This window comes from Capra hircus, chromosome 19 (genome assembly GCF_001704415.2).
Source record: "Capra hircus breed San Clemente chromosome 19, ASM170441v1, whole genome shotgun sequence".
Classification (NCBI taxonomy): domain Eukaryota; kingdom Metazoa; phylum Chordata; class Mammalia; order Artiodactyla; family Bovidae; genus Capra; species Capra hircus.
Window position 1 is genome coordinate 18,026,589 of NC_030826.1, and position 72,089 is coordinate 18,098,677.

The following is a 72,089-nucleotide window of genomic DNA, read 5'->3' on the forward strand; positions in this document are numbered from 1 at the left end:
GTCTACTTAGGGTCTTTACTCTTTCTTATAAACTTTAGGATCAGTTTGTTGGGTGGCAGGCATGTGTGTACGTGTGCAGGCATGTGTGTACTGTGCAGGCATGTGTATGCGTGTGCAGGCATGTGTATACGTGTGCAGGCAGGTGTGTGCGTGTGCAGGCATGTGTGTGCGTGTGCAGGCATGTGTGTGCGTGTGCAGGCACACACATTCAACACAGCTGAAATTCGTTTAATTTTGTTTGCATCTGCATTGTATTTATTGATTTGGAGAGAAGATTGCCAATTTTATGACTCCAAGTCTTCTCATTCGTGAACACAGTTTATGTCTCTTTTTTGGTTTCCTTTTTTTTTTTTTTTTAATTTTTTTTAATTTTTTAAATCTTTAATTCTTACATGCGTTCCCAAACATGAACCCCCCTCCCACCTCCCTCCCCATAACTTCTCTTGGTTTCCTAAGGTCTTTTAATAAAGTTATGTGCTTTTTCTGTTAAAGACATTTGTGCATTTTTTTGTTGGATTAATTTTTGGTATCTTCCAGTTTTTTTGTTTTTGTAAATATGATTGTAAAAATGACATTTTAAATCATCTGTTGCTGATTAGAGGAGCATAGTTGATTTTTTGCACACTGGTGGTTTAGCAAGCACTTTTCTGAACCCTTTTATTTGCACCTATGGTTTGGCAGTAACTGCTTCTTACATTTTCTATATGGACAATCCTATAATCTGTAGTGAATGTTTCATTTTTTCCTCTCAAATCTTTAAAGCTTTAATTTTCTCTCTTGTATTTGAGCACTGTCTAGAACCTCCAGAATAATGGTGACTAGAAGGGGAGATAATGGATCTTCTGGTCTTGCTCCTGCCTCTGAAGGAATGCTTTTAATATTTGCCCATAAAGCTTGATGTTCATTCCAAAGTTTTCATAGATACACTTTAAGTTATAAAGTCTCCTTCAAATCTTAGTTTGCTAAGACCTTTATATCATAAATGGATGTTGAATTTTTAAAAGAATTTTTCTGTTTATTGAATAGTCATATAATTTTCCTCTTTGATCTATGAATTCTATAAATAGATTTTCTAATATTAAATCATCTTTTTATTCCTAGAACCAACCTCATTGGTTTATGTTGATGGTGGTTATTATTGTACATAGTATTGTACAATGTACAATTGTATTGTGTATTATATTGAATGGCAAATGTTAAGATTTTCGCATTTATGTTGAAAAGTGAGATTGTGCTGTAATTTTCCTTTCTTATGTTTTCCTTGCTGTTGCTTTTGGTATTAAGGGTATTTTTACCTTACAAAATAGTTGGGGGAAATTTCTTTCTTTTCCTAGTCTTTGGAGTAGTTGGCATGAGGTTGAATTACCTATTCTTCAAATGTTTGATAGAACTAACTCGTAAAATCACTTGGGCCAGGCTTTGTGTGTTTGTGTAAATGTGTAGGTTTTTAAAACATGGATTCAGTTTATTTAATGATTATTTGTATGTCCAGATTTTCTAGTTCTTATTCAATAGTTTTGGTGAGTTTTTATTTTTTTCTGGGGAAATTTCCATTTCATCTAAATTTTCTAATTATTGGCATAATCTCATTCATGGTATTCTCTTGTTTTAAATTCTCTTTCCTCCCTCTTTCACTCCTAATGTTATCTATTTGTGCCTTTTCGTATTTTGATCCATCAGTTCAGATGTCTGTGTATTTTATTGATATTTTCAAAGACCCAAACTTGATTACCTCTTCTGTTATTCCTTTGTTTTGCATTTTGTTAATACCTGGCTCTTTCTTCATGATTTCCTATTTTCTTTGGGTTTACTCTGTTGTATATATAACATCCTGAATTTGTTACTTTATCCATTAATTTTTCCACTGTCTCCTACTACATGTTTTTATGGTGTGACTTCTAAGTGCCGTTTGTAGCTGCATCCCAAACTTTGATGTGTAGAATTTTATTAATTCAGTTGGAAATGGCAACCCACTCCAGTATTCTTGCCTAGAGAATCCCATGGACGGAGGAGCTTGGTGGGCTATAGTCCATGGGTCGCAAAGAGTCGGACACGGCGGAGCGACTTCACTTTCGCTTTCTAAATATTTTCTTTTCCTATGTTAATTTCTTCTTTGATTCATTTGTTGTTAAGAAATGTGTTAAGATCCCAACTTTAGCTGTCATGCTTTATTTAGATTCATCTAAATTTATCAATTTAATCAATTGAATCGCTCATCATTGTTTATTACTTCTCCTTTCTTTTCTGTGTTTAATTTTCTTCTCCCTGAATACATCCTTTAGGTCTTTTTCTCAGCATGAATATGGTAAACTCTCTTAGTCTGAGCAAACATAGTTTGTTTTCTTACATCTAGCTGGGTATAGAATTCTTGGTTGAACTTTATTTTCTCTGAGCAGTTTGAAGGTATTTTTTCATTGTCTCCTGGTTTATGTTGAAAAGTCTGCTGCATTCTACATTGTTTGCTTTTTAAGCAATATGTGTTTTCTCTGTGATTGTGGCTTCACCAGGATCTGGTTTGCCCTGGGCAATCCTGATAGCACCTGTTACCCTTGCATAACTGTTAACAGCATCTCTCTCATTCTAAAAAATATCCAGTGTAGGGTGATAAATTATGTGATCATCCTAACTATAATGTACATAAGTATAATTTCATTTTCACTTACCCTCTAAGGACTCGCCGTGTGCTTCCTGTGTCTGAAAATCCTTCAATTCTAGTGAGTGCTTAACCATTTTCTCTTTTTAGAAGGCCTGCATTAAAAACCTTTTATTTTAATTTGTATCATAAGAAAAAAGTTAATATATCATCAACTTAATATGTCCTTTTCTTCTCCAATTGTCGGATCTGCCAGTACCCTTTAAAGCTATCATGGCTGCTATTATAACATGCTAGATAGTGTTACTAAGTCCAAGCTCATATTGCTCACTACATAACAGGTCAATAAATTGAGAGATGAATTGTTGGGGCAAGGACTAGAGACTTTATGTGGAAAGCCACCATACTGAGAAGATGGTGAATTAGTGTCCCAAAGAACCGTCTTCTTTGAGTTAGAATTCCGCCTTCTTCTATACTAAAAGATGAAGGTTGATTGCTTTAAACTTCTTGATGCCAGAATCCTTTGTTCTTGCAGCTGTCCATGTATGTCTGGGTACAATGTTCCTGTAAACCTTCAACAAGACAAATTGTATTGTCTGTTCTGCAATGTTTTATCTCTATTTGAATGAAAAAGCGTTATACCTTTAAAGGTCAGAGCCTTGAGAACGGGCTGTCCTGTCTCTTTCAGGCTATAGGCAACAGTCTTCACTTGCAGCAAAAGCAGCAGACTACAAAGGCTAAAGTAAAAGAAACAGATCCAATATGAAGTCAGATTTGTCCTTCTCTATTACAGTATTACATAGATTGGACCGTGTTTTTGCAGCCTCAGCTCTGTGACACTTGCTTTAACCCTCTGTGTGTTTACTTTTATTGTGTAGCATACATAAACATGTATATAAAACATATTCCAAAGAATGATGCACTCAGCATTCAGGTTGACAGAACATTACCTAATACCTTATATCCTCCTTTTGTGCCTCTGCCCAAGGGCATCCTCCCCCACTCTCTGTATGTGTTTAAATTTTTAATTTAGGCAGCGTGATTGTAATCTACAGTTCCTTTACTCTCAGTTTTGTTGAGCATGTTCTCATATTTATTTCACATTTGTCTTTTCAGTGGGATTCCTGTTTTTGCCTTTCATCTACATCCTTTGGGATTATTTTCCTTATTCTTATTGATTTATAAGCCTTCTTTACACGTTCTGGAAATTAATCCTTTGTCATATGTGTTGCTTTTCATCTCCAAGTTGGTGGCTTGTTTTTTCTCATTCTATATGAAGTCTCTGGAAAACCAGAAGATTTTTTAAATATTTATTTTGCTCCAGGTCTTAGTTATGATACTCAGGATCTTCCGTCTTCTTTGCTGCATGCAGAGTCTTTAGTTGCAACATGCAGGAGCTAGTTCCCAGACCAGGGGTCAATCCTGGGTTCCCTGCATTGGGAGTGCACAGTCTTAGCCCCTGGACCCCCAGGGAAATCCCCAGAAATTCTTAATTTACCTATGTTGTTGTTGTTTTTAAAGGTAAATGCTTTTTTTATACCTTATTTAAGAACTCCTCTATCCTGAGGGCCTAAAATTATTATTCTATATTGTGTTCTAATTTTTGTTACAGTTTTATCATTCATATTTGTGTTTAATCTGCCCTGAATTGATTTTTATGTAGGACATGAAGAAGGAATTAATTTTTTTCTGTATGGATAACCAGCTGTGTCAGTATCATTTGTTATAGTCCATCCTTTTCCTTGGAAATCTTTAACATCTGTTCTGCTATAAATCCAGTTTCCATATATGTCTGTGTGTGTTTCTGGGCTCTCTCATCTGTTTCATCAGACTGTTTGTCTATTCCTGCACCGATACCACCTGTTTTAGTTAGCTTTATCCTGATAGGGCACATCCTATCCTTCCTTCTTGTTCTTCCTCAAGGGTAACTTAGGTTTCATGGTCCTGTAGCCGTGCACACAGATTTTGGAGTCAGCTTGTTAGTTTCCTTGAAGCTGTCTATGATGGACTTGGTTCAGTGCTGTGTCAAATGGCTTAGCTGGTCCCCGTGGAAAGTGGTGTTGAATTCAGGGCTCAGTGTTTATCTTTGTGGTCAGCAAGCTGGACTTTCACAGGGGCTGTAGGCAGAGCAGCCATGGTGAGTGGGGCTCTCTATTGCTGAGCCCACGCCTCACCTCCATCACTCCCACCCATGACTATTTTTCCATGAGGGCTGGGGGGGGGGGGAAGTGTGCTGGGGGAAAAGGCCAAATGATGCCTGTAGAATGGGCTTTCCTCCTTGCTGATGTTGGAGTCCTCTTCTGAGCCACCCACGCAAATACGCTCATTTGGAGAGATCTTCTCACACCCCTATATCTTTGTTGCACACTATCCCATCTTATTATTTCAAAGTCCCTGCCTATCCAGCCAAACTCTCAGCTTCTGTGAATAAACATAGTGTCTATACCATTGGCCCAGTGTGAGAAAGGGGAGGCACGAGAGACTGGGAGAAGCCCCTGATTGTAGGACAGTCTGAGAAACTACCACGCCTTGCCACTATGACTGTGAAATATGAGTTTGTGGAAAGGCTGTGAACAACTGCTTTTACACAACCTCAGAGTGGTAGCTTGTTGAAACATTTTGACGCCATCTCCGACCACCACAAACTTCTGGAAAAAAGTGGCTAATATTTCAGTTATTTCACCTTATATCTCTTCCACCTTCCAATCTTGTTCAAATTTCTCTCATTGGCAAACTCTAACCTGGGGCCATATTGGGAAAAGTAATTCTCTGAGTTACAAGAAGTGAGGATGGTGGAGCAGACCATTTTGCCTCAATTGTATATATTTATGTGGCTTGCAGTCATTTCCATATATAAGTAAGGGATCACTAGCCATCCTGGCTTAGGAATGGCTTCCAGGGATAATAAATACTACTGTTCACTGTGTCGGTTCACCTGGAATTGTGGCATAAGGTACAGGGGCCAGACATCATACTATGACCAGTCTTACAATGTTCAGTATTAGAAGTGTGAACTCCGAGAACTCCAGGTGAACTCTGGGAGTTGGTGATGGACAGGGAGGCCTGGCATGCTGCAGTTCATGGGGTCGCAAAGAGTCAGACATGACCGAGCGACTGAACTGAACTGAACTGATTAGAAGTGTGTGAATACTGAAGGAGAAATGAGGTTCGAAATGCCTGGTTACCAGAAGCTAGTCTTTTCAAAAGTGTGATAGGGATGTGTTTGACAGTTAATGTTAAAAAGTCATTACGTCAGTGTTTAAAGCAATCAATTTCTCTTTGTTTATCCTTTGAATGAAGAGTCTTAAAATGACACTGCAACCTATAACAACATAATTCTGTTCAAAAATGTTCCGTTGCATAAGAAGCAATAAGGTAAATTATTAACAGAAGTACATTCTAGTGCACCAGTCATCTCTTCAGCTGCATTTAATTTGCTATTTAACTCATCCATTGGGTTTTTAATTTCAGTGACTTTCTGTATTTCTCTAGCAGTTCAAGTTAGATATTTTCCAGATATGTTTGTTTGATCCAAATATGTCTGTGAGATCCACAGGACAGGACCAGAGGACTTCTTTTTCTGTCTTCTTATAACTACAGGAATAGATAATTTATGGAAAACACAGATAAGTAAACAAATGATATCAGTTAGAAATCACCTTAACCAGCACTAAACTACCAGAGACTTAAATGATTTTATGTCTCTGGTCTGAGTTCTCGTCTGTAAAATCTATCCCCCCAATTCATTCCACAAATATCTTTCTCTTTCCTTTCTAACCTTCCTTCCTTTACATTGTTAATTAGTCAAGATATACTTAGTTTGTAGACTGTGTGTTGTTTGTTCTAGTGGTTAAAGTCTTGGTGATGGCCTGGGTAGAGTGGGGATCAAACCCTATTGCTTATTTTGTCTGAATCTTGCTCACTCATCTTGTGATTTTGGATTATGAGCTCATCTACTGCAGCATTCTATCTGTGAGAATTATGTGCAGCCTTGGTTGAGGGTGTGCTCTCTTGACTGGTTTCCTATTTGTTACTGTCAGGAATCAAAGGGGTATCACTGTCCTGAGACTAATGTTACCATGTTACCTTACCAGTCTGGGAGTTTCTAGACTACTAGGGTAGGGTTCCTCCCACACAGCTACAGCATTAACTAAAAACTTTATTCCTTTGATATTTAGTCCCCTTTCAATTTCGGCTCCTGAGGAATTTCTTCCTTGAGAACCTGGCTCTTTATTTCAAAGGATGCCTGTTATACTCTATCTGCAGTTTCTAAGTGTTTAGTAGTGGGAGGAGCTTCAGGTTATTTAGCAAACCATATTTCCAAAATTGTAAGGCTTACAATTTGTTTTTGTTAATTGTTGTGGCCCTTTGGCCTATCATAATGCCTGGGGAAAAGATAGTAAATAAGTATTCTTTTGTTCTTTATTTGTGTCCCCTGGTAACCGGGATCCTTAAGCCTTTGCCCTTCCCTCAGTGCCCAGCACAGAGCCTGGTGCACAGAAGGCACTCAGGAAACGTTTGTGGAATGAATTGGGAGGACATGTTTTACAAATAAGGACTCTGAGAACAGAGACATGAAATGACTTAATGTCTCTGGCAATGCAGTGCTGGTTGAGGTGATTTCTAGCTGATATCATTCATTCATTCACATATCTGTATTTTCCATAAATTATCCATTCCTGTAGTTACCAGAAGACAGAAATCCTTTGGTCCTGCCCTTTGAATCTCATTTTATTGGAGAATATGGTCCTCCCATTCCCTTCTCCAGGATTCAATATGTTTGCCTAAAGGGCTCAAGTATGATGATCTTGGAGGACTTCTGGGTAATAGTGGCTGAGACTGTGAGAGAGAAAGTGGGGAAGCTGGAGAGGGTGGCCAACCCCCTCTGGCCCCTGTGTGCTTCCATTGCTTCATCTCTGGCCCATGTACCATTGTTGATTTCCATTCTCCTCTCCCCAACCTCCCCTCCCTCCACTGGTTTTTTTTTTTTTTTTTTTTTTTTTTTGGTGAAATTTGAACTGTTGGTAAGAGGCCAGTTGTCTTAGCTAAAAATGATTCTCTTGATTTATTCTTCTTGGTGTCAAAGAAAATCAAACTTTGCCGTAACATGAGCCCTCCCTGGCTGGCCGAGAGCGGCAGTTACCCTGGGCAGCATGAGGGTGGTTGTGGAGAGACCCCCAAGCCAAAAGTCCAAAGCCCTTAGTTCTTGGACCATCATCACCCCTATGTGACCTGGGGCAACTCACTTGCCCTCTCTGCACTCAATTTTATGATCTAAAAAATTGAGAGGATGATTTTTAAAATCCTCTCCAGCTATGACATCTTGAGGTTACAAAATCAAGTAAGGTACTAAAAAGGGTTTAGGTGCTAGAATACTGGTCTGTGTATTAGGGGTGCCTGACAAAAATCCCCGAGCTTCAGTCTCCATCTCTGCCCTTGGCTCAGGCCTGATAACAAAGTTGCTTGATCATGCATGCAAACATAGGGGCAAGGGGCTTGACATTAGTGCCACGAGTTTAGAATCAAGGGCCCTATCCCCTAGTATGTAGGTGACATCTTGTGGAGACCTCGAACAAAACCGAGGTTCTGTAGTCAGGAAGAGTTGGAGATGGGGATTCATAGCTCTATCCCAAAGTAGGTCTGTTCGTGTCATTGACTTTGATGTGACCATTACGAACAGCATTTTCAGAGACTTTCTAAAAACACAGCCAAGTGATTGTGCTATAATGGTAAGTGAACACACACAGGTCACAGATTTATAGATTCAGAATAAACAAAGCCAGATACGAAGGAAGTATAAAAGACTAGAAGTAGAATAACGGGTGATTTCTCTCTCTCTGGGGAGGCTGTTTGCTCTGCTCGTGGCGTGTGTGTGTTTCCTACTGTGAAACTGTATCACGCTTATAATGGTAAACGAACTGTATTAAAATAATATTTTAAAGAGTGTTCCGTGTTGTGCTGGAGGGAGATGGGAGAGCTGGTTGACCCCATGTTCACATCTGGACCCACCAGGGACATCGGCGCTGGCGGGCGGCCAGGAAGGGTGTTGGTGATAGTGGGGGAGTCGCACAGCTGACCTCAGGGAGCAGCTGTCAAACGGAGGCTGTGTTGCTTAGAAAAATAAGGACGAGGTCAGGACCATGCCCTGAGATGGTCCCAGGGAAAAGGAATTAGACAATGTTGGAGGGGATGAAGAGGGCAGAAGCCGTATGACTGGGGGAAACCCCAGGCTTGCAGGGACCCACCCGGCTTTAGGCTTAATAGAAATAAGAGTGGCTGGCTTTGGGAATTGTCCAAGCTTAGCACCAACAGCCTTGGGAGGTGGTGAGCCCAGCCTCACTGGGAGGGTTGATGGAGGCTGCTGCCCATGGTCAGGGACACTGCGGTGAGCTTTCCTGCAGTGCAGGGAAACTGGAGAAGAGGCGCTCAAAGTCCCCTTCCATCTGACAAAGGAGAAGGAAAAAGTTGGAAGGAGAGAAATAATTACCATCGTGGTTAGGAGAGGGGACCTCCCAAGTGAGTTCAGATCCTGGATCTACTAATTGTCTGTGTGATCTTGGATTAATTTACCGAACCTCTTTGTATCTCAGTCTTCTCATCTGCGAAATGGACATAAAGTCAGAGTCACTGGGGTAGATGAATGAGAGAGGGTATAAAGGGCTTGGTGCAGGGCCTTCTATACAGTGAGCACTCAATCAATGAGCTGGACGGCAGCAGGTTATTTTTCGGACCCCCTGCAACTTGCTCAGCACCCAGGTCACTCACTTCCTCACGTGTCAGCCATACCGTGTTTGGCATCAGCCTCTGTGGGTCAAATGTCATGTTCTGTATTTGGCTGAACTAATTTTATCCCAGATTATTTCTGACAGAGTCAACATTCTTCCCTCTCCCGCCTCCGAATCCCCTCAAAAGGTACACATTCTCTGGGCAGGCTGCTCTCTGAGCTTGGTTTCCTTGGCCTCTCTCCCCACGTCGGTGCCCAGAATGTAATAACGAACCCCGTCTCCCAGCCAGGAGCTGGGTGCCCAGGAATTCCGGCCCCGCTCGGCCAGGTCTGTTTGCCAGCGCATCTGTTTCTAATCAGCACGGTGCAGTGCATTCTTTCTGCCGAGCGAGCGTGCAGGCCCGGAGCCTGGGGACTGCGCTAATTGATTGCTAAATGGATCCTGTCATTTCCAAAAGAGGCCTCTGGACTTGCCCTTCACTCTGCCTCTGCTCCCCCTGGGCTGGAGAGCTTAAGACTTAACTCGTCCGCTGCTTTTGGAAGAGAGGCACTGCCAATCTGGAACCTCAGTTGGAGGAATTCAGGAGAAGCCTTAGAAAAGCCCCCGCTCTCTGTAAAGAGATTTTCAGCTTAAAAAGCTCTTCCGTGAACATGATCCTCTTTCATTCTCCCAGCAGCTCCCTGGAGTTGGCCCAGTGGTGTTGGAGAGATGAGAAATATCCAGGTTTAGGCTGTGAGTTGAGTGGCCCTAGGTCACATAGAGTTAGTGGCAGGGAAGAGACTGTCTTGAACCCGACTTGTGCTGGGTCCAGGTTCTTCCCCGAAGCTCAGCCCATCAGCAGTGTCTGGCCAGGGTTTGTCACTGAGGTTGCCAGGGAGAAATGGGGACAGCCCAGAGTCTGCTGACCGGGCTGCCTGGGACGTCCTGACATCCCAGGCAGCCCAGAAGTGCTGTGCGTGTGTCTGGATGGCCTGTCTTATGAGAGCACCAGGGTGAGGAAGGTGCACATTCAGGGGTGAAGGACAGCTACCTCCCCCCAGAGAGGTCACAGTCTTCCTCCCCCCACAATAGCCGCCTCTCCTCCCTCGCCCTTGCTCCAAGGGCCCCAGGCTTCCCCAGCACTTGCCGGAGAAGAAATCACCGTTTGTGTCCTTATCTGTCCCCTCAGCCTGGAGGCAGGGATGGTTGTCCTTTTGTCTCTAAATCTCCTCCTGGAACAGGGTCTGCTCATAGTAGGTGGTCAATACATGAATGTAGAGCAAATGACTCATCCTGGACTTTTCCCTCTGATCTCATTCTCCTTGCGCTCTTGGCAGAGTTGATCAGCCAGGATGAGATTAAAACCTGCTCTCAGCAGAGCAGTTTCACACTCTGGTGCCTCGGCGCCTGTTGAAAACCCCCGAGCTTCAGTTTCCATCTCTGCCAAGTGGCGATGATTCCATGTGTGTCTACCTGGGGCTGCTTGCGGACCATTTGAGCTAATGCAAGTTTGAATGCTGCACTCATGTAAAGAGGGGTGTGTGTGTGTGTGTTCATTTTAATCATTAATGGATTCTGGGCTCCACTCTCCTCCAGAAGCTTCTTCACTGGTCCAACTGCCAAAAGAGCTTACTGTAGAAACTGGGGTGCAGAGAAGTTCCATCAGTCTGTAAAACTATGAGCCCTCAAAATAAGTCTTGGCTCAGACTAAGTGCCTCAGAAAGGGAGGCCCTTGGCCCCATGGCCTGGATCCTGAATCCCCACTGCTTCTGTCTCCTCTCCTGTATGCTTACCCTCGCCCGCATGTCAATTCTAACCCTGCTTATGAGATTGAAGAGAACTATACTTGGCTCCTGGAACTCCATCTTCATTGCTGTGTGACTTTGGGGAAACCATTTAGCCTCTCTGATCTTATAATGTATAAGATAGGGATAACAGCACATCTTACAGGATTGTTGAGAAGAGTTGCTGAAATAATGGACAAGAATAAGCTTGACAGTGGGTGAGTGTGGGCTGTTCCTGCCATGCTGCAGCGAGCTCCTCAGCCCCTGTCTCTTCCCCCCAGACCTCTGCCATCTGGTCCCCCGTGGACACTGCTCTTGCCATGACCTCCTTTGTGTCCCAATTGCAAAATCCAAAAACTGCTCCATTCGAGTCGGCTAGGCCTCCCTGCAGCATTCGGCACTGTGGCCTACTCCTTCCTGGAAAGCTCTTCTCCCTGAATTTCTGGCCTGCAGTACTCCCTTGGTTCTCCTCCGACTTCGCCGGCCGTTTCTGCCCCATCTCTTCCATGCAGTCGTCTTCTTTCTCGGCCACAGTCCCAGGGCCTGCTCTTCCGTGGAGTCCTGTGTGTGCTTTTCTCAGTCTGCAGTCAACAGAGTTTACACAGAGAAAACGCGGTCCTTGCCCATAAGAGCTCCGAGTCTGACGATAGCCTGCTCACTGCTCCTGGAGACTGGCAGGGGCAAAGTGCTATGCTCATTGCTTCTAGATATTAACCCACTTGACACTTGCTGAGTTTGATGGATTGGGGCTTGAACCCAGCCCCACGGCGGACACTGGAGTGGTGGCAGCAGATAGTCCCTGGCTCGTCTCACCAGCGGGGGAGGAGCTGGGAAGCAGGCCCAGGCTGCACTGTCCATGCCCTGCAGCGCCTGGGGATGGTGTGGGGTGGGCCTGCCCATCAGGCTGGACACAGAGAGAAAACGCTGGGGACTCAGAGCTGCAAAACTAGCATCTGCTCTGCTTTGCCGTTTTCTTGCTGTGTGACCCTGGGACAATCATTTACCTCTCTGAGCCTCAGAGGTGTCAGTGAGGCCTCGTACGTAAAAGTATGTATTAGAAAATAAGCAAATGATTGTCATTCTTGAAGCCCTTTGGACCTCCCACGTGGTGCTAGTGGTAAAGAACCCACCTGCCAATGCAGGAGACACAAGAGATGTAGGTTTGATCCCTGAGTCGGGAAGATTCCCTGGAGGAGGGTACAGCAACCCACTCCAGTATTCTTGCCTGGGGAATCCCCATGGACAGAGGCGCCTTAATTCCTGGGCTACAATCCATGGTGTTGCAAAGAGATGTGACGGAAGCAACTTAGCGTGCACAAAAATACTTTCAAGCAGGCGTCCCCAGTCTCTGGGACCTAATGACTGATGATCTGAGGTAGGACTGATGTAATAATAATAGAAATGAAACGCACAAGAAATGTCCTGTGCTTGAATCATCCCGAAACCATCCCCTGCAACCTCAGTCCGTGGAAAAGTTTTCTTCCATGAAACTGGTCAGTGGGCCAAACAAGTCTGGGGACTGCTGCTTTAAAGCACATGATCCGGTTGGATCCTGACAGAAAAGGGACTTGCTGGAGAGTCCTGTGAGCCGGAGACCCCCCTGGATCTTCAGAATTCAGTGGGGGACACCATTCCCTCAGTTCCTCAAGGCAGTGGGGTGTGGGGGGGACCGGCTCGTACCAGGCTCTTCAGCTTTGCTATCGAATTTGCTTTGGACAGAAATCCTGGCACCAGTACCATCATGTCCGTTGTATAAAAAAGAAAGGTCAGGGCCCCCCGAGAGGTTAAATGACGTGCCCGTGTCCACACAAGGGGTGCCTGGGAGCCAGGTTCTGCCCCAGGGCTGTGCTCCTTCCATCTGGCCCCTGCCACTCGAGCGCCTTCCCCCGCTCCCATTCGCCAGTCGCCAGCCCATCCACGGGCTGGTTTCCTGAACGCGCCTGCCTCCTGGGAGCAGGGTTAACCAGCCCGGTCCAGGCATTCATTGCCCATGGCCCACAGGGAGAGCTGTAAACAAATTAATATTTGGCGGCACCATTTCCCAGAACTTGCTCATCCCGGGGGGAACTGGGGAAAAAGCAAATGAAAGATGTTTTGAATCCGAGACGGGCTTGTGGGACATCCTGGGATTTTTCAGAGCTCCCCACCTCCCTGCCTGTTACATCACGTCAGGTGTGATGTATCAAGCACATGTCTCCTGTGCTGAGTGACTTTGTGTGAACTGTCTCACTGAATGCTGACACCGGTCTCAGGTGGCAGGTACTGTTTTTATTCTCAAGTTACAGATGAAGAAACTGAGGCTGGAGGGGGCACAGCTAGTAAGTGGTGGGACCAGGATTCGAACCTAGGCAGTTGGGTTCCACAGCCTGAGGTTCTAAGCCCGCATCACAGTGGGGAGGATCAGGGAGGGGCTCTGGGGTGCCTCACAACTCTGTGATTGGCTGGACCTCCTCTCTCCACCCATCCCCATTTCCAGCTGGCCTCTTTCTCCTCGTTCTGGAACCTTCCTTCCGTCTCCACTTGGCCGCGCCGCAGGAGATGCTGGCGGAGCCTAGGAAGCCACATCCGTGCCTGGTCTGTGCCCAAGCCTCTCTCAGTGTCCCTAGGTTCCTTCTCAGTCCACGGCAGAGTTGGCTAGGAGTTTGTTAACATGTTGAAGATTTATCCTGCTCTCTGAAGCTTCTCTTCCTTTGCCTTGCACTGTTTATTGGAATTGTTCATAGGACACTGTTAAAGACTAAAACAAAAATCAATAGAAAAATATGTATGGGCTCTGGTAGGACCGCTGCCACATAATGACGCTTGAAGATGGTTCTCTGAGGTCTGGATTGTGCTGCCTCCTGATGCTGGGGGCTGGGGCGAGAAGGTGGGTTGTGGGGGGTGGGTGGGAAGCAGGGACCCACTTCTTGGCTTGGTCCTATGGTTTCACACCCTGCTTCCCAAGGATTCAATCTGATGATTCTTCCCGCTTTTGGAGAACTGTGGATTTTCTGAAACCAGGTCTCTCCCAGGCAAGGTAGCTCAGGAGCCAGTTCCAAAGGTCCTTCCCTGGCTTCTTCCTACATGCTCGGTATTAAGTGTAAAGTCTTCATCATCTCTGGTGTGCAGATGATGTATCCTAGCTTCCCATGTGCGTGCAAGGGTTTCCTCTGCTGGTTATTTCTGTCATAAGCTGTGAAAAGAATTGAAAGTGTGTCTCTGTCTTTTTAAACTTTTGTTTTAGGGCATAGCTGATTAACAGTGTGATAGTTACAGATGAATGGCATGGAGACTCAGCCATACATATACATGTATCCATTCTCCCCCAAACTCCCCATCTGCATAACATTGAGCTGAGTTCCCCGTGCTATGCAGTAGGTCCTTATTGGTTATTCGTTTTAAAGACAGCAGTTAAAAAAAAAAAAAAAAAAAGATGTGTCTCAAACAGCTATTTTTCCCAAATTTTAAAATGCAGGTTTCTAAAAGGAACTGTATTGAAAAAAATTTTTTTTCTTCCAATGTGTCCCCAAGTGGTCCAAGGGGGCCAGGGTGGACCTGGGGAAGGTTCCAAGGACAGAGTGGTCGCCCAGGGCTGAAATTCAGAGGTGCCAATGGGCCGAGGCTCTCTGGCCTGAGCTGGGGACTCAGGTAGAGAAGGGGAAGGGAGGACAGCAGAGCTGGACTCACGGGCCTGCAGGTGCCTGCAGTGTGAGGTTCGGACAGGTGAACCTGTGGGGGTGTGGGAGGTGTGTGTCAAGGCCAGGCAGGACTGTGAGGCCCGTGCTAGGCTTCCTGGTAGGGGCGGCGGGCCCAGCCAGGGCAGGGGGCTGCAGTCAGGGGCCAGACCAAGGACCTGAGTTTGTTGACTATAAACCCAAGTGGAATGAAGTGTGTGATTCAGAGGCAAAACCAAGCCAGCGCAGTCTCCAGGGTGCTTCCAGGGCAAGGGAGGGCAGAGCCTTCAGTTCTGAGCAACACATTTTAAATATTAAATGAAGAGAAATAAGAGTCACATTCACAGGGTTCAAATGTAAAAGCTAAAACACACCAGAGACTTCCCTGATGGTCCAGTGGCTGAGCTGTGCTTCCAGTGTGAGGGGTACAGGCTCCATCTCAGGCTGGGGAAATAAGATGCCGTGAGGTGCAGCCAAAAATAAAATGTAAAAAAGCCCCACACAAACAAGTAAACAGTGAAAAATCTCCCCCTCTTCCCCGCTCAGTCCCCTCTGTAACGATTGTCATTAGTTTCTTAAATATTCTCTGGACTTATATAAGGCTTACATAAGAGACTATAAATATGTTTTTGTATAAATATCTCCCCTTTATATACTAAAGTTGGAAGAATGTACATGTCTCGAGCTTTCTGCTTTATCCTTTTTACATCTGGACCATGTATGGTAACGTCATCACCCAAAGCATCAACTAAACGTTTTGCATCTGTGACTGGAACTGTGATAAGCTGGTTCTTTGCAGGGTCTGAACCCCACTGAATCCTCACAACAATCTTATTTGGTAGGTGCTATTTTTATTCCTATTGTGTAACTAAGGAAACTAAAATGAGGAGAGGTTAAAGGATCTGACTCACGTTTCCCACCGCTTGAGTGGCAGAACTGGGATTTGAACCTGGGAGACTGGATCCCAAAGTCTGTCACTACCTCCCGTTCTGACAAGCGTGTGGCTGACCCTCTCTTGGCGGGCAGGTCGGTCTCTAACATTGGTGGGGCCAGGGTAAAAGTGCTAGTTAATGTTGATGTGCCATGCATCAAAATAGTTAAAAGGTATCAATCAATAATCCAAAGAATCTAAAGTTACAAGTCAAAACTGTTCATATATAACACATGAAGAGCTTAACTATGAATTAACAAACTGTCGTGTGAAATATCCAGCCTCCGCTCATTCAAATACATCTTCATAACAATACAATTGACATATAAGTTCAAAATATAATTGACAAAATGAAAAATCAATAGAAAGCATATTCTTTTATTTAGAGAAAACTTTATTAGTTTCTGTAATCAAACCCATGTAGGTAAGACTTTACATATTTAGTGTAGTGTGTTACCCCTGACTCTCTGTGACCCCATAGACTGCAGCATGCCAGGCTCCCCTGTCCTTCACTATCTCCCAGAGTTTGCTCACTCATGTCCATTGAGTTGATAATGCCTGTAACCATCTCATTCTCTGTTTTCCACTTCTTTTGTGCTCAATCTTTCCCAGCAGCAGAGTCTTTTCTGATGAGTCAGCACTTCGCATCAAGTGGCCCAAGTATTGGAGCTTCAGCATCAGTTCTTCCAATGAATATTCGGGACTGATTTCTTTTAGGATTGACTGGTTTGATCTCCTTGCAGTCCAAGGGATTCTCAAGAGTCTTCTCCAGCACCACATTTCGAAAGCATCAATTCTTCAGCTCTTAGCCTTCTTTATGGTCCAACTCTCACATCCGTACATGGCTACTGGAAAAACCATATCTTTATTTGTTAAATATCTTTATTCTGTGTGCATTTGTCATAGGCAAGCCCACATCAGGGACTCTTCTTGCCCATGTAAGGTTGATTCTGGTAGGAGGAGCAGTTTTCAGTTAACGGTGGTCAAGGTTTCAGGACTTGGGATGTTTAGCATGGGGAAGAAATTATCCCCTTTTTCCCTCTGCCTTGTCTTTACCCCTGTATCTCTCATTTCCCATCTTGTTTCTTCTTCATTTCCCTGCTTAGTGTCCCTGAAGGGGTGTCATGGACACACTCATCCTATGCTGTTGCAGAAAGTAGGAACCATACGAGGGAGTAGGCAGTACATAGAGGGAACTTTGGAGTCAATTGGAGTTGAAGGTTCTAAGTCCATCTAGCCTGACATTAGATTGAGCAGCTGGCAAAGGAGGTGGGCTCCCTGCCCCCAGAGGTACCCAGTCATGGGTTTCTGGTACAAAAGGATTTCTGCACTGGGTAGGGAGTCAGGTTAAAGAGAGAGTCTTTGATTCTGATGCTCCAAGGGGGCCCTCGTTCAAGTCTCTGAAGTATCATCCTTTCCAGTCTTGGCATGGCTGCTGAGTGATGGGTTCAGTTCAGTCGCTCAGTCGTGTCCCACTCTTTGCGACCCCATGGACTGCAGAATGCCAGGCTTTCCTGTAAATCACCAGCTCCCAGAGCTTGCTCAGACTCATGTCCATTGAGCCGGTGATGCCATCCAACCTTCTCATCCTCTATCGTCCTCTTCTCCTCCTGCCTTCAATCTTTCCCAGCATCAGGGTCTTTCCCAGTGAGTCAGTTTTTCACATCAGGTGGCCAAAGTATTGGAGTTTCAGCTCCAACATCAGTCCTTCCAGTGAATATTCAGGACTGATCTCCTTTAGGATGGACTGGTTGGATCTCCTTGCAGTCCAGGGGACTCTCAAGAGTCTTCTCCAATACCACAGTTCAAAACCATCAGTTCTTCAGCACTTAGCTTTCTTTATGGTCCAACTCTCACATCCATATATGACTACTGGAAAAACCATAGCTTTGACTAGACAGGCCTTTGTCAGCAAAGTAATGTCTCTGCTTTGTAATATGCTGTCTAGGTTTGTCATAGCTTTTCTTCCAAGGAGAAAACGTCTTTATATTTCATGGCTGCTGTCACCATCTGCAGTGATTTTGGAGCCCTCCAAAATAAAGTCTGACACTGTTTCCACTGTTTCCCCATCTATTTCCCATGAAGTGATGGGACCGGATGCCATGATCTTGGTTTTTGGAATGTTGAGTTTTAAGTCAACCTTTTCGCTCTCCTCTTTCACTTTCATCAAGAGGCCCTTTAGTTCCTTTTCAATTTCTGCCATAAGGGTGATATCATCTGTGTATCTGAGGTTATTGATATTTCTCCCGGAAATCTTGATTCTAGCTTGTGCTTCATCCAGCCCGGCATTTCACATGATGTACTCTGCATGTAAGTTAAATAAGCAGGGTGACAGTATACAGCCCTGACGTACTCCTTTCCCAGTTTGGAACCAGTCCGTTGTTCCATGTTTTGGTTCTAACTGTTGCTTCCTGACCTGCGTACAGATTTCTCAGGAGGCAGGTCAGGTGGTCTGGTATTTCCATATCATGAAGAATTTTCCACACTTTGTTGTGATCTACACAGTCAAAGGCTTTGGCATAATCAATAAAGCAGAAGTTGATGTTTTTCTGGAATTTGCTGGAGTGATAGGTAAGGGTATGGCTGGCGGCCATGTTTGAGTGCAGATTTGAAGATTAGCCAACCGCAGATCAAAATAGCCACCCCTAACCTCAGTGCACCTGAACTCGAGGATTGAGATTCCCAGCAATGTCCTGGGTAGGATATGCCCCAGCCTCCCCTCTCTGCACCATTTCCTGAGAAGCCATTTGCTTTCCCAGTCAAACCTGCTCCATTATTAATGATCAGAAACTCACTGATAGGAGGCAGCCTGAGTCTGTGGGGAGAGAACTTCCTGCCTCAAAGACAAAGAAATGGTTCAGTCCCAGTTCTGCCACTCACTAGCTATGTGAACTTGGGCAAGGCAGATATATTTATTGAGACTCAGTTTCCTCTGCTGTCAATGGAAATAGTAACAGCCCCATCTGCTATAGAAGGGTGTTGGCAGGGGCAAAGGGGAGAATGGGTCTGAACATGGTTTGTGGATCGAAGGATATCTTTCTGCTCCCCCACTGGCTATCTAGCGTAAGAGGTGGTCCCCGTCCTATCTGAGAGGACTTTCAGAGTTGATAGGAAGCAGGCCCTCTCTTCCTAAGGGAAGCAAGGGTAGACGATGGTCTTCTCCACTCCCTGGCACATAGGGAAGGCCAGTGACCTGGATGCAACTCTGTGCTCTTGCCTGGGTCCTTGAATTCTGAAGGAGTGACAGAAAGACCCTTTGTCCTACCAGGGAGAGTTAGAGATTTCTCACGTAGTGGTGATAATAGAGGGGTCTGGAGTCCAGTGCTGGTCACATCAGGAATGGCAACTATGAAAGTCTAACCACAGCAGCACCAATTATGGGTACAGTACACAACTGGGTTCCTTCACAGAATTTATTTCTTTTCCTTCTTAAAAGAATCACAATTTTATTCAGTTATCACTTCTATCCCAGGTGGTTCATGTCATGCCTTAAAGGAAAGCTGATCCCATTCCAACTTTAGGAATAGAACTGATTGATCTAAATTTAGGAAATCTCATCTCTCTTAACAGGGATAATTTCAGAACTACAGAATAAGCCAGTCAATTCCTTTAACCATAGCTATTGGTCAGTGCTGGGCACATGACTTAGGTTGGACCAATCAGATGAAGAGGGAGACTTTAATTCCATGATTAGGGAAGAGGCTCATTGGACTTGAACACCTAGAATTTTGATAGCATTCCAAGAAGCCCCTGTGTGTTCCTTTTCCATTAACAAGCTGCTGCTTCCTTTCAGAAATAACTACCATTCTGACTTCTCTTACTTTTCACTTGATATTTATCTATTTGGCAGTGATGGCTTAGTCGCTAAATTGTGTCCAGTTCTCGTGGCCCCATGGACTGTAGCCCACCAGGCTCCTCTGTGCATGGCATTTCCCAGGCAAGAATAATGCGGTGGTTGCCGTTTCCTTCTCCAGGGAATCTTCTTTACCCAGGGATCGGACCCAGGTCTCCTGCATTACAGGCAGATTCTTTACCGATTAAGCCCCCAGGGACTGTGGCACTCAGAATCTTTAGCTGCTGCATGTGGAATCTAGTTCCCTGAACAAGGATCAAACTTGAGCCCCCTGCATTGGGAGCATGGAGTCTTAGCCACTGGACCGCCAGGGAAGTCCCCTTTCATCTGATTGTAACACCCATGTATTCATCCCTAAATAATATCAATATATTTTGAATGTTTTGACATAAGTAAGATTTTTAAAAGAAATTGAATTATGCCAAATGTATTCTTTTGTATTGTTTGTTCAGCATAATATTTGTAAGCTTCATGTTGTCACATATATAGCTGTAGTTTGCTCATTTTCATTTCTGTGCAGTGCTCCATTTATGAATATATTAAAATTCATTGACATGGAGGTTTAACTTATTAACAAGAAACCTGCTGCGAACGTTCATTTTTCATGACTCTTGCTGGAGAGATACATGAGTCTCTCTAGGTATGCTTGTATTCAGCTTTACCAGAAAATGCCAAGTTGTTCACCAAAGTGGTAACGCCAACTTACATGTCTTATAAGAGAGTTCCTGTAGCTGCGCATCCTCCCTAAACGCTTGGTAGTGTCAGATTTTTATTGTCAGTGGGATATATATATATATGTAGTAATATCTCGGTCATTTCGATGTGCATTTTCTTGATTATTAATGAGATTGAGCACCTTTTCACATGTTTATCAGCCGTTTGTATTTCCTCTTTTACGAAATGTTTAGAAAAATTTTTGACCATTTTCTATTGGGTTGTCTGTTATGTGTACAGTGTTTTTGATGGTAATTATTTTTTCCTTTTCATTGTGTTAAAATACATGTGACGTAACATCTACCATCTCAACCATTTTTAAGCTTATGATGCAGTGGTGTTGCTGTGTAGCCACCACTACCACCCACCCCCATAACTCTTTCCTCTTATAAGCCTGAGACTCTACACCTGTTGAACAATAACTCCCCATTCGCTGCTCCCTCCCAGCCCCTGGCAACCACTGTTATTTATATAGTTTTGATTTACTTTTTTGGATCAGTTCTATGACTTGCAAAATATATCTTCTCTCACTCTGTGAGTGGTCTTTGTTGCTCTCAAGAACAGAGGTTCTTCCTTTTTTAATACAGTTGAGATTACTAATGTTTTCCGTTATGACTTGTGCTTTTGTCCATGTGTTTAAGAATTTCTTGTCTACCTTGTCATCTTGAAGATACTATCCCAACCCATTTTTCTAAACTTGTTGTCTCTAATATTTAGGCTTTGACCCTATCTGGAATTGATTTTTGTGTATGGTGTGAGGTAGGGGTCCAATTTTCACCCCCTAATCCCCCTGTCCCAGCACCATTTATTGCAAAGTCTGCTCTTCCGCTCATGCTTTGCAAACCATCTCAAGTGTCCATGTAAGCACACGCCTATTTCTGGGCTCTCTCTTCCATTTCATTGGTCTGTCCCTGAGCCAATACCACCCCATCTTAATTACTACAGACTTACAATAATCTTTATATTTCACTAACCAAATTCTCCCACACTGTGGGAAACATTTGAAGAATGTCTTGATGGTTCTTAGTCCTTTGCATTTCCATATAAAGTTTAGAATTAGCTAATCAAATTCCACAAAAGAAAACAAGCAGCTGGGATTTTTAATGGGATTGCAGTGAATCTATAAATCAAACTAGGGAGACTGTTGAGTTTGTCAGCCCACAAACACGGTGCATTTCTGCTTTTATTGAAGTCTTTTAAAATATAGCTTTCCCGAAGTAAGACTGACATGCAATAAACTGCACATATTTAAAGTGTGAGATGTGATACGTTTTGACATCTGCGCACCCACGAAACCAGCACTGCAAACAAGGGTGATGAACAAATCCATCAGCCCCGGAGGTTTCTGCATTTCTGATGGTGATCCCTCCTCCCCGGCCCTTCCCATCCTCCTCTCCACAGTGCTGAACTGCTTTTTAGGTGCTTATTTTCCATCTGTGTATCTTCTTTGGTGAAGTGTCTGTTCACATCCTTTGCTCATTTTTAACTGGGTTGTTTTCTTATTATTGAGTTTCAAGAATTTCTTGTATTCTGGATGTAACTCCTTTGCAAAGATCTTTTCCCTCAGTCTGTGGTTTGTCGTTTCATTCTCTTAAACAGTGTCTTTTGAAGAACAAGGTTTTCATTTTAATGAAGTCCAGCTCATCAGTCTGCTCTTTTCTGAGTTGTGCTTTTGTTCTTACATGTAAGAAATCTTTGCCTAACCCAAGATTGCAAAGGTTTTCTCCTATGTATTCTTTTTGTTGTTTTAGTATTGACATTTAGGCTTATGGTTTGTTTTGAGTTAACTTTTATATATGATACAAGGTATGGATCAAACAAACATGGGATATTTTTGTTCTTGAAGTGAAGTGAAGTGGGGTCCGACTCTCTGCGACCCCATGGACTGTAGCCTACCAGGCTCCTCTGTCCATGGAATTATCCAGGCAAGAATACTGGAGGGGGTTGCCATTTCCTTCTCCAGAGAGGTTTATCCTTCCCAACCCAGGGGCTGAACCCAGGTCTCCCGCATTGTAGACAGACGCTTTACTGTCTGAGCCACCAGCAAAGTCCCATTTTTTTTTTTTTTGTTCTTACTGAAGCCTTTTAAAAATCTCAATACAGGTTTACAATTATACCACAAAGAGACTGCATATTTTTTGATAATTTTCTCCTCCATAATTAATATTTCTTTGCTTTTGTAAATAGTATATTTTAAAAACATTTTTTATACTTTTGGTTCCTGGTATAATAAAACGATGAATGGCTTCACACATACTGACTTTTATATCTAACAATATTATCGGATTTACTAATTCTAATAATTCTTCCGTAGATCCCTTTGTATTTCCTGTGTGCAAAATTTATATTTCCAAATTATGACCGTTTTGTTTTTCCTTTCCAATTCTTTCACTTCTCTTTTTTGCATAAAATTTGTAACATATTTTCTAGGTGAATTGAGCCTTTTTGCCACTATGAAGTGACCCCTCTGTAGCTTTCGTAGTGTCTTTTAACCTAACTGAATGTTTATTTTGTCTGATAGTAGAAGAATGACTAATAATGAATGCAATATACATAAGCTTTCTTGGGCTTTCCAGGTGGCTCAGTGACACAGAATCTATCTACCAATGCAGGAGACGCAGAAGATGCGGGTTCGATCCTTAGGTTGGGAGGATCCCCTGGAGAAGGAATGGCAACCCACTCCAGTATTCTTGCCTGGAAAATTCCACGGGCAGAGGAGCCTGGCGGGCTACAGTCCAGGGAGTCTCAAAGAGTTGGACACCACTTAGCAACTGAGCTGCTGCTGCTGCTGCTAAGTCGCTTCAGTCATGTCCGACTCTGTGCGACCCCATAGACGGCAGCCCTCGAGGCTCCCCCGTCCCTGGGATTCTCTAGGCAAGAACACTGGAGTGGGGTGCCATAAACTTTCTTAGGGTAGAGTTTACATGGTTTATCTTTCCCTGTCCTTCTGCATTCACCCTTAATGTATTCTTCTTCTGTAAACAGCACACAGTTGGATTTTTCTTTTTACTTTACTCATTTATTTATTGGCCACACTCAGAAGCATGTGGCACTTCCTCACCAGAGACTGAACACATGTCTGCTGCAGTGAAAGTACAGTCTTAACCACTGGACCACCAAGGAAGCCTGGATTTTTCTTTTTAAAGCATGTTGATAATCTTTATCTGTAACTGGAGTATTTACATAATTAATATAATATGTATATATATTGGGTTTAGATTTACCACCTTATTTTTGCTCTGTGTCCTGCCTGTTCCATATTGGTTTTTTCCCCTTCCTTTCTTGCCTTCTTTTGAAATAATTATATCTATAAAAAACTTAATTCCACTGTTTAAAAAAACCTCTTTTTCCACTATTTTAATGAATATACTGGAAGGTACAGCATGCATTCATAACCTATCAAGGTCAAAAGTTAATCTAAACCTTTGCTTTCCTCCCAAACAATAGAAGATTCTTAAATCAGTTAGACTCTGTTCACCCCCTCCCAGTGTAGACTGTTGCCTTGTACATTTGCTCCGTTATTTGTATGTGTGTTGTTCAGTCTGATGTAAGAGTAGACATCTAGTCATTAAAATGTATGCTAGGCATGTCAGGTAGAAGATTTAATTGGGAAATTTGGTTATAAAATTGTTGGAAGGTCTGGAGGCGCAAAACTGGGGCTTGAAGGTGAAGGGATAAATCGGGAGTGTGGGATTAACATATACACACTACTAAATATAAAACAGATAGACAATAGGACCTACTGTGTAGCACAGGAAACTATATTTAATAGCTTGTAATAATCTACAATGGGAAGGAATCTGAAAAAGAACAGATCTGTCTATATGTATACACACACACACATATATGTAACTGAATCACTTTGCTGTACCCCTGAAATTATCACAACGTTGTAAATTAACTATACTTTAATTAAAAGCTCTGTAAAAACTTGGCCCTCCTATCCTACCCGCAATCATGAGAGAGGGGACAGAGGGTCCTGCTCTCCCTTGGGAGTTGAAATCCAGGCCTTGGCTCCTTGCTTCCAGTCCAGCACTTGAGGACCTTATAGTTACAGCTTCTGCCCGGCGCCCCCTCCCCACTGGGTCAAGGTGGGGCTGCCCCTTTCTCTTGAGCACTTCTCTCTCGCTGTACTAGAAAGGCGAGGCTGCAAAGTAGGACTGCTTTGTACCACCCCATCCAGTCTCTTCTCCCATGGCCTCCGTCCTTTATTCTGCACCTGGAGTGTATAGTTCTGGGTTAGCCAAAAAGTTCATTTGGGTTTTCCTGTAAGATGTTACAGGATGAACAAAAACCCGAATGAACATTTTGGCCAACCCCATAACAGGCAGAGACTGAGCTGGCTCCAGCAGAGAGTGGACAAGCCATGTTCTGGAGGACAAGCCATTCCTCCTCTGACACAGGAATTCACAACTTGAAGGAACTCTAAAGTGCCTCAGTTTGCCCCCAGAGGTGCCGTTGCCCCCATGTGTGGGTGAAGATGTAGACACCAGCTCTTTGTGTACTGGGATCAGGGTCCAGGTGAGGGTGTTAGTGGAGGGGACCTTGGTCTCACTTGGTGCTCACCTCAGTGGGATGCCCTTGCCACTAGACCAGTGAGCAGGCAAATTCTCAGCTCTCTGGGCGGCTGCAGCTTGAGTACCTGGGACAGAGTGAAGCAGCCAGCTCCTCAAGCTCCATCCTGAGGCTCCTCCCCCAGCCTCCATGGACACTCTACCCTGTCTCTGTTTTACATCTTAGCCAGCTGGAGCCCACACTTGCTTTCTTTTTTTAAACATTTGTTTGATTAAAAGTCATTTAATTTAATTGCTTAATATACAAATACAAATAGTACAGATAAATTCCCCCTTGACCTTCCTCTCCAGAGATAATGGGGATTCTGTTATCAGTTTGGTGCTTATCTTCCCAAATCCTTTTTTATGACTTTATATACATGAATATGTATATATAACTGCTTTGTCTAATTTGTTAAATAGGAATGATATACTGTGCATTGTTTTGCGATCTGTTTTTCCCCCGTTATTTATGTATTTATTTGGCTTTGCTGGGTCTTAGTTGTGGCAGTCAGGATCTTCAGTCTTCATTGCAGCATGTAGGATATAGTTCCCTGAGCAGGGATCAAACCTGGGCTCCCTGCACTTGGGAGTGTCGAGTCTTAGCCCCTGGACTAGCAGGGAAGCCCCTGCAATCTGTTTTTTTTTTTTAAATTAGTTTTAGAGATCAGTCCCACCAGTGTAATTATCTTTCTATCCATGTTCCTTTTTGGCGTGCGTGTGTGTGTGTGTAATTGACATATAACATTTTATTAGTTTTAGGTATACAGCATAGTGATTCAATATTTGTATATATTGAGAAATGATTACCATAATAAGTCTAGTTAAACGTCTGTCACCATGCATAATTACATTTTTTGTATGTGTATGGTGATGAGAACTGCTAGGATTTATTCTCATAGCAACTTTTAAATAATATAGTATTATTAGAGTCATCATGCTGTACATTATATTCCCATGACTTATTAGTCTTATAACTGGAAGTTTGTGCCTTTTGACTCCCTTCATCTATTTTGCCTGCGCCCACTCCCTTATCTCTGGCAACCACCAGTCCATTCTCTGCATCTGTGAGTTCAGTTTATTTTAGATTTCACATATAAATGAGATCATATGGTATTTGCCTTTCTCTGTCTCTCTTATTCTCCTTAGCACAATGCCTGTAAGGTCCATCCATGGTGCCCCAAATGGCAAGCTTTTCCTTCTTTTTTATAGCTAAGTAATTATCCATTGTGTGTGTGGGGGGGTGTGTATCACATTTTTTTTGTCCACACATCCACTGATGGACATGCAGGTTGTTTCTGTATCCTGGCTATTGCAAATAATGCTGCAGAGACCACAGGGATGCAGTATCTTTTCAAATTAGCGTCTTTGCTTTCTTTGGATAAATTCCCAGGGGTAGGATTACTGAATATTTTCAAGAAATTGAATATTGTCATTCAATTTTTAGTTTTTTGAGGAACCTCTGTACTGTCCTCATTTTTAAAAGATAGTGCAGAGACTTCTTTGGAAAGGTGAGGCTGTTATGGTCTGTGTAATGCTTCCTTTATTGGTGGGCAGAGTAGGCAGTTTCCAGGGCTTCCTGACCACCAGGCGTGCAGCAGAGACCATCACTGGCTGTACCTCTCTGAGGCTGGGAGTGCCTTCTCCCCTGCTTTGCACTGTATCCTTGCCTTCTTCCGCTTCCTTCCCCACCTCTGAGGCTGGTCAAATTTGCAGCTACATCCAATAAGATAAAGGCTTTGGCAATTCCTTAATAGATCAAAGTTCCAGTCAATTCTGGGCTTCAAAATCTCCCACTTTACAAGTCAGTAAGCAAATTTCTGGAGCCTTCCATCAGGGGACAAGTTCTAGAGCCCTATCCCCTAACCCCTTCTCTGGCTGGATTCCCAAGGATGCCAGGGCTTTTTTTTTTTTTTCTGGGGTGGGTGGCAGTCCTGCCACAGCAGAAGTGGGCTATGTGATTTAGGCCAACAAAGCCAGCCACACGACTGGGCACTTCTCCCTGACTGTAGTTGACACGCGTCACACTCCTATTGGGATATATCCTTTTCTGCTCAAGTCTGATAAATTTTCTTTTCTCTCATAAAAGGAAGCTGGAGTTGTCACTGCCATTTTTAGCGGTGGATGGGAGTTGGCTCGCAGCATCTGGGGTGAGGGATTTGGGGAGGGCCAGTTAGACACGAGAACGAGGACGTTATCTCTCGGTAGCTGAGCCAGGAATGAGAAGGAGGACCATAGTCTTAAGAAAAGAATCTTCTACAGTCGAGCGAAGTTACCCAGATGGTGGGCGAACCTTCCAGATGCTGTCCACTAGAGTGGGTGGCTGTGCTATATTTTCTTCAGGGGGATACCCCGTTCATGTGACCGACATCACAGGGTCCGCTTCAGTGGGGAAAACATGGAATTGTGAGTCTGGAGACGTTGGCCTGAATCCATATGACTTCTTCAACCTCTCCAAGCCTCAGTTTCCACATCTGTAAAATAGGGAGAGCATCATCTACCCCCACCCCCAAATAGTTGCTAGAATGGTCAAATGAGATCACTTAGTTTTAAAAAAACCTTTAAAAACCTAGCAGAGTGTCCGCGTGTCATATGATGGAACTAGAATCTGATTCATCTGTAATGCAGCCAGCATGAGGTCATGCTGGAAAGATGGGAGTGCCAGGGGACGGGTGAGAAATATGTCCAATGGAGGGAAGGGCCTTGAGTCCAGAGCTCTGGGTTTGTCTTGCTGCCTTTGTTTCAGTTCAAGGCTCACCAGGCAGCCTCTGGTTGCTAGTTTGCTTTCCTATTGACCTTGATCTGGGCTTCAGGACAGGAGCCACCTCCGGGATATTAGGCAGGTTCATGTTGGTTTATGGCTCATCTTAACTCTGCACTATGTCTGATTAACCCCTTTTCACTAGGGAGAAAACCAAAGCTCAGGGATGCTAGGGGGCTGGCTCAAAGGCACTCTGTTGGGAAGCACAGAAGCCAGGGTCTGTCTGACCCCAGCCTCCCGTGTCCTCCCATACCATACTCCCCCCCAGCAGCATGGCCCCAACCCTGGAAAGGCATTACTGTAGCTTCTGAATGGGCAGTGGAGACTTAACCTTGGAGTCTTGTTTCTTATCCCCCTTCTTTCCAGCCTGAGCCCCACCTCTACCCTCTAGTGACTTGAGAAAAATGAAGCTCCTGAATTTCCCAGACCTTGAGCCTGTGTGACTCAGCAGCCCCGAAGGAGAGGGCCCCTGAGGTCCACCTGTCACCCACAGACATTGCTTCATACGGATAGTCTTTCTTAACAGCTATGAACCCCGCCAGCTGACAGGGTCAGGAGCCTGCCAGCTCGGCTGGGGCTGGAGGGCGGACAGCAGCCAAGCCCACTGCTGGGGTTTGTGTAGCTGCCCTGCAAATAGGGTGTCTGACTTGTCCTTGCTTTCCCAGGGAAGCCCTCAGTCCCTGGAAAATCTGGATGGTTAGTCCCCTCCCTGCAGGCCCATGGAGAGAGATGTGGACAGGCCAAGGGGGTGGCTCCATTTGCCCTGTAGGTTCACCCTCTGACCTGGATACTTGGCAGAAATGGGAACCTGTCACACTCTTCACTCTAAAGACCCATGAATGGGCTCAGAGCATGCAACCATCAGGGGAGTCAGCCCAGCTTGCACGCACGTAGCAGGGTCCGTGGGGACAAGGGAATAACAGTTTTAGGGGAAAGTAGGGCTGGACTTTTTCAGCTCTCTTCTCCTTTTCAAAGACTGTCCATTCTGCCTTCTTGGCCAGGGCCCTGCCCACTTCTGTCTGGCCCTCGTCCAGTGCTCTCCTTTGGCACCGAGAGGTCACCTCTGGCCTGGCTCTTACAAGCACTGCATTTTATGGCGAGCATGTGGTTGGGGCTCGGGACACCAGGACCTTTGTCCTGCTGCTTCAGCCTCTAACACTCAGAAGGTCGGTGCACGCGACATTGCAGGTCACGCCAATGAGTGGCCAGTGGGAGGAGTCGCTCTCGCTGGCCACTGCTGGCAGCTCAGAGCCTGGACTTCGAAGGGGCCATGAAAAACAGTTTGTTCCCTGATGATGATGAGCAGTCTGGGAGCTACTGTCAGGGTCTCACTCAGGCAGAATAGCAGCCCCTAAAGATGTCCACCTCCCAACCCCCAGAACTGTGAGTATGTTACCTTCCATGGTTAAACGGACTTTGCGGGTATGGTAAAGTTAAGGATCTCTGCATGGGGAGATTAGCCTGGCTTATCTGGGTGGGTTCAGTGTCAACACTGAGGGGTCCTTTTATCAATAAGAAGACGAGAGGTCAGAGAATGCGGGCAGTAATGTGACAACAGGCCAAGACTGGAGCCATGTGGCCACTGCTGCCTTCCAGCAGCGTCTAGGAGCTGAATGAGTCAAGGAACCAATTCTCCCCTGGAGCTTCTAGGAGGAACCAGCTCACCAAATCCTTGACTTGAGCCCCCTGAGATTCATTTCCCACTTCTGATCTCCAGAACTGAAAGGTGATTTGTGTCATTTAATGCACTGAGTTTGTGGCACTTTGTTACAGCAGCCACAGGAAACTCATACAGTGTGGTGCAAGTAATCTCTGATCACTGTTGCTGAGGTTCTGAAAACACAGGGGCCTCCCTTTACTCAGTGAGGTGGGGTGTGGATCAACTTAGCATGGAGCCTGGAGCACACACCCAGTGCCCAGTGGACGGGCCCTCCAGACCTTATTCCTATCCTGTTGCAGAGGAACAAGTTGGTACCCTGAAAGGAAACTGATCAGACTTATTTTTTTTAACTTTTTTTTTTGCATTGGAGTAGAGATGAACATGGCTTCCCTTGTAGCTCAGCTGGTAAAGAATCTACCTGTAATGCAGGAGACCCCAGTTTGATTCCTGCGTCAGGAAGAGCCACTGGAGAAGGGATAGGCTACCCACTCCAGTATATGTGGGCTTCCCTGGTGGCTCAGGTGGAAAAGAATCCTTCTGCAATGTGGGAGACCTGCGTTGGGAAGACCCCATGGAGAAGGGAACGGCTACCCACTCCAGCATTCTGGCCTGGAGAATTCCATGGACAGCATAGTCCATGGGGTTGCAAAGAGGTGGACATGAGAGATTAACAGTGTTGTGATAGATTCAGGTGGATAGCAAAGGGACTCAGCCATACATATTCATGTATCCATTTCCCCTAACTCCCCTCCCATCCAGGCTGCCACATAACAGCCCAAGAATGGATCTGACTTCTGATCTAGGTCCTTGCTCCTCAGAGTTGGTCCACAGAGCAGCAATCCCAGCACTACTTGGAAGGTCATTTAAACTACAGACATACAGAGTCAGGACCTATAGTTCCACAAGATCCCCAGATGGTTCGCACACACAACAGCGCTTGAAAAGTGCTGACCCTGAGGGGTCCCTGGGTCCTCAGATCATCAGTGAGACAGATGCAGCTCTTACCACCAACAGGCAGAGCAGACAGACAGGCTGAGTGAATCGTTAAGGCACACACAACTGGTGAGCAGAGGATCCAAGACTCACACGCTGGCAGGTCTGACTCCAGAATCGGTGTCTTTGCCAGCATTCAGCAAGGTGTGATATAGAAGTGGTCCAGGAGCATTGCCTCTGAGTTCCGCTGCTTCCTGCCCATCCCCTGAATCATGCTCATCCTTTTTTTTTTTAATTTATTTATGGCTGCACTGGGTCTTCGTTGCTGTGTGTGGACTTTCTCTAGGTGTGGCAATGGGGGCTACTCTTCATTACGGTGCCCGGGCTTCTCGTTACAGTGGGTTCTCTTCTTGCCGAGCACAGGCTCTAGGCACACAGGCCTCAGCAGCTGCAGCATGCGGGCTCAGTAACTGAGGTGCGTGGGCTTAGATGCTCCATGGCACGTGGGATCTTCCTGGACCAGGGATGGAACTCATGTCCCCTACATTGGCGGGAGGATTCTTTACTGGACCGCCAGGGAATCCCATGCGCATCTTTATCTTTCTGCTTCTCTCACTTCTCACCATTTTTCCTCCCTCCTTGCTCCCCCTTCCTTCCTCCTCCTTCTTCATTTCCTTATTTCTTCCCTTCCTTCCTTTTCTCACTCACTAAGCACTCCTCTGAGCCCGGCCCTAGTATATAGGAAAAGCCTTGCTTTCAAGGGACCCACACCTGGTTGAGCATGACAAGCACCTGGGGCTTCAACTTAAGTTTCTGATACCTGGCCCCACCCTAGACTCCCTGAGTCAAATTCTCACGGAGTGGGGCCTGAGCTTGAATATTTTGAAATTACTCCTGTGGTGATTCAGATGCAGCAGATCCACGGATGAGAGCTGAGAAAAAGTGTTGAGTACAACAGTAAGCAAAGAAAAAGGGGCGATCAACCCTGGTGAATGAGGCGAGGAGGGTCCACTGCTAAGGATCAGGAGGACTTCACAGAGGAGGTGACTGAAGTGGGTTTCAAGGGATGCCTAGGAGTTTCCCAGGGGGGACAGGGTTTGGATGGGGGTGGGAAAGGTTTCTTTGGTCAAGAAAACAGTTTTTGCAAAGGCATGGACACAGGAAATAGTGACATATTTGGGAAACTGTAAGTAACTTAGTGTGGTTGAAGGGTCAGGCAGAGAAGAAGGCTGGAGAAAAGCCAGAGTCAGGTCATGAGGTCAAGAGGAGGGTCTGGAGGTGACCCTGCAGGGATGCGGTGTCCAGACTGTCTCCAAGGGGCACCTTCTCTGGACCAGTGGGCCTCACCTGCTCTGTGAATTCTGGCGTTGTCTCTTGTTATTCTTTGCTCTTGAGCTCCCACCCTCTGTTGGCAGCCTTGTCCCCTGGGTGTTAAAGTGAGTCTTCATTTCCACTTTTTATTCTCACAATCATGAAGCTGGTCTACTCCCTGACCTGTGAGAAAACTGAGCCCCGGAAAGAGAAAGTGACTGAAAGAATCCCTCAAAAAACCTGGAGCAAGGCCCAAACTGGAGCCAGGCTGCTTGCTGCTAGCTGATTACGACCTTGTGCACTTGTACGCTCAGGCTGTCCTTCTGTGTTTTTAACCAAAGGAATGAGTCAGGAAGCAGCCTCAGACTGTTGAGGGGTGGGACAGGTGAGGGCTTTCAGCTCCCCTGAATCTCAGAAGCTTTGTGACTTCTTGGCCTGCCTGTGGGCCAGTGGCTGGGGGTAAACTGCTCCCAACAATGGCCACCTGGAGGGCTCAGCCCACTTCCTTCAGGGGTCACACCACCCTGAGCATGAAATAGGACTGTGTCAAGTGAGCGGGAGGCCTGGCATGCCTGCAGCAAGCCTGCCGAGGGGCAGCTCACGGAGCCTGGGGAGCCCTACGGCCCACAGTGCTGACCTTTGCCAGTGAGCCTGGGCCTCAGCCACGGCCTCTCTGGGTCTCCTCTCCTAGCAACGCAGTCCCAGCTGTCTTTATCTTTCCCCAGATGACCCTTTTTGTCCCTTAATCATCATTTTTTGCTTCTCTGCACCCTTTCCCCACGTTTTTTCAAATGTCTCAATCCCACAGGGACCTGTACTCTGCCAGCATCTAAGACCGGAGCACACGAAGCCAGAGCAGGTCATTCAACCCTGAGTCCATCCACTAGCACCACATTTCCCAAGGGGACTGGGCACTCTGGTGCTGTGATGGGTAATACAGAGAAGCCACGAGGCTCGGGTTCAAACCCCAGCCCTGCTTCTGAGCTGTGGAACCTGGAGTTGGATACCGAACCTCTCTGAACCTTCATTTTCTTCTTTTTCATATGGGGCCAATACCACCACCCACTCCCCTGGAGGAAGCTGGGCTCTCCCAAGTTTATTTGCCAACCCATGCCCCGTGCCCAGGGTTGTTGTGGGCATGAAGCCAGTGTGGGCTCCTTCACCTTCTGAAGAACCTCATTCACTCCCAGCCAGCTGCTTTCTGTGAAACTTGCAAAGCTTCTAATAACATGCTTTTAGTGACCTAATATGCAGCATTGCCATGTAGATGAAAGCCACATGACTGTGGTCAGGTTCCTTCCTCTCTGAGCCTCTGCTTGTTCATCTGTAAAATGGGGATAGTCATCCCGGAAATGGCTGACCTGGATATGTAAGACCCAGATATGATACAACTGACTGGCAGATGTCATCCCTTATATGACCCTGCTTCAAGGCCACAGTGACCCATCCTGGCCAGTTGGAGCCCTTCCCTGGAAACTGCCATGCTGGGTTCAGAAGGAGACCTTTCTTCTGTGGGCAAAGCTATACAGGTGAGAGTCTGAAGGCTACTTGGAGGCCATTTTCCTCTACCATATGGGAACCTGGTCTGTGGTGAAAGATCAGCTCTACTCAAGGAGCAGTCTCAGAGGCAGAGAGAAAGCCTGAATGCATCTGAGATCCTGTTTCCAGTCGGATGTGAGCAGGCTCTGTCCCTGCCTTCTCACCTTTTGCGCTTGATTATTTTCTGGAAACTTTCCACCATAGTTTCACCCATTTGCTTAATCTAGTTCAAATCATGATTTTGTCTCTTGTACCAGACAGAATGATAGATCAGGTTTGTGCTATCAATCCTATTTTCAAGTGAGAAAACTCAGGCTCAGAGAAAGTTCCAGAAGCTGAGGCTTACCTAGAGTCACTTGGGGAATGAAAGCAGAGCTGGGATTTGAATTTGGGACCACCAGAGCCCAAAGCCAAGCCTTTCCCACTGGCCCATGCTGTCTCCTGTGGGCCATGTCAGGCTTCTGGGAGGAACACCTTTGTTTCTTTCTGTATCAGCAGGAATCTGGCAGGAAGACAGAAATCACGGCACAATTTCTTCAGAGGAAATTTAATATAAGTATTTATATTAAGCAGAAAAATCTGGAGAAAAGAACTATAGAAAGCAGCTTTCACCTCCTGGGAAGAGGCTGGGATACTAGAGTCTAGGAGCTTGGAGGGGTCCCTGGAGCTGAAGCTTAGACACTGAGGAGAGAGGCACCTAGCTCTGTGGGTGCTGCTGAGCTGGCTGGCAGGGCTGGTTCTGGGGTGATGAGCCCGAGGTCTGGACTTTGGGCTCTACCTCAGTATATTGTATGAAGGGAGCAGGCTTCCTACAGTCTACGAGGCTGACTCTGGGGTGCTGGGGGAACACCTGTACCCCACCCCAGCTCCCCCGGTACTTTGTCTAGGTCTTCTGCAGAGGCTCAGCAAGCCTGGATAGCTGGCATGGTGCCATCTGTGGAGTTAGCCAGTCCCTGGTCAGGGGTGGGATTCACTGTGGCCACAGGAATCTCCCTCTTCTCTCTGGAGGACACCTTATCCCAGGTGCGTCTGCTTAGACACAGGGGCTGACAGACCCCCTCCCTGGGGCCCCATCCCTGCCCAGGCACATGGGGTCCTGTCATTCACTGGGCTAGACTTTGAGGCCTGGGAATCCTCTGGGTCCAGCAGCTGTTCGCCCCCAAAGCTGCTTGAAGCAGCCACTCTCTCCCCAGTCTAGTTTTCTCTTCCTACCCACTTACTTTTCTTGTCTGATGTAGAAGAAAGAAGACGAGATCTGGGCATTAGTCATCCTTGACACTACCACTTCCTGACTGACTACTTGTACTCTCATGAAATATAAAAACCTTGCAACTCTGTGGGCCCATTAACCATGACCCCACCCCAGTTGTCCTATATATCATGTCTACATACACTGCAAACCCACAATTTATTGTTACATGGTTGCTTTACACAGTCACATGTGTCTTAAGAAAAGGGAAATGGGGAATTCCCTGGTGGCCCAGTGGTTGGGACTCAGAGCTTTCACTGCCAAGGACCTGGGTTCAATCCCTGGTTGGGGAACTAAGATCCCACCATCCAAATGGCACAGTCCTCAGAAACCAAAACAAACAAGCAAAAAAAAAAAAAAATCTTTATAAAAGAAAAGGGAAATAGTTTTTAATATTTACCCAGGTTTACCTGTTCGTTTGTTCTTGGTTCTTCCTTTGCCCTTTCTTCCTTCTGGAGAACTCGGGCTTCCCAGGTGGCACAGTGGTACAGAGTCCTGCTGCCAGTGCAGGACACATGGGTTCCATCCCGGGGTCGGGAAGATCCCCGAGAGGAGGAAATGGAAAGCTGCTCCAGTATTCTTGCCTGGGAAATCCCACGGACAGAGGAGCCTGGAGGCTGCAGTCTGTGGAGTCACAAAGCGTCAGACACGACTGAGCGTGAACGCGTGTCTGAAGCACTTCCTGTAGCATTTCTTTTGGATGAGTCTCCCAGCGAGGAATTCTCTTGTCTTTCCTGTATCTGAAAATGCCTTTGTTTCACGTTCATTTTTGAAAGGTATTTTCACTGGATATAAAATTCTGAGTTGACAGAATTTTTTCTCTGTGCTTTAAAGATGTTGTTCCACTGTTTCTTGGCCTCCATTCTTTCTGATGAAAAGTCAGTTTTACACACCATACACACACAAAGAAAACACATTTCTCCTTAGTATGAAGTGTATTAAAGAAGGCTGAACACTGAAGAATTGGTGCTTTCGAACGGTGGTGCTAGAATAAGTCTTGAGAGTCTTGAGAGAGGTGCTGGAATAAGTCTTGCGAGTCCCTTGGACTGCAAGGAGATCAAGCCAGTCAATCCTGAAGGAAATCAGTCCTGAATATTCATTGGAAGGACTGATGCTGAGGCTCCAGTACTTTGGCCACCTGATGCAAAGAGCCAACTCACTGAAAAAGACCCTGATGCTCGAAAAGATTGAGGGTGAGAGGAGAAGGTGGCGACAGAGAATGAGATGGTTGGATGGCATCACCAACTGAATGGACATGAGTTTGAGCAAACTCTGGGAGGTAGTGAAGGACAGGGAAGCCTGGTGTGCTGTAGTTCACAGGTTTGCAGAGTCAGACATGACTTAGTGACTGAGCAAAAACAACATGAAATATGTTGTTATTTTCTTTGTTTTCAAATTTTTTTCTTTGTGTTTTTTTTGTTGTTTTGGTAGTTTGATTATATAAGTGTTTGGCTATAGGTTTGTGTGGTTGATTACATGTCTATAGGTATGCATTTTATATTTACAGACTGTTGTGCATAGGCAGATAGGGGGTGCAGAGGCAAGGAGGGAGAAGAGAAAGCAAGCTGCCTTGCTCATTGGTCCACTGAAAGAGGACCTATAAAGCACTGTGAATGAGAAGCAGGAAGTCCTGAATTTGACTCTTGACCCTGCTCTTTCCCAACTGGGAGGTGTCAAATGAGCTTCTGAGTTTCAATTTCCTCATCTATAAATCTGGATTAATCTTGGCCTCAGGGAATAAATGCCAGGTTTAAATCTTGGCTCCACCTCTTGTGAGCCATGTGGGCAATCTACTTGACCTTTCTGGGCCTAGTTTCCTCATCATGGTGATTGTACTTGCTGTAACCACCTCCTAGGGATGGTGAAGGGTCAGAAGACTTAATATCTATAAGGTACTCTGGGCAGTGTCTGAGATGTATAAGTGCTCTCTGAGTGTCTGTTACCTTAGAAGACTGTTGTGAGATTTTAAAAACATGATATACTTAGTAAAGGCTCAAAAAGAGTTTCCTTCTCTCCCTGAATCAGACCTAGGCTGAAGGTTGCAACATCTTTCTGAACCTCTCCCCTAAAGCTGGATCCAGGATAAAGTCCCTTGCATGCATGCGTGCTCAGCTGTGTCTGACTCTTTGTGACCCTGAGACCTGCCAGGCTCCTCTGTGCATGGGATTTCCCAGACAAGAATACTGGAGTGGGTTGCCATTTCCTCCTCCAGGGGATCTTCCTGACCTAGGAATTGAACCTGCGTCTCCTGTATAGGCAGGTGAATTCTTTACAACTGAGCCCCCTGGGAAGCCCACAGTCCCCTGTGGTGTGCCAAAATAAAGCAGAGATGCTGGGCCGTGTGGATGACCACAGGGATGATCTTCAGCAAAGAAGGTGGAGGTCGCCTCTGGGCCCCAGTTTCCTTAACAGAAAGGAAGAACTCCTTGCTGGAAGGACCAAATGAAAAGAGGGTCATAGAAATATTTTGGAGATAGTAAAACTCCTAGAGTTGTAACGTTTTGCTAATGTTTTTCTCCTGGGTCTGTCAGCTTTCACGCATACCTGAAGGGCCTGCAGTCTCTTCTTTCTTTCTGGGAGTCCAAACAGAAGCCCTCCAGGTGTTCATCAATGTCAATATCAGACACTTGAGGCCTCCAGGCTGGGAGTGGAGGAGCCTGGGACCCACTGTCGAGCCACCTGCCAGGGCAGAAGCATGCTAAGCTCTATGAGGAAGTGAGGAGAAGGCCTCATGTCATACTTTGTGGAACGCTTTGAGATACACTCCTCAGAGTGGAGGAGCATTTAGTACCAATGTCATTCAAAGGTTCCGGTGAAATAGCTCTTTGAGCTTTTATTTGCAGCCTCATCTCTGCCTGGGATTCACGCAGGACTTGAACTCACCCCTCCCCTCTGACCTCTGACCGCTGAGTTTCAGTCCCTGAGCAGACTTGAGTGGGCCTGCCGCCTTCTCCCTGTTGGATACAGTATCTCTTTGTGTAGAGTCATGGGCAAGCCTGTCCTATTGGTTTATCAGATGTGCTCAGGAAGGTCTACTCTGCAGCAGAAATACAGCCCTGGCCAAAACTGGGCCCGTATCCTTCTAGAATGAGGAGGAGGGGCACAGCCAGTGATGAGCCTGACACAGTCATAGGCCATTGGTGTATGAAACACATAAACAGGAAAAGAAGCCCTTTTGCAGCTAATTAAGCCGACTGTGCGCTTTTCCCTCTGGGGTCCCAGTGTGCAGTGGCTGCAGACAGCAGCCTCCCTGGTAGTGTATGCGGTCAGTTGTCTGTACAGGTCGCCCTAAGGGATCTTGAAGACAACTCTTTCCAGTGGACATTCCTTTGCCAACAAAGGTCCGTCTAGTCAAGGCTCTGGTTTTTCCAGTGGTCATGTATGGATGTAGGCCTGTGTCTCAGTAATATTTGTCTCTTGGTGCTGCGGCAGCCTGGGTAGGGGCCTGCGTGATTTTAACTTTGGCTTTCATGGTGGTGTTGAAGAGGATAAGTGGGCCATGGGAGGCAGGAAAGCCATTGAACAGCTCTTGTAATTTTATTTTTCTCTTCTCTGGTTTCCAGCTTGATTTTTCTATCTGTATTATTGGTATAAGTTGGTAAAGAGCAAAAGTTTTTAACTTACTGAGGTTTAGGTTAAACCTTGGAAGTAATGTTCAGGCAATCTAGTTTAAAGGTATTTATGTTTTGAAACATGATACAAGAATCCTCTTGATGAATAGTTGTTTAAGTCATTTTAAAGAGCAATAACTGTATCAGGCATTTAACCCCATTATTTTACTTGTTCATTTGGAATCTCATACATTGCTATACACATATATTTTTCAGTATTATCATCAGAGATCCCTACATTGCAGTATTTTTTAAGATTTATTAAAAAATTTTTTTTGTTAGGGGGGCACTGTGCTGGGTCTTCCTTGCTGTGTGTGGGCTTTCTCTACCTGTGGCAAGCAGGGGCTAATTTCTAGTTACTTGTTGACATAATGGCTTTGGGGAACCTGTGAAACATCTGTTAGAAAGGTTGAGATTTCCCCCCTTTTCTTTCCTTTCTTTTCTCTTTCTCTCCCTCTCTTTTTTCTTTTCCTTTTCTCTGTCTCTCTCTCTCTCTGCACAAAAATGGACCAATGTGGCACTCCAGTCTCACAGTGACTCTCAAATTTTTGAGAAAGACTGAATCTGATTGGTCATTGACCAGCCAATAGATTGGCTCCCCTTGGATTAGGTGACTAACTCTTCTCCAATCAGATATGGCTGGAAAGGAGTGGTGAGTCACTTGGTCTCAGTTCAGTTCAGTCGCTCAGTCGTGTCCAACTCTTTGCAACCCCATGAATCGCAGCACGCCAGGCCTCCCTGTCCATCACCATCTCCCGGAGTTCACTCAGACTCACGTCCATCGAGTCAGTGATGCCATCCAGCCATCTCATCCTCTGTCGTCCCCTTCTCCTCCTGCCCCCAATCCCTCCCAGCATCAGAGTTTTTTCCAACGAGTCAACTCTTCGCATGAGGTGGCCAAAGTACTGGAGTTTCAGCTTTAGCATCATTCCTTCCAAAGAAATCCCAGGGTTGATCTCCTTCAGAATGGACTGGTTGGATCTCCTTGCAGTCCAAGGGACTCTCAAGAGTCTTCTCCAACACCACAATGCAAAAGCATCAATTCTTTCGTGCTCAGCTTTCTTCACAGTCCAACTCTCACATCCATACATGACCACTGGAAAAAACCATAGCCTTGACTAAATGGACCTTAGTCAGCAAAGTAATGTCTCTGCTTTTGAATATGCTGTCTAGGTTGGTCATAACTTTTCTTCCAAGGAGTAAGTGTTTTTAATTTTCATGGCTGCAATCACCATCTGCAGTGGTTTTGGAGCCCCCCAAAATAAAGTCTGACACTGTTTCCCCATCTATTTCCCATGAAGTGATGGGACCGGATGCCATGATCTTTGTTTTCTGAATGTTGAGCTCTAAACCAACTTTTTCACTCTCCTCTTTCACTTTCATCAGGAGGCTTTTTAGTTCCTCTTCACTTTCTGCCATAAGGGTGGTGTCATCTGCATATCTGAGGTTATTGATATTTCTCCTGGCAATCTTGATTCCAGCTTGTGTTTCTTCCAGTCCAGCGTTTCTCATGATGTACTCTGCATAGAAGTTAAATAAGCAGGGTGACAATATACAGCCTTGACATACTAAACTTGGCTAATTAAGGCTGCCCTTTCAGCACAGGGTAAAGAAGGGGAGGAGCGTTTCCTGGAGCATGCATTGCAGACAGAGAGGCACTGTCCACGTATAAGAAGCCTGTCTTTAAAATGAGAAGTCAACAAGGTAGTCTGTTAAGGATCCTTTGGCTCTCAAAGGTTTGTGGGCCCACTTCCATCTGTGAACAAAAAGGACTGATTGGAAAACTGCCCACTATGTGGAGCTCCTTTTGGGCTCCAGACAGTGAGAAATGACCCCTCCTTCTCCCCCAGTGAACTTGGCACAGCACAGGTTTTTTGGCCTTTGAAGGTGAGAAATTCCAGTTTTCAGCTGTTACTAGAATTCACGGGCTTCTACCCTTGGGAGGACCACAAGGGGAAAGCCCATTCCTGGACAAGAGAGCTAGCTTGTGACTTTCCCCAGTGATGGAGCCTACAGGTGACATCTATGCTCAGCACAACTGGGCCTTATCCTTTCTGGGTTCCCACCCTACCCATCGCTCCTGTTTCCCGGAGACTTGGAGTCATGGGCTGCCTGCCTCCTCAGCACTTCTTACCTTCATTGTCAGCCCGGTCAGGGAGGTTTATGGCTCCGGAATCTCAGCACCTGCTTAGTCTGGCTGCCAGCCCCTAGTCGTGCCACGGCATCTGCCGTCAGTTCCCATGCCTGGACCGCTGTCCTCCCCGCTGCCCTGCCCCCCTGCCCCTCCAGAAAGAAACCTGCTCACCCCCATGCCCTCCTTTACTGACCTCTGAGTAAGGACATCAGCCCAGCCTCATGTGCTAACATTTGCCGCATTTTCCTTCTGTGATACTGTGATTTATGATAAGAAATATATATTTGGTCTTCCTCTTGTTTCTGGCACAGAACTTCTAGAACACTTGGAATTTCCTAAATGATAAGAGCAATGACGGTGTCTTGTTATATTAACTAGATGACTTTGGGATACACCCAAGGATGGGGGTTGATTGCCAGTATCCTCATCTCTTGGATTAGAAATGCACATTTTTGGCCCCAGCTGAGTCAGAAACTCCATGGAACCTGGCAGTCAGTGTTTTAGCCAGCCTTTCAGTTGATTCTGATGCACACTTGAGCTTCGAAGGCACTGTGCTGAGCGGACTACTCTGGGATGTGAGCTGTGAATGGAGTCTGGTCTGAAGGGACAGCCTCCTCCCTCCCTGAAAAATCAGGTCCTGTTTCCCTTTGACTAGATTTGTTGACTTCCCAGTTTCATCAAACAGAGGTCCCTTGAACATTTGTCTGTTCTTTCTCAGTTTCCAAAAGCTGAGAAAAGCGAAGCAAAAGGCAAAGGAGAAAAGGGAAGATATATACAAAAGACCATCAGTCACCTTTGTCCCCCTTAATGGTTCCGATTCCCACACGTTGGCTAGGGCAACATGGTTAGGATCATTGGATTCTAGAGCCAGGTGAGGCCTCCAGGATGCACTAACTTGTCCCCAGCAAAGCTTCTCAGTGGAGGATAATGTCATCTTAAAGAAAGAGTCTTGTCACCTCTCCATTTTACAGGAGTTGAATCCCAGAAAACCAAAAATGTCTTGCCAGAGTCACAGAGCAGAGGGCAAAGCTAGTCCCGGAACCAAGTCTGCTGGCTTCCGGCCCAGCATTCTTCCTACTGAACCACAGTTTCTGGAATTTTAATGTGCATGTAAATCCCTGGGGAGCTTGCTGAGATGCAGATTCTGATTCTGTGGTTCTGACGTGGGTCCCAAGACCCTGCCTCCTAAGGAGCACCCAGGGGATGCAGGGTGCAGCAGATGCTGGTGCTCAGGACCACGTGTTGAGTACCGAGATTCTTCACCACACCGCTTGTCACCCACCCCTCCTCCTCAGGTCGGTTTCCGAGAGCCTTCCAGCCTACAAGAGTCAACGCTAGCAGAAGAGAAACCGTCCCTTACTTGTGGTCGTGAAGAGAAAGCAGTGGGACTGGTGGGGTTTGAGGAACTGCAAGGTCATTTTGCGCCTCCCCAAGTTCCACGTTCAGCCAGTGCTGCTAGAAAACCTGCTGATTCTGGGCCTCGTCCCGAGCTGGAATTCACTGACATGTCTCTCTACCCCCTGTTCCCAATAGCCCCCCCACCCGCAAGATGCTGCAGTCCCTGTCGAGGGTCTCCCAGGCCCAGCACCACAGGAAGCGATCACCATGGCAACAGACAGTCCCCGCGCCAAGCGCATTCATTAGAAAAGCTGGAGAGAAAACAGCCCAGCTCTTCCTGACCCGGCCTTTCCTCGGTGGGGTCGGGGGAGACTTGTAGGACTGGGAGAGAGTCTCCCCACCCCAAACCCCAAGTAAAGAGCCCAGGACAGCCCCTAGAATCTTAGTGAGAGAAGGAATGTTGAGGCTTCACCTGAGTTTCTCATTTTCTGAATGATGCTGGGGAGGGCATGTGACTCACTCAAAGCCACACTTCCATTAAGAGCAGGCTGGGGTGAGACCCTGATCTCTGAACTTCCAGCAAGGCCTCTATCCCCCTGAAGGAAGCTCATTGAAGGTCAGTGCCACGGTCCAAATCGTATCTCCCTTCATATGTGGAAGACATTACCCCCACCCCACGCCCTGGCAGTTTGACTACAGTAAGTCCCCTACATACAAACCTTCAAGCTGTGAACTTTTAAAGAGGCAAATGTGCGTTCACATGTCCAGGTGTTCACATGTGCAGGCGCATAAGTTAGTTCACGTGACTGGTGTACATTGTCATGTGTGTGCATCCTCTACACGCAATTGTGGTTTCATATAGTTTACAGTGCTGTATAGGGTACCATAGTACAGTACCTTTAATTCAAGCCCAGGGTACCCAGAAGGAAGGGTAAAAGCAGTCGTGACTGAGCTGGTACTACGGTACTTTGCAAGGTACTGTACTATAAGATTAAATTTTTTTTTATATTTTGTGTATGTGTTTCTTTCTCTGTATTATTTATGAGAAAATTGACGCATCTCCTCTGTCCATGGAATTCCCTAGGCAGGAATATTGGAGTGGATTGCCATTCCCTTCTTCAGGGGATCTTCCCAACCCAGGGATGAAACCTGAGTCTTCCACATTGCAGGCAGATTCTTAACTGTCTGAGCTATCAGGGAAGTATTATAAACCTGTTACAGTACAGTACTATATAACAGATTGTGTTAGCTGTGTACCTAGGCTAACTTTGTTGAACTTATGAACAAACTGAACTGGTTCATATGTAGGGGACTTACTATGTACCTAGAGACAGGGTCTTTAGACGGTAATTAAGGTTAAATAAGATCATAAGGGTGGGACCCTAATCCAATAGGACCCTGGCCTTATAAAAAGAGGAAGAGAAAGAGATTGCTCTTTCTCCCTTCCTCCACAGTGTGAGAATACGGTGAGAAGGCAGTCATCTACAAACCAGGAAGAGAGACCTCAGTAGAACCCGACCATGTGGGCACCTTAATCTTGGGCTTCCAGCCTCCAGGACAGTCTCTTGTTTGAGCTACTCAGCCTGTAGCATTTTGTTATGACAGCCTGAGCTGTCCAAGACAGCCTTTGGGTCGGTCACATTCTCCTTTAACTTCCCTGGAGGAACGTGGCCCTGCTGTTCTTCAGGGCACTTCCAGAGCTCATTATAACAAACCCTTCTTCTCCCCGGCCAGCTGGCAAGTGACCTGGCTACCTCTACTTCGGGAGTGAATTTGTTTGGCTTGACTGTGTTAGGTTGGTCCAGGGAGGCGAAAGCAGGTTGCACTGGTGTGGATGAGAGTGTGGGACGGGGGGTCTAGGGGCAGAGGGGAGGGGACGAAAGCCTCAGTCCGACCTCTCCTGCAGCATCTGCACTCGGCCCTCAGCACGGCCCACTTCCACCTTTTCCTCCCCCAGTCTCCTCGTCACCAGCTTCATCCAGTGTCTTGTGATGTCCCGCTCTTCCAGCCTCTGTGCCTTCCTTCCTGTTCCCTTGGCAAACCCTCAGCCACCCTTCAGACCCAGCCCAGGGGTCTCCTCCTCCACAGGCCTCTTTCACCAACCTTCCTTGATGCCCATTCCCTTGTAAATAAGCAAACGCATAACAAATATTAATATATATAGTTGTGCACGCGCACGTACACAGATGGTTCTTGGTTACAAACAACAAAAACCAGCTCTGGCTAATTTAAACAGAAAAGGGCTTTTAATATTTAAAGGATATTGGATCATCTCCAGGATGAGCAGAGCATTGGAGACCCAGGTTCCAGGCTATCAGCCAGGCTTCAGGCTATGGCACCTTGGAACCAGTATGAGACACCATGGGCTCTGAGGCTGGTACTGTCAACCGTGCTTGCATTGGCCCCTGGCACTGGACTCTGGCCCAGTGGATCCACTTGGCAGTACCTGGGTTGCATCCTACATCCTGGTCTAGAGTAGGAGGTGGGCTCCATGCCTGCCAACACCTCTGAGGTGTAGGAGGCAAAATTCCCTAAATTACAGAAGGAGGTTCAGTTGCTGGGTAGCCAAAAATTGTAACAAATTTTTCTTAGATGTAGAATATCCATCTATATATATTTTTTCATCATTCATGGTAGCTATGCTCTAAGTTGTTACCGATGCTAAAGTAATGAATGCTGGGGAAGTCCCTGGCAGTCCAGTGGTTAGGACTCTACCATTCCACTGCAGGGGACACAGGTTCGATCCTGGTTGGGGAACTAAGATCCCACATGCCTTGCAGTGCCGCCAAAATATATAGATATGTATAAACAAGTGCTTAACCATTGGCTTCTGGGGGAAATAGAGTTCATTGCCTGTGCACCTCTGGTGACATTTTGCTAACTGACTAATACACAGTCTTGTTTTATGCATGTTTCTGATTTTTTAAAAAATATTTATTTATGGCTGCGCTGGGTCTTCTTTGCTGTGTGGGCTTTCTCTAGTTGCAGTGAGCTGCTGGGTCTTCTTTGCTGTGTGTGGGCTTTCTCTAGTTGCCGTGAGCTGCTGGGTCTTCTTTGCTGTGTGGGCTTTCTCTAGTTGCCGTGAGCTGCTGGGGCTTTTATGCTGGGTATGGGCTTTCTCTAGTTGCCGTGAGTTGCTGGGGCTTCTTTGCCGTGTGGGCTTTCTCTAGTTGCAGTGAGCTGCTGGGTCTTCTTTGCCGTGTGTGCTTCCTCTAGTTGCAGTGAGCTGCTGGGTCTTCTTTGCCGGGTGGGCTTTCTCTAGTTGCCGTGAGCTGCTGGGTCTTCTTTGCTGTGTGTGGGCTTTCTCTAGTTGCAGTGAGCTGCTGGGTCTTCTTTGCTGGGTATGGGCTTCCTCTAGTTGCCGTGAGCAGGGGCTGCTTTCTAGCTGCAGTTCTCGGGTTTCTCACTGCGGTGGCTTCTCTTGTTGTGGCGCGTGGGCTCTAGAGAGGGTGGGCTTCATAGCTGCAGCTTACAGGCTTAGTTGCTCCACAGCATGTGGGATCTTCCTGTACTAGGGATCAAACCCGTGTCCCCTGCGTTGGCAGGCAGAGTCTTAACCACTGGACCACAAGGGAAGTCCCCACGTTTCTGTTTAAAGATGTCTTATTTAAAACATACTGTTGATTGACTCACGTTGAACCATGGGTCCTGGCTCTATAACTGCTGCCCGAGTGAAGCTGGTCTAACATATAGTTTCTCTGTAAGACCCAGCACAGCCTTCTTGCTCTTAGAACTACTACCAGCACTTCAGCCCTACACTTGGGAGCCATTTTAAGCTGTGAAATCACCCAAAAAAGCACAAAAATGCAGAAAGGATATCACTAAGCAGACTGTGAGAAGGACTCTTGCTTGTAGTATGAGCCTTGAAACAAGAAGGCAGACCGTCACCTCATTCACCCTCAGCTGGGGGCATGGTGGGGAGCTTAAACGTGTTGCCTCTTCTCTTTCTGTATATAACTGACAGCCTCACGAGTATCGATTTGAGGGTTATTGACAAATTTTATCAAGTGGGAAAATTTGGAAGTACAGAGCCAGTGAATTATGACTATAAAATTGTGGTATGAATAATGACTGTGAAATTATGGTAGATATCTATATATTTTATACTTAGAAATATGATCATATACACGTTTTTCCATATGGTTTCCGCACCTATAAATCTTTCTAAAATTATTATTGAAATATAATTGATTTACAATGTTGTGTTAGTTTCAGGCATACAGCAGAGTGATTCAGTCATACATATATATATTACACTTTCTTTACATTCCCTTCTATTGTAGGCAGAAAGTGTAGGGCATGGAAAGAACTGGACATGACTGAGCAGCTGAACTGTACTGAACTGTTGTAGGTTATCACAAGATGTTGAGTATGGTTCCATGGTGCTATACAGTAGATTCTTGTTGGTTATCTGTCCCACTTCCCCTTTAGTATCTGCGAGTGTGTTTTCTGCGTCTCTGAGTCTATTTCTGTTTTGTAAATAAGTCCATTTGTATCATCGTTTTTAGATTCCACGTACAAGCCATATCACGTGATATTTGTCTTTGGCTTACTCCACTTGGTATAATAATCCCTAGATCCGTCCATGTTGCTGGAAATTGAAGTGTTTCATTCCTTTCTTGTGGGTGAGTAGAATTCCATACAGTGGTTCACACCGCATAAGATGGTGCAGGAAGATCTGAGCGAACTTTCTGGCCAACCCAATATACATCTCATCTTCTTTATCCATGCGTATACCAGTGGGCTTGCTTTCTGCATTCTGCGTTTCTTTGGGCGCCGTGAGAAGTGAAGGAAGGAGCCGACGCTGGCTGTTCCGTGTTGTCATCTCTATGATGCACCATCCTCGTGGTTTATTTACTTTGTTCTCAGTTGAGCTTGGGCTTCCCTGGTGGCTCAGATGGTGAAGAATCCACCTGCAATGCAGGAGACCCAAGTTCAACGGCTGGATCAGGAGGATCTCCTAGAGAAGGAAATGGCAACCCACTCCAGTATTCTTGACTGGGAAATCCCATGGACAGAGAAGCCTGGCGGGCTACAATCTATGAGGTCACAAAGAGTCGGACACGACTGAGCAACTAAACAGCCAAATAGCAAGGCAATGAGCCTGCGAGCCGGGCACCGTGGAGAGCAGTAGTTTTCCTCCAGTCCTCTGGCACAAGAGGCGTCTCGCATGGAGGACCCCGTCTTCACTTGCTCTGTGAGCAGGTGGACTCCAAGGTCACTGCTCTGGGGCAGAGAGGGTAATGAGCCTTAATAGGATCTCTTTCAGTTGCTGCTTGGGATAAGAAATGTGTAAAGAGGTATGGAGACCCTCAGAACATCAAGCTAGTGCCTGTTTATTCAGCATTTGAATCTGTAGGATGGAGTCTTTTTCGTTGCTAAGTCTGAGCTGGCCTGGCTCCCTAGGAGGCTCATAGGAAAGGTACATCAGTTATAGAGAAAGAAGTGATGTTTTTTTTCCAAATCTGAGTATAGTGTGAGTATGTGTTCAGTCGTGCTGCACATTAATCCAGGAAACCTTTGGATGTTTAGGTGCCAAGCACTGTCCTAGGTGCTGGAGATGCATCGGTAAGCGAAGTAAATGAAGGTGAGATTTGCATCTTGTTCCTTTTTCTTTTTTTAATTTGGCTGTGGGAAGATCCCCTGGAGGAGGGCATGGCAATCCACTCCAGTATTCTTGCCTGGAGAATCCCCATGGACAGAGGAGCCTGGCAGGCTGCAGTCCATAGTGTCCCAAAGCGTTGGACAAAACTGAAGCAATTTAGCACACATGTGCCTGGTCTTAGTTGTGGCATGTGGGATCTAATTCCCTGACCAGGAATCGAACCCCGGGCCCCCCTGCATTGGGAGTGCAGAGCCTTAGCCACTGGACCACAAGGGAAGTCTCTTGCATCTTGTTCTTAAAAGAATCTTCCGCCCTGGCCTAGCTGGAAAGTGGAGGTCAAGCCAAGGTGAAGGGAGATGAAACTTGGCTTGTTTGAGCATCTGCCCCAGGGACAGCTCTGTACCAGCATCCTGGGGCCGTGCCAGGAAGTGGGGTTATCCCTGCCCTCACCGTTATGAGAAGATGGCATGGATGAGAAAAGGATCCAGATGCGTATGTGAAAGTGTAGAAAGATGCAGACAACAGAGCAAGGTCTCATGCCTGGGGTTTCAAGGGACCAAGTGCTTACTGGTGACTGAGGATCAGTGGGATGCAAGCCAGACAGGCTTCCTGGAGGAAGAGACTTCAGAATGGCCTTCAAAGTTCAGGGTCTTGGGGAGAATGAGCCATCAGGAAGCACAGTAGGGTGAAGCTGCATCAGTTAAAGCTGTCCAGCTTTTGGCTACAGACTCTCTTTTAAACAGAGGGAAGCACTGACATCTCTGGTTTTAAATCCTGCCTACAGGGAGCAGCTTTTATCCAGGGGGAGCACCCAGCCCCAGCTTCTAGGCAAGAAGGGGCTCAGAGACTGGCAGGCTTCAAGATGTGGGATCATGGGATGTAGGACCACTGGGCCACCAGTTCACTAAGGCTGTTTTGTGCTTTCCAAGGTATGTTACCCAAGTAGCTGAAAGATTTGTTCCTAATAAGTGAATTGAAAACTATCCTCTTTCCTGCTTACAGAGGCATAAACTGACCCTTACCAATGACATTTGCTCTCATCAGCCCTGTGGTCTCCAGCCAGGGGTCTGCCCTGTGGACCAAGGCAATCTATTTGCAAAGCGCTCTGCTTCCCACAATCTTCACTGGGCATGGGAAGGGCAAGTTGGGGGAAAGTGAATGGTCCAAGACAGTCTTGCCGTGCTAAGGGGTCTTCTATCCTTAGAACAGAAAACACACACCAAAAAAGGGAGAAAAATGTCAACGATGACAAAGTGAAAGAAAAAAAAATAGTAAATTTTTGTATAGCCAAGAAAAAAAAAAAACCCTCTAGTTAAAGGAAATCAGATTGTTGTTTAAAATGTGATTCCAAAGTCCTTGAGAGTCCCTTGAGAGCCAATGAGCTGTCTCCACAGAAGGACCCACTAGGAATGGACTGGAAGGCATTGCTCACCCCTTGGACCATCGTGTTAGAGTTTTAGGCCAGACGGGTGGGGTGGAGATAGAGGGGAGGGTGCGCTGGTTTGGAAGTTTGCAAAAATATTTCCAGCCATTAGCTCATTTAATTGTCACAACAGCTCCTGGGAGGTAAGAAAGTCAGCAATAGTTACTCTGTTTATTTGATCATTCAGCAGATGCTCAAAGACGTGAAATGACCCATCATGATGCTGGCTAGTAAGTTCCAAAACTAGGACTTGCCATCAGGGTTATCTGATCCCCCGGCTGCTTCTTGGTGGGAAGGGTCGGGATGTGAACAGAGTGGCAGCATCCCATGTTCTTTAGATGCACTGTGTGACCTCTGTGAGAGTGCCAGGTTCCTATATTCAGCTGAGGAAGAAGGCTCAGGTGTCCTGCCCCCAGGGGCTTGTGCTAGGTGTGTCCCCAGAAGCTGGCCTGCCCGTAAGGGGACCCAAGGCTGTGGAGTATGTCACCATCCGCGCTCTGGGCAGAGGCGCCAAGGAGCCTGGAGCGTGTAGGCTGGGCCTCAGGGAAAGGCAAGCCATCTGGGGTGGGGTCAGGCCAGTCTGACTGCAAGCGTCATATCACTCTGCCCCGAATGCTTGGCGGTGTCCCTCCGGGTTCTGGCCCCCCTTCCTGACAGCTCACCCCACTGCAGGCCTCTGTCGGCCAAAGTCCCACTGCGCTGAACTCTGGGACTTACAAGGTGGTAGCAGACTGTCCCCACCTCCCCACCAGGCTGCTGCTGTGTCCAGCCTGTCTCCTTGTCCTCAGCCAGGGAACAGCTGGGGCGAGGACCGTGGATCCTGGACTAGGTGTCTGTCCTAATCACATCAGTGCTCCAGAGGTGACTCTTAATTAAAACTGAAAGTCTCAAAGAGTTGGCTCATGGACTGTAGCCCACCAGGCTTCTCTGTCCATGGGGTTCTCCAGGCAAGAATACTGGAGTGGGTTGCCATTTCCTTCTCCAGGGGGTCTTCCTGACCCAGGGACAGAGCTGAGCTTTGTCTCATTGGGTCTCCTGCATTGCAGGCAGGTTCTTTACCTCTAGCACCACCTGGGAAGCCGAAAGTTCATGGAAGGAGCAAAGTCAAATCAAGCCCCTCTGGGCACTGGGCTCTGGTGACCCAGTGACATGGTCCTTGCCTTCAAGAAGTCTAGAGTCTCCCAACTGAAGTGCTGGCTTAGAGGACACTTAGAAATGCCTGGGGCATCTGGGTTGTCCCAGCAAGTGGGGGCACACAATGGGCTGGGGCCAGGGATGTTAAATATCCCATAATACACAGAATAGTCCTTCACAAAGAGGACACTGCCTGCCCTCAGGGCCAGCAGCCCCTCTGATGGATGCCTGGCATTTCTGCCCATTTTGCAGATGTGAACCTTGAGGCTCAGGAAGGTTAAGGCCCTAGAACTGATCTGGTCATACCAGACTCTGCCTCTCCTAAGCCTCTGGGTAAAATGGAGCTCTGATTGTACCAACCTCTTTAGGATGTCAGCAGGCTCCTGGACACAGTCCCAGAACAGCAATCCCCAGGCAAATGGTAAGAGTTATCAGTGGCCTTGGGAAAAACCTAGGATGACTGGCTAGGAGGTACAGGCTGTTCTGTGTGTAGCTTTGGCAGAGGGAGGAAAGGAGCAGAGTGGGTCTCTGGACATTGTCTGTTTTTCTTAAAGCAGCAGCTCACAGAGTCCTGCTGGAGGCTCACTGGGGCAGATGACTATCCCAATGGTCCACCTACCCCAGAAATAGCCCGGATCCTGAAGAACAATAGAAAAGGTCAGAACTCCTTCCGAGCTGACCCCTCCCCACTGTGGGCCTTGGAGAATCATAGTCGGCTGTTTCTTTGGTCCAGGGTTTCAGATGATCAGGAGGGTGTGCAGAGGAGGGGAGTGGCTGGGAGGGAGGAAGGACCTGCCTCCACGCCCCTCCAAGCCCCTGCTCCATTGCCCTGGCCTGGGAGGATGCTTTTTGGTATCCTTCAGACACTAGATCCTCCCCGGGCATCTAACTGCCCCAGGAGCCCAAGTGTGAACAGTCTGTAGACATTCTTAGGTCCAAGTCCTTGAACCTGATCAAACCTCCAGACTGTGCGCCCAAGCAAACCAGGTAGTGTGTTTCTAGATGGAGCTGCTTCCTGGCGGGGCTGATTGAACTGCATGAGGGACTCAACACTGGGTGGCAGAGAGGCCACAGGGACATGTCATCACATGCTGTGTGACCTTGGGGAGAGCACTTAACCTCCCTGAAACCAAGAGAGGAAGGAGAGCCATTCATTCATCCTCCCTTGCCCCCTTCCTTCCTCTCCCCCTTGCCTCCTCCCTCCCTGCCTCCCAGTATTTTTTAATGGAGTAGTTCTAGCATCAGAATAACAAGCACCCCTTGTCCACTCTCCTTTTCTGCTAAGTTTTTTACATTTTACCAGATTTGCTTCCGATTTTGAAGAACAACCTCACAGATACACTTGAAGATCCTCATGAGCCTTCCTTGATGTCACTTCCCTCGTTTCCACCCTCCTGCCCTTTCCGGGGGAGACTGCTATCCTGAATTTGTTGTTTATCATTCTACGTATGTGTGCATCCATCCACCCCCGTGACTAATGAGGATGCCGGCCTTGTTCTGCTCGCCTAATGACTTTAGTATCAAATTGTTCAGGAAGCTGGGGCAGAGAAGGAAAAGAAGAGGAAGGTGTTATTGATTAAAAAAACTCTGTATATTAAAGGCATGGATCCTTTGTGAATCACCTATGCTGTATTTAATTTTCCTAGTTTGATATTTGCCTTTTCAATTTGTTAATTTTTGGTCAAAAATAACCTTATGAAAATAAGCTTGTTTTATTTTTGGCCGTGCTGGTTCTGGGCCGAGAGGGCTTTTTTCTAGTCGCAGCGACCGGGAGCTGCTCTCAAGCTGCGGCATGCAGGCTTATTGTGGTGGCTTCTCTTGCTGCAGGTCATGGTCTCGAGGGTGCTTGGGCTTCAGTAGTTGCAGCACATGAGCTCAGTAGCTGTGGCTCCTGGGCTCTGGAGCACAGGCTTAGTAGTCGTGGTGCACAGGCCCAGTTGCTCCTTAGCATGTGGGATCTTTCCAGGTCAGGGATCAAACCCAGGTCTCCTGCATTGGCAGGCGGATTCTTTACCACTGAGCCACCAGGGACGCCCCAAAATAACTTATTCATTTCAATTTGTACATGTTTGTTATAGAAGAGTGATAAAATACGGAAAAGCAACAGAAACCACATTCCACCACATATAAAACATCTGGAGACAAGCTCATCTTTTTATCTTTCCAGACACTTTTCTATAATTCCTTTTCATTGTTGCTTTGTTTGTGTTTTCCCTAGAGTTAAAAATATGTATGAAGTAATAATACATATAATATATATTATTATAATAATACACTTATAATATGCGGGTTGAGAGTGAAGAGTACAGAGATACATACATTTTGTCCTTGCTTTCCAGGAATTTATCATCTAGTGTAGGAAACGCCTTTTAAGACAATTAGAATGCAAAAAAGCAGTAATTATGAAACAGAGAATTTGAAGAGTTTTCTGGATCGTTGGGCAGCACCCCTGTACTATCTCATGAACTCCTAAGGGCAAAATTAATGATAATCAATGTGCTACTAAAATTACTGTTTATTTTTTTTTCAATTAACTTTCTTTTTTTATTTTTTGTTTATTTATTTTTTACAGTTTTTTAAAATTATTTGTTTTTTTATTTTACTTTACAATACTGTGTTAGTTTTGCCATACATTGACATGAATCCACCACGGGTGTACATGAGTTCCCAATCCTGAACCCCCCTCCCACCTCTCTCCCCATATCATCTCTCTGGGTCATCCCAGTGCACCAGCCCCAAGCATCCTATATCCTGTATCAAACCTAGACTGGTGATTCGTTTCTTACATGATTGTATACATGTTTCAGTGTCATTCTCCCAAATCATCCCACCCTCTCCTTCTCCCACAGAGTCCAAAAGTCTGTTCTATACATCTGTGTCTCTTTTGCTGTCTTGCATACAGGGTTATCATTACCATCTTTCTAAATTCCATATATATGTGTTAGTATACTGTATTGGTGTTTTTCTTTCTGGCTTACTTCACTCTGTATAATCGGCTCTAGTTTCATCCACCAGAGATAAATCCACACACCTATGGACACTTATCTTCGACAAAGGAGGCAAGAATATACAATGGAGAAAAGACAATCTCTTTAACAAGTGGCGCTGGGAAAACTGGTCAACCACTTGTAAAAGAATGAAACTAGAACACTTTCTAACACCATACACAAAAATAAACTCAAAATGGATTAAAGATCTAAACGTAAGACCAGAAACTATAAAACTCCTAGAGGAGAACATAGGCAAAACACTCTCCGACATAAATCACAGCAGGATCCTCTATGATCCACCTCCCAGAATACTGGAAATAAAAGCAAAACTAAACAAATGGGATCTAATTAAAATTAAAAGCTTCTGCACAACAAAGGAAACTATAAGCAAGGTGAAAAGACAGCCTTCGGAATGGGAGAAAATAATAGTAAATGAAGCAACTGACAAACAACTAATCTCAAAAATATACAAGCAACTTATGCAACTCAATTCCAGAAAAATAAATGACCCAATCAAAAAATGGGCCAAAGAACTAAATAGACATTTCTCCAAAGAAGACATACGGATGGCTAACAAACACATGAAAAGATGCTCAACATCACTCATTATCAGAGAAATGCAAATAAAATTACTGTTTTAATGACTTTTCTATTGAGCAGTTACCCTTGGGGAAGAAGTCCCCAAGGTTTTCCTATACCTTTGTAGACAAAGGTTTTTTTGTTTTTGTTTTGTTTTGTTTTGTTTTGTTTTTTGTATACAAACCTTTGTATACGGAGTTTCTCTGCTGCTGCTGCTAAGTCACTTCAGTCGTGTCCGACTCTGTGCGACCCCAGAGACGGCAGCCCACCAGGCTCCCCCGTCCCTGGGATTCTCCAAGCAAGAACACTGGAGTGGCTTGCCACTTCCTTCTCCAGTGCATGAAAGTGACAAGTGAAAGTGAAGTCGCTCAGTCGTGTCCGACCCTCAGCAACCCCATGGACTGCAGCCTTCTAGGCTCCTCCCTCCATGGGATTTTCCAGGCAAGAACACTGGAGTGGGGTGCCATTGCCTTCTCCAGTGGAGTTTCTCTATACCTTCGCAAACAAACACCGGTGAGCTCTTTGGAACTGGCTCTTCTCAGTTCGGGGTATCCCACACGGCCTTCGTCAGGACCGCCTGTGTTGATGTGCGTCACCACTCCAAATGGCTGGAGGTGTTCCATTGTATGTTGTTCAGTCGCTCCACTCATGTCTGACTCTTTGCAACTGTGTCGATGTATAATATTTATTTATTAATATATCCATTGTATATTTATAATATTTATTTTATTGATATCCCATTGTTAGATACTTCAGTTGTTTGTTTTGATTGTGTCTCAGCAATTTTATACCTTTATATAGAGAAGCCTATAAGTCTATTTCTCTGTGGGTTTTTCCCTTTGACATCAAGCTTAGAAAGCTTTTTCCCAGTCTGAGACACATTCATTTAACAAATATCTATAATAAAGTTTCCACCAGGTGCCAGGTTCTGTTCTAGGTACTTTGGATATCCCTGCTTTGTCCTCAGTTCCCCTGGAGCTTTGTGGGGGTAGATAGGGAAGTAATGGGGGGTGAGGGGGCAGATACTATACAATAAACATAAAAAATAAGTAAATTAAGTCTTAGAAAGTGATGAATGATATTGGGGAGAAAGGATGGAGCAGGGTAAGCGCACAAGTGGTGCTGGGGAGGGGGGAAGAGAGGGGACTAGCCAGATACAGGGCAGTTGTGTCTTTGGGGCTTTGTAGCCAGGGTGTACGCTGAAAGCCATGCATAGCAGGGGGTCTGGCTTCTGCTGGACCCATCGTCTCTTACTCACTCAGCACAACACAGTCCTTCCTCCGTTATGGTGATGGATCCCGGTTTCTTTGGTTGAGCTCTGGAAAAGGGATTGGCATACATCAAGGCCACACTGGAAGAAATATCAAGTTGGCCAAAAAGTTTGTTTGGGGTTGGAAAACCTGAATGAACTTTTTTAGCCAACCCAGTACACGTGCCTTTACATTTTTGGAATCACATTCAGCTCAACAAGATGCTGACTGTATACTTGTCACTGGGGTCTGAGAGCCACTGATGGGGCAGACTGTTGTCCATGGGCACCCCCCTCACCCCCATCCCCCCACCATCACATGATCCCAGTGGTTCACCAAGGGGAAGAGAAATCAAAGTGTGTGCTACTTAAAACACAAGTACTTGTTTCTGAAAACGCAGCCTGCCAAAATGTAGAGAATGCAGTGAAAGTTCTTAGAGGAAAAATTATAGCTATAAACACCTATTTAAAACAAAAAAGAAAGCTCTAAAATCAAAAATATTACAAAAGATTTTTTAAATTTGTTGACTAAAAGTTATATAGCAATATAAAGTTCAAAATGTACAAAAGACTGTCATGATATAAAAATTGCCCACCCATCCCTGTTTTCCGGAACCTGGTTTCCTTCTCCATAGATGATTGACCTCTGTTGCCAGTTTCTCAGGCTTTCTTTCAGAGATACACTGAAAGAAACGAGATGTGCTTGCTTAATACGTTTGCCCAATCGTGTCCAACACTTTGCGACCCCACGGGCTGTAGCCCACCAGGCTCCTCTGTCCAGAGGATTCTGCAGGCAAGAATACTGGAGTGGATTGCCATTTTCTCCTTCAGGTTATCTTCCCAACCCAGAGATGGAACCCCCCACTTCTGGAACCTGTGTCTGCTGCCTTCCAGGGGGATTCTTTACCATTGAGTCATGTGGGAAGCTCCCTTTCAGAGATACCATATATGTGAATGTGTGATACGTGAAATGTGCAGGCTTTTCCTTTTTAATTTTACTAGATATTACTAGATCATCTTCCAAAAAAGGCTCCAGCAATTGACATTTCCACCAGCAGATGTATGAGTGGCTTAGCTACCCTCATCCTTACCAAGACTGAACATTATCATTTGCGGGGGGGTTGTTTTTCTGTTTGTTTTGCCAATCTGATGGTATCTCTCTCTGTTATTTTCATGTCCATTTCCTTGACTTCTGGAGAGCATGAACATCATTTTAAAAAATATCTTTATTAGACATTTGAGCTTCTCTTCTAGGAATTGCCTAATTACATTCACCTATTTCTATCAGAATATATTTCTTAATCAATTTTTGGAGCACTTGAAATGTTATGGATTTGATCCTTTATCTGCCATATGTACTGCAAAAATAGTTTCCCCCCACTGTCATTGACTTTGTTTATGATTTTTCAACATGTGCAAAATTTAATTTTGCATAGTGAAATATAATCTTTATTTTTCTTTACAACATTAAGAATTCCTCTTATTAAAATTATAGTGTTTAAATTTTCTGCTAATTTAATTTTTATTTAAAATGTTAATCCAACTGGGATTTATTTTTTGTTTTTAAAAATATTATTTATTTAACTGCATCAGATCAGGAGGTGGCTGAGTGGTAAAGAATCTGCCTGCCAAGCAGCAGACGGGAGTCCGACCCCTGGATCGGGAAGGTCCCCTGGAGAAGGAGATAGCACCCCACTCCAGTATTCTTGCCTGGAGAGTCCCATGGACAGAGGAGCCTGGCGGGCTGCAGTCCACGTGGGTCACAAAGGAGTCGGACAGGAGACTTGGCGACTAATGCACACACAGGTTGAGGCTTAATTGCGACGCGTGGGAGCTTTGTTACATCACGTGTGCATGGCTGTGTTGAGTGTGCATAGTGGTGGTGCGTGCTCCAGAGCACCTGGGCTCAGAAGTTGCCATGCATGGGCTTGGCTGCTCTGCAGCATGTGGGATCTTAGTTCCCTGACCAGGGATCAAACCCATATCCCCTGCGCTGCAAGCTGGATTCTTAACCACTGGACCACCACCAAGGAAATCCTCACATTTTACTTTGTGTCCTCTTGTCCATATATTTTATTTTATAAATTTATTGTGGGTTGTCCTTGTCTCTTGGTATCATAACTGATATTCTTGACTGTACTCCTACCAATCTTATTTTATACCTGTTCTTCATTTTACTTTTTACTATTTCTCCCCCCCGCCTTTTTTTTTTTCTCATTTTCTCTTAGTCAAACAAGTAGCTCTTCTTGAACTGATAGAAGTCACATGAGAAAACTAGGCAGATTGGTTACTGCGGAAAATCAGATTAGTGGCTTGGAAGATCAATGAGTAGAAACACCTCACATAACAGGAGAAAACTAGACATAGAATCTCTGCAGTTCTTTCCTGCCTCTCGGTTGGGAAGATGCCTATCCTCTCAACTTTGGCTTGTATCCTTAAAATACCTGAGTTTGTTCAGAGTTTCCCAGGATAGACATGTTGGTTTCTTTAACTGGCTCTCTTTACCCCAGAAATGTCCAAGCTCGTGTGTAGAACTTGTTTCACACATTTCTCCACATGTTTTATGACCCTTCCCAAAGTTAAGGCAGTGTTGCACGTCCTAGTCTCTGCTGTGATCACAAATTTTGATACTTTGGACCCCCAAAGTGGGGAAGAAGAGAGAAATGGGATGAGAAGCCAAGTTATAAATGCTATCCCCAAGAAGACTGAAAGAAAGGGAGAAGTCATGGAGATAGGGACCTGGAATATGAGCCTGACTCTGCCAAGCACTGTGTCCTTGGGAGCCATTGTAAGTTCCCAAATCACATGATCCTTTTGAGAGACAGTGAAGTCGAATGGAAAAGCGTTAGAGCTGGAATCAGCCCCATCTGGGATCTAACTCTGCCTGTACAACCTCAGGTGAGCCGTTTTACTTCTCTAGGTCTTATTTTTTTCATATAAGATAGATTTTTATTATTTCCAAATTTTTCCTGCCCCTCTCTCAGAGCACTATGCACCTCCACCCCATTGCCATCAGCTTTGGTCACATGACTTGCTTTGGTCAATGAAATGTGAGCTGAAATGACATGTTTCAGTTCTAGGCAGAAGCTTTACGAACCAGTGTACTTCACAAAGCCTGTCTTGTTCTTCTGTAGCCAGAGTGGTTGTCCGCAGTAGTCTAGGGCCTTGCAGGGGAACTTAAGATCTGCTGTTGAGGTGGAGGGAGAGTGTATGTGTGTGAAAACATTGATTAGGATTAAACTGTTTATTTTAAATCATAAGATAACAGTGGCTTAAATAAGATAGAAGTTTATTCTCTCAAATGTTTACTTCTTTTACAAAGTTCAGAAGTAGATAGCTCAGAGCTGGTGTGGCGATGTCACAGGTTATCAGGGATGTAGGCTCTCTCCAGTTCTCTGCTCTGCGATCCCTAGGAGGTGGCCCTTGTTTTCATGATCCAAGATGGCTGCTAGAGCGCCGGCTATTGCATCTGTGTTTTAGGTAGTGGAATGGAGGTGGGGGTGGGGAAAGGAAATTCTTCCTTCTTTTTAATGAGATCAGAAATCATATACAACATTTCCATTTATTTCTTACTGGCCAGGATGTAGTAGTCACCTGACTGTACATAGCTGCCAAGGAAGCTTTGAAAAGAGTCTCTTCTTTTCTAGGCAGCAGTATGCCCAGCTTAAAATAGGGCTTCTGTTAACAAAGGGGAAAGAGGGGAGATGATGATGCTGTGGACAAGTGGTAGGCCCTGCTGCAGAGGGAGCTGAGACCTTAGGGATCTGAATTCTTCTCTGTTTTAACCAGAGCTTACTTTTATCTGCTTAAAAGGCTGGTGTCACTGTAAGATTTAAATGAAAAAACTCTGCATTTTAAAGATAAAGAATCAGAACCCATTGTGCCAAAGCAAGAGTCCCTAGCTTATAGAACAAGTGAACAGAAAAAATATATAGAGCTCCAAATATATGTCCAACTGCGTTGTGGGCCTGGAGATGGAGCCAAGGAGGAGGTGGGATCCAAATTCATGGTTTCCATCTCCTGGAGAACCTCTTGTGGAAGAAGGACTGGTCCCCTCTGAGATGAATCCAAACCTTTCAAGCCAGGAAGGAAAGGCTAAGCCAAGCTCTGGAAGATAAATGGCAGGATTGTGTATCAGTTAGGGGAGCTTAAGCTGTGGAACAAAGATGCCAAACATTCAGTCACTTAACCAAGAAAAGGCTTCTGCCCCTCACATAAGAGTCCAGGGTAAAGCCTTAGGTTGGGGTGGCTCTTCGCCATGCTGTGGGGTCCATTGGTTAGTGTGAAGTCAAAGGAAGAAGCATTTTAAAATGCATATATTGTATTATGGAAGATTTCAAACATCTACAAAAGTGGAATGGTATTATGATGCATTTTCAGAGAAATCTAGACTGTTCCCCTTGCACCTCCTTCCACAAGTTACCATTGTTGCTCAGTCACTGAGTCATGTCAGACCCTGAGCAACCCCATGGACCGCAGCATTCCAAACTCCTCTGTCCTCCACTGTCTCCCAGAGCTTGCTCAGACTCATGTCCATCGAGTCGGTGACGCTCTCCAACCATCTCATCCTCTGCTGCCCCTTCTCCTCCTGCCCTCAGTCTTTCCCAGCATCAGGGTCTTTTCCAGTGAGCTGGCTCTTTGCATCAAGTGGCCAAAGTATTAGAGCTTCAGCTTCCGCATCAGTCCTTCCAGTGAATATTCAGGGTTGATTTCCTGATCTTGCAGTCCAAGGGACTCTCAAGAGTCTTCTCCATGACCACAATTCAAAAGCATCAATTCTTTGGCACTCAGCCTTCTTCATGTTCCAACTCTCACATCCATACATGCCTACTAGAAAAACCATAACTTTGACTATATGGACCTTTGTTGGCAAAGTGATGTCTCTGCTTTTTAATATGCTGTCTAAGTTTGTCATAGCTCTCTATAGGTAATCATTCAAAGAAAACTGGTTACTATCCCAGTTAAAAATGCTGTGTGTGTGTTTACACATGTATACATGCTCTCTCCCTCCTTTCTTGAATAAATGGCTATATACTAAACATACTTTTCTCCACCTTTCCTTTTTTTTTTTTTTCCTTTCGGGTAGAGGAAGGGAAGTCTTTATTCCTAACAGTTTGTCTGTTAGTAGCTTGTCAGAAGCATCACGTATGAAACAGACAGAAGCGCTGAATGCTTCTGACTCCTCTACTCAAATCACACTTTACATACCATTAACTCAGTCTGCTTGCATGTTTCCGATTTAGAATCTCCCCCGTGTGTTTGCTTTTTAACTTTTTAATACTTTTTATTGAAGTGTAGTTGTTTTACACTGTTGTGTTATTTTCAGGTGTACAACAAAGTGATTCCATTTCACAGACATATATATGGGCATATATATATGAGTTTTCAGATTCTTTTCCATTATAGGTTATCATAAGATACTGAATATAGTTCCCTGTACTGTACAGTAGGTCTTTGTTGTTTATCTATTTTAGATATAGTACTGTGTATCTGTTAATCCCAAACTCCTAATTTATCCCTCCCTCCCCATCCCATTTTCTGCTTTGGTACCATAAATTTGTTTTCTGTTGATGAGTCTATTTCTATTTTGTAAAGAAGTTCTTTTGTATCACTTGTCTAGATTCCACATCTAAGTGATATCATAAGATATCTGTAATTCTCTAACTTCATTGACTTGGTGTGATAATCTCTAGTTGCACCTGTGTTGCTGCAGATGGCATTGTTTCATTCTTTTTCGTGGCTGAGTAATATTCCACTGTATGTATATGTGTGTATATATATATGTATGTAATTACAGATATCCAGTAGTTACATTCCATTGTATGTATGTGTGCATATATATATACACACACACACATCTTCTTTATCCATTCATCTGTCAGTGGACATTTAGGTTGCTTCCATGTCTTGGCTATTGTAAATAGTGCTTCTGTGAACATTGGGGTGCATGTATCTTTTCACATTAGAATTTTCATCTTTTCTGGGTATATGCCCAGGAGTTTTTTGAGGAACCTCCATACTGTTTTCCACAGCGGCTTTACCAATTTACATTCCCACCAACAGTGTAGGAGGGTTTTTGTCCACACGGTCTCCAGTGTTTGTTATTTGTAGACCGTTTGATGGTGGCCTTTCTGACCAGTGTGAGCTGATACCCCACTGTAGTTTGGGTTTACATTTCTCTAGTAACTAAGGATGCTGCGCGTCTTTTCGTGTATTCGCCACCTTACTCGTTTTCACTTAACATTGTAGCTGGGAGATCACCCCAAAGCAGTGTATCTAAATGGTCCTCACCATTTTAGCTGCTGCTTGGAACTCCACTGCATGGATGGACCATAGTTTACTCAACCAGTCCCCAGCTGATGGGCATTTGGATTGTTTCCAGCCTTTTGCTGCCACAAACCACACTGCAACAAGCAGCTTTGTGCGCATATCTTTTCTATTTTGCCATTGTGGATTTTGGACAGATTCCTAGAAGTTGGATTGCTGGGTCAGAGGGTAAATGCATATGTAATTTAACTAGATACTGCCAAACTCCCTCCTATAGGAGGTCTACTGTTTTGCATTCTTGCCAGCAATATATAAGCACACTCAGAAGAATTACTCTCCCAATCTTATGTTTTATAGATGAAAGAACAGAGTACAGGACCATTAAATAACATGCCCAGGTCATGGAGCCATTAAGTAGCAGAGCTGGAACTTGGCCCCAGCCAAGAAATGTTTCCCCAGTGGATGAGATGTATGGCAACAGGCTGGGACGACCTTATTCTCTACCCTTTGGGGAGAAGGTTTAGGGAGGTTAACCCCTCCATAACCGGCATCCTGGCCTCTTGTGACTGGCTCAGTCTCCAGTAGTTACATTCCAGTTCCGGAAAAGCTCTGCATGTTTCCCACCTTTGGGGCCTCTCAGGATGGGGGTGTCATCCCACCAGGGTGACCCCTGTTAGAGGCAGCCTTTCCTTCCTGTCCCATGTGAGTCATCACTGAGCAGCCACCAGTCTGGAGCTCATGCTTCTTTCTCTCCTAATTAGAGCATCTATTTTCATGCTCAAATGTGATACATGCATGCAAAGGGGGAACAAATGTTCCCGACGATCAGTTGCTTCTCTGGAGACAGAGTCACTTCAGGGAGCGCTTACATTTTTTAAATTTTGTAATGAAATGACTCAGCGTCCCTCAGAATGCATGGAGAGGATCATGCCACCAAGGACAAGAATAAAGGGAGGTGCAGAAAGCTTCACACGCAGAGCCCAGTACATTCTTCATGTCAGTAACCCTCACACCATCCTTCATTGTGGGTATTACTTTCTTTTCACAGAGGAGTGAACTGAGGCTCAGGGAGGTTGAATGAGTTGCCAGAGCTCACAGAGCTGGCTGATGGCAGAGGTTGTTCATATCTAGCTACTCCGGCACTGTGTTTTTTCCCAGGGCTTTCACTTCCTCTTCAGGAGAAGATCCAGACTATACACAGGAAAACTTCTGGGGCTGCTGCCTTCAGCAGTCACAGCCCCCTTCCTCTGGGTCCACTCACCCCCTGGTTCCTCTACACTCTCTTCCAAGAAGATGGTGTCTAGCACCACGTCTATTATATCCACTGGGTTGTGTGGAGCTGCAAGAAACAGAGGTCATAGCCCAATCCTGTCTCGTTCAACTCTGTTTCCCATGGATCTATGCAAATATCTATCTGTGTAATACCTGTGTGAATATCTACATCCACACTGCTCCCTGGAGTTGTACAGCATCGCAGCCCCACCTGTATCCCAGAACCTAGAATATGCCTGGTACTTAGTAAATGGCTAATATATGCAGATAGATAGTTGAATGGATGAGCAGGTAGATGAGTGGAGGGATGAGTGGAAAGATGGTTATATGGGTGTACAGGTGGATGAATGGATGGTTTGATGGATAGATGGGGTGGAGGGTATCCTTAGTTATAATCCTGCCTGTGAGTAGAGAGACTATATGTTCAATAGGTTCTTATGGGGCCAGAGATGTTCTCTGGAATCCAGAACCCGATTTATTGCCTTCCCTCTACCATTTCATTCTTCAGTTAGATTTTGAGTGGGAAGAGTGTGTTAGCTTTGAAACCCTGAGTGATTTCAATTGTCCATTCCTATCAGTTTCAGTTCAGCCACTCAGCTGTGTCCGACTCTGTGACCCCATGGACTGCAGCACCAGGCTTCCCCTGTCCATCACCAACTCCCAGAGCTTGCTCAAACTCATGTCCATCAAGTCAGTGATGCCATCCAACCATCTCATTCTCTGTCATCCCCTTCTCCTCCTGCTTCAATCTTTCCCAGCATCTGGGTCTTTTCCAATGAGTCAGTTCTTTGCATCAGATGGCCAAAGTATTGGAGCTTCAACTTCAGCATCAGTCCTTCCAATGAATATTCAGGACTGATCTCCTTTAGGATGGACTGGTTGGATCTCCTTGCAGTCCAAGGGAGTCTCAAGAGTCTTCTCCAAGACCACAGTTCAAAAGCATCGATTCTTCGGCACTCAGCCTTCTTTATGGTCCAACTCTCACATCCATATATGACTACTGGAGAAACCATAGCTTTGACTATATGGACCTTTGTTGGTAATGTCTCTGCTTCTTAATATGGTGTCTAGGTTTGTCATAGCTTTTCTTCCAAGGAGCAAGCGTCTTTTAATTTCATGGCCGCAATCACCATCTGCAGTGATTTTGGAGCCCAAGAAAATAAAGTCTGTCACTGTTTCCATTGTTTCCCCATCTATTTGCCATGAAGGGATGGGACAAGGTGCCATGATCTTAGTTTTTTGAATGTTGAGTTTTAAGCCAGCTTTTTCACTCTTCTCTTTCACTTGCATCAAGAGGCTCTTTAGTTCCTCTTCGCTTTCTGCCCATAAGGATGGTATCATCTGCATATCTGAGGTTATTGATACTTCTCCCAGCAATCTTTATTCCAGCTTGTGCTTTATCCAGCCTGGCATTTTGCATGATGCATGTTTATATGCAGACACATAAGTTAAATAAGCAGGGTGACAGTATGTAGCCTTGATGTACTCCTTTCCCAATTTGGAACCAGTTCGTTGTTCCATGTCTGGTTCTAACTGTTGGTTTTTGACCTGCATACAGATTTCTCAGGAGGCAGGTAAGGCAGTCTGGTATTCCCGTCTCTTTCAGAATTTTCCACAGTTTGTTGTGATCCACATCATCAAGGGCTTTGGTGTAGTCAATAAAGCAGAAGTAGATGTTTTTTCTGGAATTCTTTTGCTTTTTTGATGATCCAGTGGATGTTGGCAATTTGATCTCTGGTTCTTCTGCCTTTTCTAAATCCAGCTTCAACATCTGGAAGTTCACAGTTCACAAACTGTTTAAACCTGGCTTGGAGAATTTTGAGCATTACTTTGCTAGTGTGTGAGATGAGTGCAATTGTGTGGTAGTTTGAACATTCTTTGGCATTGCCTTTCTTTGGGATTGGAATGAAAACTGACCTTTTCCAGTCCTGTGGCCACTGCTAAGTTTTCCAAATTTGTCCATTCATATAACCCCATGTGATTCCCAATCCAGTAGTGCATTTTGACCCAGACATCTCACTGCCACCCAAACAGGCCACTTGTTGCTCATTACTCTGCCTTAAAAAGTGTCAAAGGAATAGCATCCTAGAACTAAAATAATAGCTATTATCATAATAACTAACATCTGTATAACACTTTATAGGCTACAAGATATTTGCATAGATTATCTCAATTACTCTTCACAATAAATCTGGTGCTATTGTCATTATTATTATGTCGTTGAGGCTCAGAGGGAACCTTATAGATGATCTAGTCCAGAGATAGCAAACTCTTGACACACAAGCCATCACCCTCTAATCTGCACCTGTGGCAGATATTACTAATTGATCCCCTGTTTTCTATTTAGCCCAGTCTGAACCCTGGAATCCTTCTCAATATTGCAGCCCAAGCAGCCACCTCCAATCAATCAGACTGATACACATGACAGGAAGTGTTTTCTCTGTGGGCTAGTCCATGTCCCTCATTTTGCATGTGTGAAACTCAGGACTAGAGATGCTGCTCAATGGGTTAGTGGCAAAGCCAGTGTTAGAACCCTGGACTCTTGGACCACATGCACATAGTCAGAGGTCTTCCCAATGACTCCTGCACATGATTCAAGATGATTACGATTCTGATTTAACCGAGCATTGGGGGCTTTTAAAGGTCCTCAGGAGGCTCTAATTTGCACCCAAGTTTGAAAATTACTCAAGTTTTCTCCATCTATAACAGTGCTGGTCATATTTTCCTGATGTTAAGAAGTGCCTGTGGCCACTTGTTATATGTATACTGTGTATTTGCAAATACACAGGTCTCCCTGCAGGAGAATCTGATTCAGATCTGGCACAGGGCCCAGGAATCTGCATTTTTACAAGCATCCCAGGTGATTCTGATCAGCCGGGAAGCTGGGCCATGCAGCTCTGGGCATGCGCACCCATGACTGTCTTTGGGAACCCTGAGAATGAGGCCAGTCAGCTCCGGAGTGGCAGGAGCTGAGGAGTGGCCTGGGCTTTGGCTCTAAACAGTGGCAGAGATTTCTGTCCATTTACCAGGCGGTTGCCTTTCTTTTTTGAAGTCTCCAGTCTAGATTATTATGTAATCTATCTGAAGAATTTATGGGAATAATATCACCCTCATGCCTGGCTTCTGTAGGCAAAAGAACAGCAAGGAGAGAGAGAAAGTAGAACACAGAAGTAAGAATGAAATGAAAATTAGTTGTCTGTTTTAGACAAGCAATTTTCTCTAATGTTCTGTTCTCTTATGTGGTTGTCCTTCTGAGAGCTCAAGGGCTTTTTAAGGTGGGGCAAATCTGGGGGTTGTTCTTGAGAGAGACAGTTAGCCTTGGGTAGCTTGAGAATGTGGGCAGGCCTTGCTGGGATCAGAGCCAACATGTGGGCCAGGAGACCCCATCACCCACCACCCGTCCCTGAGGGATGGGACAGCACCAAAGTGCTAAGACAGACACTGTGTGTCAGACACTGAGCTGGGTTCCTTTTACCTCCAGGAAAATCCTACAAAGTACTGTTAATAGCTCCAATTTACAGATGAGTAAACTGAGGTTCAGGCTTCCCTGGTGGCTCAGTGATAAAGAATCCACGTGCCAATGCAGGAGACATGGGTTTGATCCCTGGGTCAGGAAGATCTCCTGGAGAAGGAAATTGCAATCCACTCCAGTCTTCTTGTCTGGGAAATGCCATGGACAGAGGAGCCTGGCGGGCTACAGTCTCTGGGGTCACAAAGAGTCAGATGTGACTTAGCTACTAAACAACACCAGCAACAATAAAACTGAGGTTCAGTAAATGACCATGTTTGGGGCTTGACCTAGAAACTTTTCACTCTAGAAGAGAAAAACAGCATTTAATCCAATTCCCAGTATTATCAGGAAGACCCAGGCACACTGGAATATCAGGGTGAGAATATGCTTGGATATGCTTGGTGCTTTAATACTGGAAACTATAGAGTCTTTTTTTTTTTCAACCATATATATTAATGGAAAGGCATAGTCTGGAGAATTACAAATAGCAGAATCTCTACCTAAATTTATTTGTCCTTGTAAAGTGGGTGATAAATCCAGAGCATAAAAGAAATGGGTCTGGAATTAAGAACAGAGCACAAAAATGCACCAAAAGCTTTAAATATGTACACACCCTCTGGCCCAACAATTTCACCTCTAGGAACTTACGCTCCCCAAATAGCTGAGTAAGTGGGCCAAGAAGTATTTGCAAGGCAGCATTGTTTACATTTTTTAAAAACTAGAAATAACATAATTGTCCAACACCAGACTTAATGACAGTATAGCGCACAAATACCATATATCCATGAAAAATAGTGTAGATCAGCTGAGACAGAAAGCAGTTCACCCTACATTTGCTGCATGACAAAAAGCCTGTGCTGAGTAGCACGGTGATTGTGGTTGCGTTAAAATAAAGAAGTAATATTCCAGTAATGATAAGTGATCTGATATCTACATCAGTTGCTGCTGTTTAGTTGCTAAGTTGTGTCCTTCTCTGCAATCCCATGGACTGCAGCATGCCAGGCTCCCCTGTTCTTCACTATCTTCTGGAATTGGTTCAAACTCATGTCCACTGAGTCAGTGATGCCATCCAATCATCTCATCCTCTGCTGCCCCCTTCTCCTTTTGCCTTCAATCTTTCCCAGCATCAAGCTCTTTTCTAAAGAGTTGTCTCACCTCGTATCAGGTGGCCAAAGTATTGGAGCTTCAGCTTTAGCATCAGGCCTTCCAGTGAACATTCAGGTTTGATTTCCTTTAGGATTGACTGGTTTGAACTCCTTGCAGTCCAAAGGACTCTCAAGAGTCTTCTCCAGCACTACAGTTTAAACGTATCAATTCCTCAGCGCCTCAGCCTTCTTTATGGTCCAACTTTCACACCTGTACATGACTCCTGGAAAACCCATAGCTTTGACTGTATGGACCTTTGTCGGCAAAGTGATGTCTCTGCTTTTTAATACACTGTCTAAGTTTGTTATAGCTTTTCTTCCAAGGAGCAGGCCCCACCTCTGGTAAGCACAAATCCAATCTCTTTTTCTATGAGTTTGGGGTAGTTTGGTTGGTTTTTTAGATTCCAAATATAAATGGGATCATAAAGTATTTGTCTTCCTCTGTCTGACTTATTTCACTTTAATGCCCTCTGACCTTGTTGTATCCTCCTTTTCCGATCTCCTAGCCAGCGTGTTTGAACTGTGGTGCTGGAGAAGACTCTTGAGAGTCCCTTGAACTGCAAGGAGATCCAACCAATCAGTCCTAAAGAAATCAGTCCTGAATATTCATCGGAAGGACTGATGATGAAGCTCCAATACTTTGGCCACCTGATGCAAAGAACTGACTCATTGGAAAAGACCCTGATGCTGGGAAAGATTGAAGGCTGGGGGAGAAGGGGATGACAGAGGGTGAGATGGTTGGATGGCATCACTGACTCAATGGACATGAGTTTGAGCATGCTCTGGGAGCTGGTGATGGACAGGGGAAGCCTGGCGTGCTGCAGTCTGTAGGGTCGCAAAAAGTCAGACACAACTGAGCAACTGAACTGAATTGAACTGAGTGCCCTCAAAGTCCATCCGTGTTGTCACAATTTGCAGGGTTTCCTTTTTAGGGCTGAGTAATATTCCATTGAATATATATACAAACAACTTCTTTATCTATTTGTCCATCAATGGACACTTAAGTTTCTTGCCTCTTTTGCTCCTTCTTTCCTTCCTTCCTTCTTTCTTACTATTTTTTTCCTATTTTTTTCTCTTCAGAGAACACATGTCACTTGCCCACCTAGGTAGAAGTTAAGGCCACGTTTGTTTGTTTTTTTTCTTTTCTTTTGAAACATAGGTATGTTCTCACCTTTTATTTATTTATTTTTAAACATTTCTTTCTTTTTGTGCTGGGTCTTTGTTGCTGCATGCTGGCTTTCTCTAGTTGTGGCAAGCAGGGGCTGCTGTCTAGCTGCAGTGCATGGGTTTCTCATTGCAGTGATCTCTTGCTGTGGAGCACAGGTTCTAGGGTGCATGGGCTTCAGTAGTTTCAGCATGTGGGCTCAGTAGTTGCGACTCCCAGGCTCTAGAGCACAGGCTTAATAGTTATGGTGTACGGGCTTAGTTGGGCTTCGCAGGTGGTGCTAGTGGCAAAGAGCCCGCCTGCCAGTGCGGGAGACTTAAGAGAGAGATTCGGGTTTGATCCCTGGGTCAGGAAGATCCCCTGGAGGAGGGTGCAGCAACCTCCTTGCCAGGAGTATTCTTGCCAGGAGAGTCCTGTGGAAGCAGGAGCCTGGGGGGCTATGGTCCGTAAGGTCACAAAGAGTCAGACACAGCTGAAGTGACTTAGCGCACACGTGTGGGCTTGGTTACTCTGCAGCATGTGGGATCTTCTTGTACCAGGGATCGTACCCATATCTCCTGCATCAGCAGGCAGATTCTTTACCACGGAGCCACCAGCGAAGCTCTTGGTTTACTTTCAAAGGAGGATACCCCCAAGATCCAGCAAAACCGCCCCTGGTCTGTGGTTTCTCAAGAAACTGGGCCACAGGGAGGGGGGTTATTAATGCCACCAGTGAGGGGTAAGTAGGGGAGAGATCTGGGGGTGGGCAGGGGTAGGGGACATCAATATCAGGTGATCTGGCCAGATTAAGAGCAGGGAGGTGTGGAGACCTCATAAACAGTCATGAGCCCACCTCACAGACACCCCAGCTGACAAGCCACGTGAGCAGGTTCCATCATGCCTTTCAAGCTGCTTCATGGCATGTGAAGTTCAGCACCTGCCACGCCGTCGGTCCCCACCACCTGTCTACATGGGTCAACTGAATTATGTGGGCGGGAGGGGGAGACGGGGGCGGGGCTGGGCAACCTCTTTGGAAGAATCACATAAGCCTTGAACCACGCACACAGCTGGAGTCATTCATACTGAGAATGGTGGGCCACCCTGGAGATGATGGGCTAAGTGGGATGGGGGTCCCTGAAAAGAATCCATGAAGAAGCGAAGAGCTTCTCGCACAGGTAGGCCCGCTTAGAAACCGGCCTCTCGTTAAGCAGAATGAAAGAACGTAATAATGCTGTTTACAGCACGTGGATGGACCGAGAGGCTGTCCTACCAAGTGAAGTAAGTCAGACAGAGGAATATCACATGTCATCCCTTATACATGGACCCTAAAAGGAAACGACACAAATGAGCTTACAGAACAGGAGCAGACTCACAGACTTGGAGGATGAACTCATGGTTGCTGGGGAAGGAACAGGGGAAAGGGATAGTTGGGGAGTTTGAGATAGACACGTACACACAGCTGTATTTAAAACGGATACCCAGGTTTCGCCCGGTGGGTCGGCGGAGGCCGGGCTTGTGGGGTCCCCGGAGTAGGGGTTCGGATCCCGGCTGCGAGATTTCTGATCATGATCGTTAAAATGAGTCTGCGGAAGCAAACACCCAGCGACTTCCTGAAGCAAATCATCGGGCGACCAGTTGTGGTGAAATTAAATTCGGGAGTGGATTATCGAGGGGTCCTGGCTTGCCTGGATGGCTACATGAATATAGCCTTGGAGCAGACAGAGGAGTATGTAAATGGACAGCTGAAGAATAAGTACGGGGATGCATTTATCCGAGGAAACAATGTGTTGTAAAGAAGTACACAGAAGAGGAGGATGTGAAGACACCAAGACACAGTACTTTTCATACCGAGATATATTTTTTATCGTTTTTTGTTTCGGTGTGTCATATAATTTTTCCTATTTTGTAATAGTTGGTGATTTTCCGCTGACACATAATTGAGATAAATGTGTAAAATTGTGGATTTAATTGTAAAGAGTTCTTTCATATTTAAGTTGCAGTCATTTTTTTCCCTTTTACCTCTATGTCAGTATGCAGAAAGCAAAAAGATTTTTTTTTTTTTTAAGTGGAAAGAAAATTTTTTTTCTCCCTACACGGAGGTTTGCAAGCAATGCCATTTGATCTGACTGCTTTGCTTGTGGGACTGACCGAAATGATGGATGTGAGGCTAATTAAAACACTGTAGAGATGGCCTTCTCGTGTCCTCTCATGTTTTCTGTGCAGGGGGCTCGAGGGAAGGTGTGCCACCAGGTGTCCGGTTTCAGGTCTGAGGCTGCATAGTTTCCCCAAGACCAGATGCTCAGCCTCTGGCTCTACCACCTTGATAGGAAATAGAATGGGGGGTCTCATAGTGGCCCTTCCACGAAAAGGAGTGGGGCGGTTCTGAGGGTTGCAGCCTACCAGGTAAGTGGAAGCACTCCTTTGACGCCAAGCCTGTGCACAGTCATTTTGCATCTTTCGGATGCGGTTCACCAGGTGGGTTTTCTTGCTCCCTTTTCGGAAGCTGGACACCCACACCGTCCTCTCATTTGGGGAACGTGGTGGGGAGGAGCCGGTCCTGTGCAATCTGACCTGTCATTTGCATGAAAGGGAGGCCTGGAGTTTAAACTCATTTCAGGTTCCAGTTGCTCCACTGTGAGGGGCAGAATTTCTCGGAGCCCTTGCTTAGGGAGGGGCTCCTGGGAAGCCTTTCTCTCCAGCTCCAGCCGAGTACCTTGTCCGGGAGCAGAGCTCGCTCAAGCAACCACGTCACTTGGCACAGGGCCGCTCCTCTTCATGTGGCTCCCGTGGAGAGGGTTTCCCACTCTATTCATGCGGTCCCTCAACCCTGCTGTATTCCCTGAACCGTTTACGCTGGCTCTCAGAACAACAAATATATCTGGGCCCTGCGGCTGAAGGGACCCGAGACAATGGTGTGGCTGTCATGTTGGTCTTCCTCCTGCAGCCGTCTGCCTTCTGAGCTGCGGGCCTGTGCCAGGAGACCCCTGGGAAGTTGCACCCGTTTCCTGGCTGAAGGATGCGGTGGCAGGATGAGGAAGGAGAGGAGAGAAGAGTCTGGAGAGGCATGTGTGATGTTTTGTCTGGTTTTAGCTTAAAGATCACAGAGTAATTGGAAACAATTATTTTTTAATTAATAACCCCAGGAAAGTGAACAGCAACATATCACAAGGTCTTACTGTGTGCACACCAAAAATAAAACCGTGCTTCAATAATTTATCACTCCCTGACAGGGGCTTGAAAAGGGTTCGGTCTCTAAGTACAAATCACCAGTTTGCTCCTTTATAAATGACGTCGTCTAAGGGGAAAATGAATGTCCCTCCAAGTGGAGCACATGTGTTCTCATTTGTTTTGTAGAAGATGGGGCTGCCAGGTTCCCTCACCCCTTCATGCGCTCACATCAGCTGCTTCTAAAAGCAATTTTGTTGTTATCGCCTACCAGTCTGTAGCATCCTGTTTTTACTAACTTCTTACCTGACTTCCCTTTTGGTATTATGTCTTTATTTCCCCCTTGCCATCTCTCTCTGTTCTAATAGCTCTATGGTGGAGTAGTGTTTTCAACCATGGAACTACTTTTAATCAAGATCAACTTTGGGAAATGCTGCCGTTTTTATGGTAATAAAGGACTGTATTATTCACTTGTACCAATAAAAAAATAATAATAATAAAAAAAATGGATACCCAACAAGGACCTACTATATAGCACAAGGGACTCTCCTCAATGTTATGTGGCAGCCTGGACGGGAGGGGAGTTTGGGGGAGAATATACATCTATGGCTGAGTCCCTTCACTGTTCACATGAAGCTATCACAACACTGTTAATCAGCTATTCCTGAAAACAAAATAAAAAGTTTAAATACAAAAAAAAAAGAGGAATTGCCGAGATCAAGCAAACATTACATTTTCAACAACTGTAGTTATAAAGAGAAAAAATAATAAAATGATAGGTAGAAGGAAAGAACGAGAAGAAAGAAGCCAGCCTCCGTGGTCTTGGTGAGGATGGTTCCATGTGTGATGTGGCAGCTGCCCAGCCTGTGAGGGGTCTGTGCTCAGGGCAGGGGGCACGTATGCCACCCAACACCCAGGAGAGGAGCAAACACCTGCTGTTCCTGGGAGAGTGTCAACATTTCCTGCTGGGTGACAAGCAGGGATCTCCAGATCTGGGGTGTCTTGGGGAAGCCCACGTGAAGACTGTAGCCAGCAGAGGCAGCTGTCTTTGAGTCACCAAGGAAGCGGCCGTGGGCACTAGAAGGGGCAGAGGACAGCCAGGATGGCCTGCGATGGATGTGAGTGGCCATCTGTCCCTGGTAGTCAGCTGGTTACAGCAGTATTCCTTTCTTGTTGCTACTGTAGCAAAGTACCACAACCTTAGTTTTAATAGCTTCAACCAGATTTATTCTCTTACCCTGCTGGAGATCAGATGTCCTAAGGCATTGGCAGGGTCACATTCCT

General features: G+C 45.5%; 1 long non-coding RNA gene and 1 pseudogene across 1 annotated transcript; one reads left to right on the forward strand and one right to left on the reverse strand.

Annotated features, from left to right (window-relative positions):
• LOC108638267 lies at nucleotides 25,360–34,774 on the reverse strand. The gene is made up of 3 exons (XR_001919697.1): nucleotides 34,649–34,774; nucleotides 33,336–33,491; nucleotides 25,360–27,259 (listed from the first exon to the last, which is right to left on the reverse strand). It is a non-coding gene; the product is annotated as an uncharacterized LOC108638267 (long non-coding RNA).
• On the forward strand, nucleotides 68,751–69,832 carry LOC102180881 (annotated as a pseudogene).